The 72089-nt window shown below is 42.9% G+C and overlaps 3 protein-coding genes across 4 annotated transcripts; all 3 read left to right on the top strand.

Moving 5' to 3' along the window:
- Positions 1-32909: 32909 nt before the first annotated feature.
- cyp26c1 (cytochrome P450, family 26, subfamily C, polypeptide 1) lies at positions 32910-40976 on the top strand. Of its 2 annotated transcripts, none has more exons than XM_030441108.1 (7): positions 32910-33015; positions 33692-34054; positions 35302-35526; positions 36446-36721; positions 36826-36984; positions 37128-37520; positions 38516-40976. In XM_030441108.1, the coding sequence occupies exons 2-7, from the start codon at positions 33848-33850 to the stop codon at positions 38858-38860; spliced, it is 1605 nt and encodes a 534-aa protein (XP_030296968.1). In that variant the 5' UTR covers positions 32910-33015; positions 33692-33847; the 3' UTR covers positions 38861-40976. The 2 variants fall into 2 exon arrangements, with proteins under 2 accessions (XP_030296968.1, XP_030296969.1); XM_030441109.1 differs by lacking the exon at positions 32910-33015 and adding an exon at positions 33501-33548.
- An 11259-nt stretch (positions 40977-52235) lies between these two features.
- Positions 52236-56548, top strand: LOC115596898 (flagellar attachment zone protein 1-like). Its single transcript, XM_030442355.1, has 4 exons — positions 52236-52330; positions 54095-54166; positions 54369-54473; positions 54699-56548. The coding sequence occupies exons 1-4, from the start codon at positions 52267-52269 to the stop codon at positions 55826-55828; spliced, it is 1371 nt and encodes a 456-aa protein (XP_030298215.1). The 5' UTR covers positions 52236-52266; the 3' UTR covers positions 55829-56548.
- A 6201-nt stretch (positions 56549-62749) lies between these two features.
- On the top strand, positions 62750-65730 carry LOC115596956 (MORC family CW-type zinc finger protein 3-like). Its single transcript, XM_030442456.1, has 4 exons — positions 62750-62868; positions 63717-63788; positions 63994-64098; positions 64323-65730. The coding sequence occupies exons 1-4, from the start codon at positions 62805-62807 to the stop codon at positions 65048-65050; spliced, it is 969 nt and encodes a 322-aa protein (XP_030298316.1). The 5' UTR covers positions 62750-62804; the 3' UTR covers positions 65051-65730.
- The last annotated feature ends 6359 nt before the right edge of the window (positions 65731-72089 follow it).

Below are 72089 nucleotides of genomic sequence, written 5' to 3'. Positions count from 1 at the left end.
ACAGCAACATGTTTCTCTCTCACTTGGTGAATATTGTGCTGTAACCTGGACGCTCTGCTGACGGTAATCATGTTTCCTCCAGAGCTGTTTTGCTCCTTCCTCTCTATCTCCTGACCCCCTCTGTGTCAGCTGGGTTATGTCAGCTTAGCATTAAGTTAGCTATGTCGTGTATTAAAAAGGACTTAGCAGCATGCCGGGTCCTTCAGTCTAGATCCATGGACACCAGTCGCCCCCATGACGGCTCTGTGAGCGCGACTGCTTAACTGGGATGAAATATTCAAATGTGTGCAGGTGATGTGAGAATTAATGGAACCAATCAACTAGTTATCTGTCAAATTTAGTTCAAAATGTTATTTTTAGATTTTTATTTTGTTTCACACTGAACTTCCTCTTATGAAAATATACAACCCAGTCTGCAAAATAAATGTTGGAAATGTCTCTGCAAAACTTTTATTGGTTTTCAAATGATGTGCGTAAGTTAATATTTACATTAAAGGAAAGCGACTGGATGTGTTTCAGTACCTGGAGGGGAGTCGCAGGCTTTTAAACCCTGTGTGGGAGTTTCCTTACATAGTGTGGGAGTGTCCTTAAAGGGTCGTTCAGGAATAAACGTGACCTGGATGACTGAGAACCTTCATCAGCAAGGAAAAGATCACGCTCTTGGTTGAAATCCCTGATCTTTGTGCCGTAAACGCGGCTCAAAGTGTCACAACTTCTCGTGATAAACATTTGTTTTTGCTGTCTTTCACAATAAAAATATTCAGTAGTTCTCATGCTTACAAATGTTTCAACAGCAGGACATGAAAGTCACATACAACATCAAACGTATTGTAGAGACGACTTTATGGTAAAAAAATGAAGAAGTTGCCTCCTGAAAGGTAAAAAACCCCAACATTTTATTTTGGCTGATACAACAAATTTTAAAAATGAATTTTTCCAAAATGACACAATGCAACAATTCACAAAATCTGGTTAGAAATCTGCTGCGAAATCTTGACTGCACAGATTATTATTATATATACAGATCTGCACAGATAAACTGAGCAGCCACATGATCCCAATTCGACAACAATCCTGTGCAGAGAGGAATTTCAAAATAGATTTTTTAGATTTAATCTTTGCTAATATGTCTTTTAAAAACAAAAGCGAGACAGAGCGCTGACAGATGAACCCTGTAAACGTGTTGTTTTAATGATAGAAGTCATCCACTGTCAGGTTGGAGGTCTGGGTCTGATCGGGATGAAGAGTTTATCAGTGAAATGTGACACAACTTGACTGGAATGCTTCATCAGCGCCAGCTTTAATTTGCTTCAGGGGAGGGGTGGGAGCCTGATAACTGCTGAAGATTACCGATAATAAAAAATCTCTGTCGGCTGTTGCACAACAACGTGAATTTATTGGACGGCAGAGCAAAGATCAAGTGAAGAGAAAATCCCAGAACGACCCAGACATCAGAACCACAGACGATGACACATAAAAACTTGAAAGTGGATTTTTGCAATACGACTTAAAGAACGTCAGGAAAGCAAATTATTATGTTCATGAGATGAAATCATAAAACAAGAAGGCATGAATGAAAAATGAGGCAAAAACAAGAACGTACGTCGATAAAAACGCTCGTGTTACTTCTGAAGAGTTTAGTTTCACAGTCTGCATTCATTAAGTCTTCGCTTGTTGACTGACATCACCAGACAAATGACAGCAGTGGTGTTTTCTTCAAATATCAAAAAATGTGAATGATGACTGCCTTTTCTCTTGAAGCTGAACATTAAACCCATTCCCAAGATCCGGATGACTTCACTTGACGTCTGTGCGACAGATGAATTCGAGCATTTGTTTCCTGTTGTGTTCCTGAGCACATCGCTGTGACGTGACCACAGATTACTGCGACTCTTCACCTCAAACTCCCGAGACCGCATTAGACCTGCAGTAGAGGACTGAAAGATAATAAGTTAGCTGATTTCTTTGCTAAACAAATGAATGAGTGAGAAAATATCAAGCTGTTTTTGATTGTTCCAGTGTGCTCGAAGATCTTTACGAACTCCTGAAAACATGCAGCGTTAAATAATTGTAAAAGTCTGAAATTATTTTCCAGATCATTGGCGCCAAAGGATGAAAATGTTTGATGACGTCATGTTGTGAGGAGATTCTCCGTGTGCTCCAACTGAGTTTTGCAGGTGCTAGCAAGGGCCCTCTTAAATACGTAAAATTCATCTCTTGTGTTCTGGAAACAGTCAGTCGTTGCACAATCAGAAAAAGAAAGGCTTTGTCGTTGAAACACACCAGTGACTGAGGACCACAGTTTGGATCGAATCTCATGGTGAAACACACTTTCCAGCTTAAACTCAGACACAAAACAAACATGAAACTATGAAAATGGATAAATGTTAGTATGCAGATGACATTTCTTTGCATTTCATGCTGTATCTGATTTAGAGATGCTAATTTAGTTGGATGGTTTGTGAGCGCACATTTCTCTGCACAGGCGATGAAGCTGTCGATCGGGTGATGACAGTTCAAGTCTACGTTTCAGCATTTTTAATTGTGAAAATATGAGATATCTGTAAGGAAAACTTAGGACAATTTCCAGCCAGGTTTGTAGCAACAAAACCAGATGTTTTTAGCTCAACCTCAGGAATATAATGGCTGCGTCTGAGGCAACATCAACTGGATATATTTCACGGGAATTTCCAGCCGTGCTTGTGGTAACAAAACTGGATGTTGTTAACGAGAAGTCAGGCCATGTTTGTGGTGATAAAACCAGGTGTTCTCAGTGCGACCTCAGGAATAATCGAGGCGGGTTTGTTGCAACCTTAACCTTTTTTCCCTCATTTCCAGCCGTGTTTGGCTGTTTTGTGTGTTTTGCTAGTAATGGGCCTAACCAGAGCATGAGCACATCATTGTGACAAGACAGAAATAGAAAACTGATGAACACATAAAACCTACTTAACTCAGCTTTATTCTGCATTTATGTTTCAACAATTTATGCTGCAAAATGTCAAACTGAGAATCAAACAAACAGCTAGATTCTCTTCCAGTTATCATGATAAGTATCTTTAAACGAGCTGGACTGACAGAGCTCTTTTTTCCACAGCACTGGCCCCACAAAGCCTTTTTTCCAATGTGGCATCACTTCCTTTATTTGAAGGGTTTGTGCCTCCGACTCGCTGACAGATCGGCGTTGGTTACACTCGCCACCGCTGGTTGGCTGCTGTTGGTTCGCGCTGACATCAGCAGGAACCGCAGGACGAAGCTTTGAGGTTTCAGAGCTGAAGCTGAACTTTCCGTGCACTCAGGCATTCATGACGATTAAATTACAGGCTTTCGTGTTGGTGTGGAAGCTGGCACGAGCAGGTGGATCCTGTGTGCGTTTGTGTGTGTGTGTGTGTTTAGATTTTCACCTGTATTGATTGTATGATAGATGTTTGTGTGTTTGGATTGCTGATTGTCTGCTGTTGCATCTGCATGTATGATGTGTTACTTTGTGGTTGAGTGCATCTAATGTGTGCTTCTTTGCTTGTGTGTCTGTGTGTGTGTGTGTGTGTGAGGTCTGTGTGTGTTATGTCGTGTAGTGGCTGTTGTTATTTGCCTCCTGGCTTCAGGTGTGAACTGCTGCGCCCTGACAACTGTGTGTAATACAAGCGTATGGAAAAAAGGATGAGGGAGTGTGTGTGTGTGTGTGTGAGAGAGAATGTGGAGTGTGTGTGTGTGTGTGAGAGAATGTGGAGTGTGTGTGTTTGTGAAAGATCTGGCATGAATGTGGAGTGTGTGTGTGAGCGTGTGTGGTAACTGAAATCCTTTAATTAACATCCTTCATACCACAAAACACAGCTTTATAAATGAGAATCCCACATTTATTTAAAAGTATTGGAAAATAAACTGTGAATTTAAAGACACAGTTGGGTCGAGTTAAGACCGGTTCTGCTGACTGCTGTGAAAGCGACAATCAAAAGGGGCAGATTGTTTTATTTGACTGCTGCTCTGCTGAAATAAAAGAAGGTTTGACGCTATACAAGCTGCACGCGATTTGTTTTTGGAGTAAAGAAGCTGTCAAGGAGTAAAGAAGCTGTCAAGGAGTAAAGAAGCTGTCAAGGAGTAAAGAAGCTGTTAACCCAAAAATGAAAATTCCCTCATCATCTCCTCCTTCCAGGCTGATGTTAAGTCAAGTAAAGTGTTGTAGTCTGCAAAACATTTCTGGAGCTTCACAGTAAAAAAAATAGTTGCAGCATTCTGCTAAACAACTGAAGTAGCTGGGAAGCAGAAAGAGTTTGAGTCCACCGAGTGTTTTTAAGGACACCTGGAGACATTTCCGGTGGTTTCTACTGGCGACACAACCTGGTGTCCACAGACAGCTGCAGACATTTCCAGCGTGTTTTGCGGTGGCTGTTTGCCACGGGAAGTTTGACCATCTCAGTCCAGAAGACTGGTCAACAAAAGAGGAACTTTAAGCTAAACTTTTTTTCTAAACCTAACCAAGTGGTGTTTGTGCCTAAACCTAACAAGCGCATAAAAAAAACGACCAGTTTCAATGTATCTGTAGTTTCACAGAAACACACGTAACATTTAGTAACATTTGTTCTGTTGATTGGATTGTGTATTAACATAGAGATTAATAGTACAGTGATTAAAGCAGTAGTTGTGTTGTTTTGACATAGAAATTCCAGTTTTCCTCAGCATCAGTTAGCTTGAAGCAAGTTCTCAGTTCTTGTATTTGTCAGTGAATCCGTGTTAAAGCTGCACGTTTGTGTTTGTGCTTTAAACCTGTTTTGTGATGAAATCTAACAAACCTCTCTGTGTGTGTGTGTGTGTGTGTGTGGCTCAGATCTGTCAGCAGCGGGGTTTCCGTCCCCAGAGTCCAGGGGGATTTGGTCCCCAGGTTTGTTGACTGACCAGTAGGTCTCAGGCTTAAATCCCGCCTTCACCTTTGACCCCGACACTAATTACATATAGCCCGAGCGCTGACAGCTATAATACACCCCGGCTGAATAGAAAGCCTCCCAAGGTTGTCTACAAAAGACACGGAAGCTGCAGAGCCGAAGACGCCTTGAACCTTTAAGCCCGGTGCTGAGACCCACGACTGTGAGCCGATATAGTGATCACTGGAGGGACTGGAGGCGTTTCCCACAGCATTAACATGACCTTTGTTCTGCTGTAATCCCACACACAAATAATGATGTCAGTGATAAGGGGGCGCGGGGAAAGCGGATGATGATTGTTCAGGATCAGAGCGGTCGAGGCCGCATTCAGGCTCCAGAGTTAGAGAAGATTTAAAACTGTAGCTTGTTAGATTTAATCCACGTGTAAATAGAAATCCATACAAACTATACAGACACTCGTGATACGGACAGAGCTGGAACATTCACACACACTGAAATTAATTTAATAAATTAATGCAAAATTACTGTCACAGTGCTGTTTTTAGTCCACGATCATGGATAGAGATGGTCTGACTTTCTCTAACTGCAATTCTTATAAAAATAAACGATTTTTCATTTGAGTTATATTATCAATAAGCTGCGTTGAAAGTTGTATTTGCAGCATGAACTAATAAAGGTTTTGATCAATCGTCATGCCACCGTGGCAACTAATTAAAACACAGTGGTGATCCATAAAATTAACAGAAAGTTTGTGAAGCACTTTACTGATATATTGTTTATCATCTCTGCATTAAAATGTCTTTAAACCACTGGACCTTCGTTATATATGTGTTGTTTAGTTTTGTTCTTTTATTATCACAAGCGTTTCTAACATATTAGACCAAGAGAACTCGTAACAGTGTTTTTGATTCAATCGTCTGTTGGTGAAACTTGAAACAAGAGAGTCAGAGAGCGAGGAAGGAAGTCGGCGAACATGATGAAATGTAGCGTGAAGAAAACACATATTTGCGTTTAATCGATAAAACACTGTCTATAACTTTGCTTCCTTCCTTTCTGTTTTTGTTTTTATGCCTCTTAACGTGTTCGTCTAAGGTGGTTTCAATGGGACGTACCGTTGAATGCGTTGATTTCAATACGAGCTCATCGAAAAAACTTTATATTTCTAACAGCTTTACTGCTGATGAGATTCATTCAGTTCAAATCCAGAAACAGGACTATCAGATGTTATTAGATAAACATGAAGATTATTTCAGATGATGGACTTTGCAGGGTGTAACACACCATCACACTGACGAGCTGCGACAAAAGGCTCATTAAGAAACGATCCCAGGTGTAGGTGTCTGTGTTTTCACAGTGATAAAAGCTCTCAGATTAGCATGCAGAGAATTAAACCTGCGGTCCAAAATCAACACAGACAGCCTGGAAACGACAGGATGACTGTTGAAAAATAATAAGGAGGAGAGAAAACTGAAGGATTGGAGGTGAGGGCGGATGAAGGTGAAGCTCAAATCCAAAACCAAACAGGGGATAATTACATCAGCTGCGTGATGACAGACAGCGTGCATCGCACAGGAAAAAATGAAGAGGAGGCGGGTCGACCTGCAACAACGGGTCACGACCTCGCTGCCGATCCAGCCCACTCAATCTGGGCTTCCTGTTCAAAGTGTTTGTTGACTCAAACCTGCATTTCATCATGCACTCATTTTCCAAAAATTATGATTGATCCCTGTGTGGGCGAGAATCCACCCTGCCCAGGAATGACTGTGTGAATGTTACCCCACGGGCACGTTTAGACACCGCGGAGGGAACATTTCTATCTTTAGAGACTCAGCAGATTAAAGAATATGGAGAAGTCAGCGTTTTATCCAGGTTACTTTTTACAACACTGATGTCAATTTAGAGGCTCTTCCAAGAAAGGAAACCAACATAAAACTTGAATCTATATGAACAAAACCTTTAAAAAGTGTGAGCTACAGTTGAAAGCTCCTGAAAATGGAAATAAAGGGTCCTTGAACGCATCCTCACACCTGAACGACTGAACAGTTTGGTTAGGTTAACATATGTACGGGATGTAACTTATCTGCATAAGTAAATCAAAATTTCCACCGTGTTTGGTTTCCAACTGGACGTAAACATCTGACACTGACCCATCTATCCACTGCGTCCAGACTTCCTCCTCCACCTGCCTGAATAATTACTACAGCCACTAGAGGTCGCATCCAAACCAGAAATGATGATTTTTGGGTCGTTACCAGCAGCTCGCACAGCTCTCAGGCCAGGCAGCTTCATCGGACGATGCTGAAAAGTTCATCTTCAACGTTGAGCTGAGAGAAAACTGGATATTGTGTGTTTTCCAAATGTAATTGCAGTCCAACAGAATGTGTTATCATAGCTTCACTTTTAGCTTCAGTGGCTGAGGGTGTTTAGTAAAAACGTCTTTGGCCGGATATACTATTTTTGTATTTACATGCCGCTGCATTGTTCACATAGTCGCCTGTTACCAGTAGATGGCACCCCTGACCCCGTCACATCCACACACATCCCTACACTGCCCCTGCTGTTCGTGTCCATACCGCATCTTTGCGTAAATGTAGTGTTTATTTTTCCAAGGATGTGAACAACCGACACTCTGAATACGTAAGGCAGCTTATCACGCGTGTGTTCATTTGTTGGTGAGGGTTGTCAGTCGTCCAGTTCATCTTAATCTTAAGTGCTGAATCAAAGACACGAGAGGGATGGATGAGAAGTGGAGTTTCCTACGATGTGTGTGTCTGCAGGTCATTCTCTCAGTCTGCATACTTCCCCAACAAACCCGACTAACAGAGGAAGATAGAGTCCACTAACCCGTCTTTACTGCCTGTGAAGCCTCTAGTTGTGCAGAAAAAACTGAAGGTGAATAATACATTTTTGGATTTCTGGGAGTAAATCAGAGTGAAATTGTTATTGGGATTATTCTCCGGGCCCCTAAAGAAGCGTGTGTGAACGTGTGTGTGTGTCTGTTTGTACAAGAGTGTGAATGTGTGTGACATCTCTGCATGTGTTTGAGTGTGTGTGTGTGTGTGTTTAACATATTTGTATGAGAGTATGCTCAAAGTATGTCAAAGCCCCATGTTTGTGTGTGATGTCCTGTGCAGGAGTGTGTGTGTGTGTGTGTGTGTGTGTGTGTGTAGCATCCTGCTGTATCGCTGTTTGCAAAACACGCCTCACAGAGCAGGTATGTGTCTTCTGCAACGGCAAACAGGTAAGAACAAATCTGCCGGAGTCCGGAGGAGAAGCGCTGCCTCTGCGCAGGAATCCTTCACATTCTTTCTTTTGTTGTGACTGAAACACAAAAATTCACCTGGAATCAATCGACGCGTCGCCTCAGACGGCGCTGGAACGGCTTCGTCTCTTCATTCGACCACAAATATTGCAGGAGAAGAAACTTTACATGTTTAAGATAAGAAGATGATGAGTTTTTTTACTCACTTTGTGGCGAGTGAGCCAGAAGTTTGGAGACACCACAGATATGATGCTCCAGAGTTCAGAGTCATCAGGTGAACACCACACTGACTGATGGAGGTCGTGGAGGGAACAGACGGAGCCTCAAATATGCTGCATCAACATTAAACATACAGAGCGAGTTATCACCGTATTTATTTATCATCTTGATAATACAAGTTTCAACCTACGACTCTGTTGTTGGTCTGTAACCTCGTCCTCCACCCGGTGTTTGATTACACAGGTGTTCTGAAGTTCGTCTGGTTGTTTGAGTGCAGACGGATCGCAGGTTTGGTTCTGTGGCTGCACAGATGTTTGAGATTCTCTGTTTCCTGATTCACCATCAAAAACATAAATCATCTGTTCAGCGCCTCGATCAGTGTTGGCGTGAATCTTACTGTGTGTCGTATATTGTTACATACTCTTCTTCTTCTTTAGAGACAAACTAAGACAAGAGAACATTTCAGTAAGAAGTTGAGAAAATCATCATATCATCAATCGTTTCCTGGTGTTCGCTGGAGTTTTGATTATTTGATCTACAGGCTGCAGAAGAGAAGCAGCTCCGTGCACGAGGTATCGTCTGCTTGTTTTATCGTAATTTATATGAATTCAGTGCTGGATAGTATTTTCATTTTCAGAGTGTAGGTTTGCTCGCTCGGTGGTTGTTGTTTCCTGTTTCCGGAGAGATGAGAGCGATGCCTCGTACCAGCAGCAGCACCGTGACTTTAAACTCTCTCTGTTTGTAAGAAAAGTCCAGAGTCTCACTCAAATAATGTCGGACAGGTCGGCCGCCATCCCAAAGTTTGGAATGAGCCTCAAAAATCTAGTTTTCTTACAAATAGCACCTTTAAAAGTTCTGACACACAATCAAAAATCTATTTCAAGGCAAATTCCATCTCTGATACGAGGAATGTAATGTTGCTGAAATCTGTCTGACCCTCAGCTGAAAGGAACCAGTGTCCTAATATATGGTGACTTCTACCCAGAATGCAATGCTCCATGATTACACCAAACCTGCATATGTTGTGCCATCACCTGTTGTGTTATCACTGGTTTGATTACTGGATTCATCAGGACACAGTTAACATGCCTGCGGTGTTAATCAGCACCGTCAGCCTGCTGTCGCCTGCTGCTAATTGAAAGGTTTGTTGTGTAAACACTTCAGCACCACCGGCCGATCCAGACTCCTCCTCCTCCTCCTCCTCATCCTCCCCCTCCTCACCTTCCTCACTGTCAGCCCAGGTTTGCACACTCGGTTGGCGACACCTCTGAAATTGATCTGACATCCAGACACATTCTTTAACTTTCGAGGACGACATGTTATTTTATTTTCGGTTTGGTGTTTCTGAGCTTTACATTCAGTCCATGCAGGTGATTTGGACTGAATGTAAATCTGAGCAGCTGAACTTCCAGAGAGTGAAGCAGGTGATAATCTGATCTGCTGTTATCTGCAGCTCAGCGTGGAGAGTCAACACAGACGATCATCAGCGCTATCAGCTCGCTAACTGCTCTGCCGCTGATAACACACAGACACTGATAGCCTCATTAGAGAGGAGGAGAGTCAGTGACAGTGAGAGGCACTTAATGATAGCTGATGTTTAATTAATCACTTTGCACTGTTTGGACTCTTTCTCCCCTGAAAGAGAAGTGATGCTGATGATCTCCCTGCAGTATGTCCGAGGTGGAGGTGTGAAACAAACATGGCGTATCACGCTCACATTATATGCTCATTAGCCACCTGTCGCTGCAGGAGGTGGAGGGGAAGGTGGTGTTAGTACGAGCCAACAAAGTGACTGCAGTTCAGCTCACATTACTGGATTTCATTAAGGTGAGACGAAGACTTTCAGCCGTTTTCATGCCGTCAAAACAGTTCTTCTTAAGGACAGTTGAGGACGTTTCCAGCCGAGAAACTTAAGACGAAGAAGTTCTCACGATGTTCTCCTCACACCAGCCAGGTGGGTTTTATGTGCCTGAACCTAACAAGAACATGAGAACACTATACAAGCCATTTGATTTGCTTTTGAGTAAAGACAGTGTTGATGAAAGCAGCTTTAAAGGACCAGTTCATCCAGAAATGCTGATGGAAAGTCAGTTGAAGTTTTGTAGTCCATAAAAAACATTTCTGGAGCTTCACAGGAGAACAGATTCTCCTAAATAGCTGAAATAACTGTGTGACTGCAGCTGAAGTCACATCACTGAATCATTTAAAGGACACATCTCATGTCAAAATCTGTGTTTTTCAACGAGAGCGATAGACATTTCCAGCTGCTTTTGTGGCGACTGAAACCGGTTAGTTTTCGCGGCAAGTTGGATCATCTCAGTCCAAAAGTCTCGAGACCAAAACAGGTATTTTGAAACCAGAACCAGGATGTTCTCCGAACAATCACCGAGTGGTGGGAGATTCAACCGACACCAACGTAAAGCTGCAACATAAAGAAACAGTTTTAATGTATCTGTGATTTTGCAGAAACAGATGCAGAATTATTTATTGTGTTTCTGTAATCCAAAGACAAAATGTTCAGAAAGGCCCGAAGCAGAACCGACATCTTTACTCTGACTGGAGTAAACGTAATTAGCCGAGCCGTGCCGACTGTCTGCCGCCCAGATTATCTTCCCGCCTCCGATGTTTGTTTGGCCGTCAGCTCCGTCACATTCACTCCCCCGTAATGACTCAGTCAAACATTTACAGTAGCGCAGATTCATCAGTGGGATTAACATATCGGGACTGAAATGGATCTGAGATCGTTGACACAGATAAGTGTTTAAACGGCTGCTGGGATTAAAGCTGCCACTGAAACCACACACACACACACACACACACACACACACACACACACATTCCTTCACCAGGCTCATTCATTTTACTGTTATTAGTCTAATTTTTTATTTATTTTAATGCAGAATATCAGATTTGATAACTTTAATTACTTGTTACTTCAGAGCAAAAGTTGCACATTCTTGAATTAATTACTTTTATCTGCATTTGGATTAAAATATCCCTGATTCTGATAATCAATAAATGTATAAATATTACAAGTAAAACAGCAGATACAAGTAAAGAGATGTATATTTTGCTTTAACTGCACTTTTGCTGCTTAAAAATGTTTCATACAGGTGACTTTAACTTTATTTAACAAATGTTTTATTTCAGTTTGTTTTATTACAACATCAACATATTTAAGAAGTACAAAAACACTTTTCCTGAATATCCTCTTTTATTGAAATCTCCAAAAAGTTTGATTGTTCCAGAAGATTCTTTCTCACTTTCCATAAATGCTTAAAATCTTTTAAGGTGTTTCGTAAACTTCTGTCAAATTAATTCTCAAATTGTTTTAAATGAATGGACGTTGGAGATTTTGTTGCATAAAATGTTTACATGTCTTTAATGATATTAGATGTCAGAGGTTCTTTGAATAGATCGACTGAGAGTTTGGTAACGACGTCTCTCTTTTAAGACGTCTGGAAATCAGGAAATCATCATTCTTAAAACCTTACGTCTTGTTTCAGAAAATGCTGGGAAATAAATCAAAGTGGTCTGATTAATTACGAGCTAAAATACATTTAAAAAACAGTGAAATGCTCCTTTAAATGTAGACAGATGCAGTGTGAGGCCTTCAGCTGCAGGTCAGCGTACCTCCGACTGAATCAACCTGCTTTAAACACAGCCGGAGGGCAGCAGCACAAGATATGTCGAGTAATTGCTTGTAATTAGTGTCATTAGTGTGTAAAGATGTGTGTGTGTGTGTGTGTGTGTGTGTGTGTGTGTGTGTGTGTGTGTGTGTGTGAGGGGTTACACAGAGGTAAGCAGAAGCTCAGCGGAGGAGCAGCGTTTCATCTTTTAATGTCTGCAGTCAGTCTCCTGAAACTGTGTGTGTAGGTGTGTGTGTGTGTGTGTGTGTGTGTAGATGTGTGTAGATGTGTGTGTGTGTGTGTGTGTGTGTGTGTGTACTGTACAACTCTGACAAACATGTAAGTAGTGTGTGTGTGTGCGTACTTGTGAGGACGATCGTTGACATGAAGTCTGATGAATATTTTTTCTTTTACATCCTCACTTTCTCAACTTGTCTCATCATCTAAAGAAGTCCGAACATGTCCTCACTTTTAAAGTTGTCTTCGGTTTCTCACCGTGTATTTAGATTTTCCGAGATGTCCTCACTTTCTCAACTTGTCTCATTGTCCAACTTTCCAACATGTCTTCTCTTGCCTGAGTGTCCTCTCCATGATGTCCTCACTCTGGAAACTCTTCTTCACTTTTCAAACAAATGTCCACAGCCTCTAAACTTGTGTCACCCTTCAAATAAATCCTCACTCTTGTCAAACAGCGTCCTCACATTTCTGAGTGTCTTTGCTTTTCATGATGACTAAAAGTTTCTGTGCAAACTTTTCCAAACTGTCCTCACATGATGAGCGATGTCTTCTGTTTCCGAGACGTCCCCGTTTTCTGAACGTGAATTCAAATATCTAAGATGTCCTCATGTTCCTGAATGTCTTTGCTTTCTTGATGACCTCACTTTCTAAACCTTTCCTGCCTTTTCCAGAAGTTGTTCACACTTTCTAAACTACAAGATCTTGAACTCAAAGTGTTCCTCGCAGAGATGGAAACACGACCACAGAGTCTCACTTCACAGCACCTGAGGCTGTTTTATTCCTCGTCTCCTCATCAGAAGACGTAAACCCCCCTCAGCTGTTATTACGTCACCTCACATTAATCTTCAGTTTGTCTAATCAGACTTGTTACAGCGACATGCTGTTATTATCATATCAGGTTCATGAGGCCCTGAGCAGAGAGACAGACAGGTGAGAGCAGTGATGGTGGACGGATGAACGGACCGCCCTCTCCAAGACCAGCAGGGAATCCTTCCTGAACACCGTCGTCGCTGTCTGGAAGGTTTGGAGCAGCTCAGGGAGGCTTTGTGTAATTGTTTTAAATGTCAGTGAAGCTTTCTGTGAGTTCATCATCTGCTAATTATCGTAGCTGCAGTTAGAGAAACCTAAAGATCCCGACCACGGACCTGAACCTGAACGTGCTCCTCTTTCTTCTGTTCATGTTGGGATGCACTCCCTGATGTGAGCTGATGACTACATGTTCGTTGTGGGAATGTCTGCTCAGAGCCGAACCTTCTGGAGGACGAAACACTCAGATTACTTTTTAACTTTTGAGATTAAAAAGAAGATTTATCTTCACTCTGATCTGCAGAGCTCACGTTTGCAAAATGCATCAGGCGACCATGTTCTGGTGTTGACTCTGACCTCTGGTACGTCGTCACACACCAGCAGAGCAAATCTGAAGTACAGTAGACGAGTTCACGAACATGTCAGACCAGTTCAGGGTCTGCTTCCTCTGAAGGACTCGGCCTTTGCTGTCTTTGAAGGCGAGTCCTTCAGAGAGACCTTGTTAACCTCGTCAGCCGTTGTTAAATGTGACGGTCTAGCCTTTGGAGCATTTCCTGGTTGCGTCACCAGATGTTTTATCCTTACGTCACGATTTCTGCCGCCCAGGCCCGTGAAAGTGACGATCTACCTCACGCGATGTCGCCATTTTCTCTGGCGCATCTGGAGGAGCCTTCAGACTGGGACAGATTTCACACAGCGTTGTGACGTAACCGGCCTTCAAATGCTCTCTGAAGGATTCAGACCTGAACTGAGACACAGCGACTGTCCTGCATTTTGAGTTGAGTCAACAAACCTTGACCAGATTCTTCAGGTCCATGTCATCAGGTAACCTGGATGAAGTCTGTCTGGCTGATTCATTTAGCTCGTTCCAGTTAAAGGGATATTCCGGTGTAAGTTTAATCCATGGTCTAAATCACCGTGAAACTGCGTTAGACTCCCTCTCGAGAGATCAAGTTAGCAGACCGCTAATTTACGGAGTTTTATCAACCTCAGAAACGACCGCACGACAACAATACACTGCAGTAAATGGATCCAAATATAAACCGCCACCAAAAAGCCACAAATAATGCTCAGAACAGCACCAAACTTCAGCAACAGTACAAATAGGGTCTCAGCACATAGTCCGGGGCATCTAACCTCCGCTAGCTTAGCTGGATTTCTATTGTGAAGCTAAAAACAGACTTCAACTCTCCTCCATCAGCTTCCGGGTCGGGGAAGACCCGATGCGACGATTACCGAGTGCGGTTAGAAATGCTCAATTCCGTTCTTTTCCCTGTCCGCTCTCGATAATAACTGTTATAAACTGGCAGGTAAGACACATATGAACTTTGATTGCTTTTCCATGGAGTCATAATCATACATTTTCATCCATGAGCCGCGGAACTCTACTGCACTCGGTAATCGACTCGTCGGGACTTCCCGTCAACAGGAAGCTGCTGCAGAAGAGTGGTAAATTTAGTCAGCTTTTCAGTAGAAATCCAGCTAAGCTAGCGGAGGTTAGATGCCCCGGACTATGTGCTGAGACCCTATTTGTACTGTTGCTGAAGTTTGGTGCTGTTCTGAGCATTATTTGTGGCTTTTTGGTGGCGGTTTATATTTGGATCCATTTACTGCAGTGTATTGTTGTCGTGCGGTCGTTTCTGAGGTTGATAAAACTCCGTAAATTAGCGGTCTGCTAACTTGATCTCTCCAGAGGGAGTCTAACACAGTTTCATGGTGTGTTAGACCATGGATTAAATTTACACCAGAATATCCCTTTAAGCGAGACTGTAAAACGTAGAGCTACAAACCTGTAAACCTCTTTTTCTTTCTTCTCTCACGTAGACTTGGAGACTCCGGAGGAGCTCGGTGACCCCGGTTAACGTTAGCCGTTGTCCAGCTGGCAGCTTCGAGCAGCTTCCAGCCGCACGGTCGACTGGAGGGCTGAACCCGCCACACCGCTGGGCTCTAATCCTGTTAAGAAGGAAAGAGACAATTACTCTGCTTTGCTTCGGTTCAGTGCTCAGATCCGCTCCTGCCGACCGCTCGGAGCAAAAACAGTCACCTCCACCGCCAAACAGCCGCAGGGGAGCGCGCTGTAAAAACACGCCGTGCTTCAACCTCCACAGGCCTCGTGTTGATTCTCCTCCGCTGTACGTGTGACTGCAGCGTCAGAAGGTGGCGCCGGCTTTAAAGTCACGTCCTCACAGACTTGATTAACCTGCTGTGTAAACATTGTTCCATCACATTGTTCCTCAAGGCCATCAAACATCGGCACACTCGGCTCCAAACCACAAATTTCATATAAACACATTAAATGTGACTCCTTTAGCTTCATCTCATCACCTAATGAGCGTTTTATCACATTACGTGTTATTTTCACACCAGGCTCGGATGTTGCAAAGAAAACAGAAACTTATTGTTTTGCCACGGGCACTTTTTGGTGGTTTGGGGACCGAGAAGCTCATTGGCATCCACTCTGATTGCTCCACTTCTGTGATATTGTACGTTTGTCTGCAGTAAAAGAAAAGACGCCTTCATGAACATGTTCCTTTGATGACCCTTCATCCGTCCGCTCTGTTGTTCCTGTGTTTTACCTGGACTCACCTGAGCAGCTACCTCACTACACAAACACTTCATCTCGCCCACAGTCGCACAGACTCTGACTTGTGTGGAGCTCTGTAAACGGAAAAAAAAAGGGTGGATGTGTGTTTTCTTGGAGACAGACGGAGGTTGTGTTGCTTCGAGACACAAACGCCGCTAATCACCTCTTGTCACAACTCTGGGTTTGGTTTCAAAAGCTGCGTGTCGCTGCATCAATCTCCCCTGATCCGCGGCTCACCTCGCCTCGGCTTCAAAGCGCCGCTCTGCTCCGTCCGTCTGACGGTGTTTTTAAAGGCGCTCTGTCTCGGCTACATCATCCAGGCGTGCAGGGTGGTGCTGCTCACCTGCTGGATGTCTGAGGTGACTGGCTGTTTGTGTGTTTCATCATCAGGTTTGTGTCCTTTGTAATGAATCCTGAACCTCACTTTGTTAAACTCTGCTGTACTTTTTACATTTTTTTTTCACATTGCACAAGGAAACAAACGTCAGCAGTGATTCAGGATTTCACTGCAGCTGTTTTGTTGTTTCTCACCATTCAGCAACTCTTAAAATCATGTGATTTGTGAGGGAGTCTGCAGAGAAGGTCGTTATAAATGACACCTGGTATCATGTAGATCAGGACGACAATTATTTAAGTGAAATACAAAACCAATATCAGGGCACAAAAGGCCAATGTGGCAAATGGCGGTCTCCATTCCTCCTTCGTTCTGTGCGAGCGAAGAGGCAAATAAAACAGCAGAGACGTGTGTGTGTGTGGGGTCGACCCGTCAAAAGAGACGACAACGCAGAAAACTAATTTCAGTGCGCCTCAAATCACACACTGCTTACATTCATAGAGTGTGTGTGAGTGTGTTATCACCCAGCAAACATCTCTACAAATCTGTGTACGACAAAAATACTGAAAATTAAATCAGTGGTTTAGTTTAAAAACACACAAAGCTGCAGAAAAGCTGCAGGGTCTCTTCCTGTTGCATTGTTGAAACCCCGGTAATTATCTGAAAATGACACCGGGCTTCATTGTAACACCTGTGTGTGTGTGTGTGTGTGTGTGTGTGTGTGTGTGTGTGTGTGTGTGTGTGTGAAAAAGAGAGTGAGAAAGAGAGAGAGAGAGAGAGAGAGAGAGAGCAGTAGGGGGACGGCACCCTGCTGCACATTGTTAGAATGATTGACAGCTTCAGGAACCCAACTGGCAATGAAGCGCCAGCCATGGGGCGCACACACACACACACACACACACACACACACACACACACACACACACACACACACACACACACACACTCCCCCCCTGTGTCTGTGTGGACTTTACCCAATTGACAGCGTGTCAATCAAAAGTGTGTGTCCGGTCGTTGGTTCATACATCTTTTGCTTCAGTTTTCTTCAAGGGTGGACGGGCTCACACACACTCACACACACACACACACACACACACACACACACACACAGCCGCTCACTAAAGTAGCTCAATGCTAAACAAATTAGCAGGATCGTAGTCATATTTCTCATTCAGAGGTCTCCGCGTCGTCCCCGAGCGCTCCATTAATCATCCTGACCGACAGCGCGGCTCATGATGAAAGCTAACTGTCACGCCGTCCACTTGTGGCCGTCAAAAAAAAAAAAAAAGAGCCATTCACTTTAACTTCTGCCCTCCGTCTTCCTTCTTCTTCTCCTCTCTTTCTTTCTTTCTTTCTTTCTGTCTTCTCTCTTTTCTCCCAGAGGTTTTTGTTTTGTCAGGCTGAAGCAGCAGCAGCAGCCTGTCCGCCTCCCATCAGAAGAAAAGAAATGTAAGAAAGACAGAAGCTCAGGGGGAAGGAAGGAATGCATTGAGTGAGTGTATGATTGACCCTTCGGTGGATCTGTGGAGCCTTTCAGGAGCTGCATGTGTCAGCAGAGTCGGGGGGGAAGAAAGTAAAAAAGCGAAAACGCAGAAGAAGCTGCAGAAGTTGCAGAAGCTGCAGAAGCTGCGACTCTGCTTGTTTTTCTTTCACTCACCTGAACTGAAAGTTGACCCGGTCGTCTGCCTGCTGAGTGAGTTCTGTGACCCGGTCAGACCTGTTGAAAAAACCCCCGCGAGGCCCCTCAGCGAGAGAGATGAGAGGATTTCAACGACGACCGCAAAGAGATTCTGTTTCTTCTTCTTCTTCTGAAGGGAAATCTTGGAATTTGCGTGTTAATTTCTAGAATAAGTTTGTCGAAAGGCTGCACAAAAAGTAAAAGAGCAAAAGAAAAGTGAAGCAGGAATGTAAAAATACAGAAAAATATTGTTTTGTGTGTCATTAAGCATTGTTGCTCCTCGAGGTTTGGTTCTATCGAAATAAAACGTTACCGTAAAGATCTCCAGAACTGAGGAGAAGGTCGTGGATTAACGCAAAACCAAAGACCTTCTTCAGATCTTCAGGTTGGCAGAAACATCAGGGAACCATCATTTCTTCTTCTCTTACGTCAACATAAATGAGGCCAGTGAGGTTCAATCTTCACCCGAGTCTGTTTTTAACATGTTTGTTGGTTTGTCAGCAGGATCACACAAAAGCTTGGAAGTTCTCGGCCCAGAACAGACCATCTGATGTCAGAGTAAAGGAGACTGACGGGCCTCGGCAGAACATTCTGCTCATATTTACTTATTTTACTCTACGTTGTATGTTTTTGTGTATCCGTATGCACCTGTAGTGTCGTCACCTCGGGGGACACACCGACACAAACGGTCATAAATGATTGAATCTTGAATCTCGGTCAGGTTAAGAAAGGACTGTGTTATATTTTCATGCAAACTATAGAAGTTCAGGGTATAAGTCGCTCCTGGAGACAGATTTCTTGTGTTTGAGGTTTCATCTCGGTGATGGAGGGATCAAACCCAGCTGACGAGGTGAAACAAGGAGCAGAGTCAGAGATCTGAAGACGGTCCCGAGGTTCTGGGACAGATTTAAACGGGTGTCTCGGGTCGACTGGGAGGTCGATGCTGATCAGGCTGGAGGGAAGACACAAGTTGTGTCTGACGGCGGCAGAATCCATTGAGCAGGAGGTCAGAGGAGTTGTCTTTCAGTCTGACCTTTGACCTCTGTCTCCTCAGACAGCCGACCTCTCTCTGGAGGTCTGAACAAACAGAAAGGTCCGATCAGCACCGTGTTGCTGTCGTCGTCGTTGTTGTTGGTCTGAAGGCAGAAAGAAGCCGATGATCTCGTGTTTTCTTTTGTCTCTGTGCTTTCACTCTCCGTCTGTCCGGCCTCATCAGTTCTCCTCCTTTGTTCTCTTCATTTCTGTCTCAGTAATTTACTTTCTTTCCTTTTTTCCTTTGCCACAGTTTAATTCTGCCACACACACTTGATCAATTGTGTGCATGTGTGTGTGTGTGTGTGTGTGTGTGTGTGTGTGTGTGATTTGCTCCCACTGTACCTAATGTCTTTTTTAACTTTGTCTGACAGATGATTCATCAACCTCGTCTCTTAATCACGTTACAGCCGAGCGGAGCCAGAGGTGAGGCAGAGTCGTGACTCCTCCCAAATATTTGATTTAATGGAGGCTTTTATCCGGAACACCTCCCCGTCCCCCGAGTGCACACATACGGAACTACGGTGGCCCCAGAGGGACTTTAACCCCTTTAATCCTGGTTCTAGTCTTTGGTGCTTGTTGAGCTCACAGATCGTCTTTTCACTTTTTTCTTCTCAGATGTGTTTTGTGTTGTGGCTCTGCAGATCAGGTGCTTCGTGGAGTCGTTTTGGTTATTTCTTTTTTAAAGTTACTTGCTGATAATTTGCATTAAGACAATTATCGTCTGCAAGTGTGAATATGAAAATGATTGCATGAATTTCCAGGACAGAAATCTAAACTAGAATAAACGCCCTTTATTTGTATTTTGGGTTCTTTGCACTCGTCTGAAAAACAGACATGTTGTGGAGGAAGAAGGAACGAGGTGGTTCTGCCGAATAGACAGAAATGAGTCTAACAAATTGGGCCAAAACCACAAAGAACCCAACACCGAAGTGGTACCATCAATAATCTAGTGGTTCTACATAAGTTTGCTTCAATGATACAACAAAACTTTTCTCATATTTTTAACAGAATTTGCTCTAACGAAGCGTCGCAGCTCGTACAGGCACAGAGCAGGATAACTGACAGCAGTGCTGGATGTTGATTGGCCGGCTCCACATCTGAGGAACCAATCGGCTGCACGGGCCGGACCGCACAGGTGGAAACCAATCAAGTAGCTGACACCTGGAGAGACAACAGGAGAGGGGAGGAGGAGAGAGGGAAAAACAACGAGCACTTTGGTCCTGAAGAACAAACCAAGTCCACAAAGATCCCTGGAGGGAAACGTTCTAAAACACGACGTAATGTTTTTATTGTTATAATATACAGAAAGATAACATTACAGAGATGAGATCAGACTGTTTGGAGCCTCAGATCACCGCTCACACTCTCCTCTGTCGGCCAACACTCAGGACGAGCGGCGCAGTAAATTAAAAGTCTCTGAGGGTTTTTTTTTTTTTTTTTTTTTACTTTCTCATTAAATCGGCTTTTATTCTGTTGGCCAAACTTCCTTCCTCCTCTCTTTTCATAGTGATGCTGACCCTCCCTCACCTAGCAGGGGAGAGCACACACACATACACACACACACACACACACACACACACACACACACACACACACACACACACACACACACACACACACAGAGCCTCTCTCCAATATAATTACCATGCAGGCATTAGGCGGGGCAGCTCCCCGGGCCTCATTGTTCTCTCCGTTTCCCTGCAGCTCGTCTCATCAGTTTGTGTCAGTCCGGGCCGGGCCGGTGCTCCGTCCTACCTGACACCCGTTCATACACTTAATCTAACTATCCAATTCATGTATTGATAACACATCAGTCTGCTCCTGATGGGAGGCTGTTGGACCATTAAATCTACGACACAGATGCTCTGCAGCGTAAAGCCTCTCCTCCCAGAACCGGACTCAGAACTCACAACAACCAGAAGTGACAAAATAAAGTGTGTTTCTGTGTTTTTATTTATCTTTGCAGGTGTGTGAGTCTTTGGTGTTTTCCTGATTTGATTCCAATGCTTCGGTGTGATCTGATCCAGATTCAATAATCAGTCAGTAAACAGTTAACACACAACATATGTATCATTTACTTTTTGTTTTTTAATAATAAGTGTATTAAATATCAGATACTTTATTGATTTTGAACTTTAAGATAATCAACAAAATTGTCACGGGTGACTTTCACTGAGAAAAAGTCATATTTTTACTTTTACTCAGGAACTAATGATGCTTGACAGCCTCAGTTGGGCTTTGAGATGCTAATATGCTAAGATTAGCATACTAACAATGCTAAGTGTTCGCATGGAAACGCACACAGCCGTTCAACAACAACAACAACAACAACAACAACAACAACAGGAAAAATCGGAATCTTTTGGACTAAAGAACATTTTTTTTACTCTGCGGTAAAGTTACATTTCAGTAGGTGATAAAATGTATTGATCACTGATATTTGTGCGCCACTCTCGTTGCTAATGCGTTAAATTAATTGTAATGATGTCATCGGCCTCAGGGGGCAGCGCGGGAGCGACGGAGCAGCAGCGAGTCTCTAAAGCGTCGGTGATGAAGAGACGAACATTCCTGCTCAGAAGATGATGTGTCTCCAAAACTATGTCAGAAGTATGCAGGATGACGTGTCGACCGCTGCGGAGGTGTTTACCTGGAGGTTTGGTTACAGGTGTGTGTGTGTGTGTGTGTGTGTGTGTGTGTGTGTTGACCTGTGTGTGTGTGATCACAGTCATGCAGAGCGACGCTGTGTTTCACCAGAAGATGCAGCGTTCAAAGGCAGCAGATAAGGTGGAGCTGACGAATGTGTCGCAATGCAGCGGTGTAGGATTACACACACACACACACACACACACACACACACACACACACACACACACACACACACACACACACGACAGGTGGTTTTGGGGCCAGACAGTATAATTACAGCTGTGGGCTTGGAGGGACAGGATGGGATAGAGCGGTTACCTGCTGAACTCACACACACTTCAACACTAACCGAGTGTTTTGGGTCCTGAACCCGACCAGAACATAAACACAGTGTCGTGACAAAAGGGAAGTAAAACAAATCAACCTGAACAGACAAAAAGAACCTTCAGATTTGACTTCTCTGTGGATTTTCAGGAGCGTAGTAACATTTATTCTGCCGTTGTCCAAACTTCTTCCCTCCTCTAACAACACAATCTTCATTTGTAGTCCAATGTTTCCCTCTCAGATGTTCTGGAGTGGAAGCAAAGCATCTCAACACAGTACAGAACCTGGATTAGACGTGTTGATTCCAGTTCTGGAGCGTTACGGATCAGCTTCTGTCTCCACAAAGGTTAACAGACACTGTTACTGAGCGCTGCTGTCTCTGTCCTGAGGTCAGCCGGGTCGGACTGAACAGATGGACTCTGACAAAAGCACATCCGTCTGAGAGCGTCACAGACAGACAGACAGGTGACGGACAGACAGACAGGTAGAAAGTGATACGAGCCAGTGAACTCTTTAAATTAACAGACAGACGGATTCATGAATAAACTGGTGTTGACGATCGATTTTATCGTCCTGACAAAGATTTGATCTAAAACTGAAAAGCTGCAAAAACTCGAGAGAACTTTCTTGATAAATAAGACAGATAAGATCAGAGTTACTGTTCCCACAGCGGGGAAATGTAAAGGAACAAGATAAAGCAATAACATTAAACATGACATTAAAGACTACACACACCTTTCACCTGCACGAGTAATGAAACGCTTGGTTTCTCTTTATTTCAAAATAAAAGCATGCTGTTTTCCAGGTCTATCCATCACACGATTAAATCGCCTGATCAGAAATAAAACAAGATATTTGCTCTAATTTATCTTCTATTAATTTTATAGCACAGGAAATAAACACACACACACACACACACACACTCGTACAGCCGCAGGGCAGGTAGCACCTCAGTTGATGGATAGAGGTCAGAGGTCACTAGGCAGGAGAACCGGAGAGCAGCCAGGACTGAAGAGCTGTGTGTGTGTGTGTGTGTGTGTGTGTGTGTGTGTGTGTGTGTGTGTGTGTGTGTGTGTGTGTGTTTGGGTTGCTGGGTGTGTGCATGTGTTATAGTCCAGGTATGTGTGTGTGGGCGGAGTTCAGGTGTTCATTCACAAACTATCTGACATGACAGACGCATTCCACACACACACACACACACACACCTGAACACACACGTTACTTGCAGGACTGTGCCGTTATAACATATTGATTTAAGTAACTGAACGTATTGATTATGACGTTTACATGAAGCAGAGAGAGAAGTTCAGACGGAACAAGATGAAACTGGATCTGTCGGATCATCGTCTGTAATAACAAGTAATCTGGTGTTTGCATGCAATTCTGTTGAATTGTGTCTCATTTATTCTCCCGCACAAACATTTGTTTAATTAGTTTCTCTTGACAGACGGGTGGAGGTGTGTGTGTGTGTGTGTGTGTGTGTGTGTGTGTGTGTGTGTGTGTGTGTGTGTGTGTGTGTGTGTGTGTGTGCTGGTGGAGGTGGAGCAGATAACTCACCGCTGGCAGGTTTCTTCCTACTGTAAATGATAAATGGATTAGGGAGGAGAGGGAGGAGGACACACTGCTGAGAGGGGGAGGAGAGGGGGAGAGAGAGGAGAGGGAGGAGAGGGAGAGGAGAGGGTGAGGAGAGGGGGAGGAGAGGGAGAGGAGAGGGTGAGGAGAGGGGAGACGACCTCCACGGTCTGCAGATAAACCTGTCCAGTCCTGTGTTGTTTTATTGTTTCTACATCAGCGCTCATAGTTTACTAGTAACATTTTTAATCATTGTAATATCATTTTCAATAACTCCAAAGTTCTCCAACACGTTACTTTTCCCAGCAGATAACCGGTGACGTAACAAGTATCTTTTAGAAGTCGTGCTCCCCAACACTGCACAGCAGAGACTCAGATTTATGACCCTACTTTAGGATCTTTCCACCTGCTGCTCTTTGTTTGTTTTGTTGATTCTAATAAAGTTTTGAGTTCACGTCCTCACTGATGCTCCGACAGCGTTCTGCTGGAAATGATGAATTCCTGCATCCCTCAGAGAAAAACGTGAGAGCGCACAGTCTTCACTCTCTGTTCCAGATGCATGAGACTTATTTACGATCGAGACGAAGACACAAATATGCATAAACACTCGTATAAATCTGAATCCTTCTGGAAACATGTTGCACGATCGCTGTAAACAAATATAACGATGGAATTTAACACCTGACATCCTTCACGAGCAGTTTTTATGTCTTTAAATTGAGCTTTAAATGAGAAGCTGAAGTTGTTTGTCTCCTTGTAAAAAGTGTCAGTTTGTGGCAGCATGTCTGTACCAGCCTGTCTGCTTCTGTGTCTAAAGTGCTAAAGTCTTACCTGCCAACATTGATCAGCTGTTTGAACACACTGTTTACACTGAGTGTACACATTTACACTCCATTTATGAAAGAAGAAACATGTTATTGATCTAAACATGTCACATGTTACAAAGACACTACACAGTAACAATATAGGCTCCTTCTTTGTCCCCGTGGAGAAAGTCCCCAGACTCCCTTAACAAATGTGTCAGTTTAGTGAGTTGTTGAGTTGGAGACACTTTATAAACTCTGTGAAACTCTGTCTCTGACTCATTCTGCATTATCTGGACCTTCTTGTTCATTCAGCAAATGTTCTACATGAACTTCTTTCTGTCTTTGTGCAGAAACATGGAGTCTGTCTGTCTGAGAGATGGACCGGGTTGTTTCATAGAACAGGAAGTGACATCAGATCACAGGTGGTCAGTGCCACGACCCAAACACAGACCCGGGACCTTCTGCTCTCCCTCCCGAGTCAGAACCACGACCCAAAGACTCAGCTGGAAGAAACTGACATTTGATGGAGATCGTACTGACCTCCGTCTGTTTGTCCTCCTAATAAAAAGAAGGCGTCACTTTTGACACAACTGTGCATCTTTCTTGGTAAACACACACACACACACACACACACACACACACACACACACACACACACACACACACACACTTCAATCAAACTCCCACCCAAATTCAAACCGCAGGGGAAAATACTTACCTGGTGGTTCACTGTGAACGTCATCTCAGCTCGTAAACACACACACACACACACACACCTCCGCTGATCCAACTCAAGAGCCTGAGGACACCTCTGAGAGTGTGTGTGTGTGTGTGTGTGTGTGTGTGTGTGAGTGTGTGTGTGTGTGTGTGTGTGTAACAGGTGGTGTTTCTGTGTCACTGCAGGGCTGGTTGGACACTCTGCGCTCACATAAAGGACACTTCCTCTCTCCTTTGTTTACTCCCTCATCAGAGTAAACAAAGGATGCTACCTCCGACACACACACTCACACACACACACACACACACACACACACTCACGTAGGAAGTGGAGTGGTCATTTCCCTCCGTCAGGTATGCGCTGCCTGAGGCCTCAGCAGAGGTTCAGTGACACGACGAGTGTTTCGCTGGCGGAGGCGACCACACACGAACCGTCACCTTCAGGTGTTTCTCGTCCGTTAGGTCGAAGCTCAGCAGCAGTTTTACTCAACGTGACTCCAGCGATGGAAAAATCAAACGTCACCTGAATTGTGTGACATCATCAAACTCTCCACACGTCACTCGAAACTTCTGTATTTGATAATGTTTGGATGAGTGATCCAGCCGCGTTTCCGTTTCTGTCTTTAACAATTTATAGAATTAAGATGATTTAATCTGGTGTTGTTTGTCATTTTAAAAGTGAAAGTGAAGTTCAGCGCGGCTAAAGTTTTGTGGTCTCATAAAAAAAATCTGCCTCTTTCATTTATTCAATCAGCCTCCTGAAAACATCAGTGTTGTGACGTTGGATGTCCAAAACCTGCTGATGTCCAAATCTTTCCCGAGCCTCAAAAAGTGACCAGAAACAAGCAAGAAGCCAAACTGCACACTGTCATTTATCAGGTCAGAGAGACTTCAACATGGTTCCACACCGACGTTAACAGAATCAGACTTTAAAGCAAGAGGCTCCGAGGAAACAGAAGGAACTCAATCAAACCGATCCTGTGAATGTGTTGCAGTGAGTGAAATGTGTGTGCAGGTTCGTGAGTCGGCGTTTCTGTCCGATCTTTGCAGGACGTCTCTGGTTATTACATAAAGACTCGTACAGAGTGTTTGACCCGCCGCCTCCTCTCCTCTGAACACAGGCGACTCTTTTAGGAGCTCGACTGGAGCAGAACAGTAGCCCTTGTTCCCCCGGCTGAGGTCGCGACCCCTTCGCCCCGGCCCCGAATCCGACACCCGGGCCTGCCAGCGCGGCGGGGCGCTCCACCTGAAAGATAAGGAAGTGGACCACCGGTAGTCCTGGTGTTACCCCCTCACCCCAGGGCTGCCCCGGGGGTCACAACCAGGGCTCCTCACCTTACTCACCTTCTGTCTTGAAGTCTGTCTTTCTCCGGTGGGTTTGTGGTCCAATCAACGGTGCCGTGAAGCTGCTGGATCGCATCAACACACCAGTTCTTATAAAATAATCTAATATTTACACAAACAGGCTAAAAATATGAATTCAGATGTTGTTTTTTCTTCTTTCCTCTCCCAGTAATCATGTGACAACTGCTCACATTCATCTGGTGACTCTTTGCACGGGCCCGACCCAAACGTACAGAACCACGGGACTAAAATGCTGCACACACACACACACACACACGGTGATGACAGGCAGCGACTCAGACGAGGAGGTGAAGTGAAGTTTTAGTTGCAGGTTTTTCGTTGTTATTGATTGTAGAAACTGTCTGAATGATTGTAGAGACTTGCGTACGTAAGAGACACTGACTGTAATCATGGGACAGTTTAAATAAGATGTTTCTAAGATACGTAAGCGTCTGTTTGAGGGAATGTGTCCTTCTTGTTCATTTTTTTAAATATATCATCGAGTAAAATGTTCGGTAAAGTCACCAGATTAAATGTCTGCAAACCACAGATATGCTCAACTTTCCTTTATGATTTAACTTTAAGTTTCTTTACTCTCATTTTATTATTTCATGTTGTGACATCGCTTCGCTGATGGTCTGCTCAGGCTGAGGTACAAAACCAGATCGGGTTTTTGGTTAAAATACCAGGTTCAGTCTGAGATGTCCCAGTGTTCATCAGAAACATTCATCTTCAATAAACGATGCGTTATGATAAAATACCTGTTATAATCATCAACACGTCCCGACGTCTCATCAGACATATCCAGGTTTGTCGCCACGAGCACGGCTGGAAAAAGTCTGATGTCTCCTTGAAAACATCGACGCTTCCAAATGTTTAAACTCAGTCTTGTGGTAAAAGACGCTCTCATCAACTGAAAACTAGCCTGAACTTTCCCAAGATCTGAGGTCAACTTTTGGTCATCTTCCTCAAATCCAACGACTCTTAACGTTCGGTACAAATCCAGACGTGTTTCATCACGTAAAAACAAGACGCTGTTTATTTAAGTCACGAGCGTCAGTTCTCCGTGACGACAGATGGATAAAATCAAAGTTACCTCGTTATCACCGCTGTCCTGCACTTTTTCTCCCCCTCCCTCGTCTCCGGGGAGCGAGGGAAAACTTTCTCTCTCCTCCCTCCTGCTGCTCGGCTGCTCGTTGGAGGGTTGGGTTTCCAGGAAAGACGGTGTAAAATATCCGAACACCGCTTCCGTTGTAAACTGACAGCCGCTCCCCCGACTGGCACTTCTTAAAGCAGGACAGGAAGTCTGCGTCCAGCGGGTCGTGGACCGGAGAGAAGCTTTTGAAATGTGGAGCTCTTTGAATTCAGGCTGAAGAATTCTGATTTAACTGAGTGTGTGGAGGTCAGATGTTAACTTAGTGTCAAGGAGACCGATCGCTTGAGTCCAACAACTCAAATACGACGACATTTATAAAAACAATAATACAAATATCAGCGATTTAGAGACGTTACTTCCTCAGAGACGGATGAGAGGTCACGTGACGGAGACGTGAAGCGACAAAAACAACCAACAGATGAAATCGTCGTCTCAGCTTTCCGTTTTAATTAAACTCAGATCATCTCGACGTTTACGAGCGTCTGCTTCACTCGTCGTTCCTCCACATTTAGACAACCGCTGATACGACCAGTGAGCAGCGCGGTCGGCACCACACCTCTGCAAGATGATCGGACCGGGATTTATAAAAACAGCCTCGGGGTGTCAAACGTTCCTGAGAAATACTTTAAAGTCTTTTGTTCAGTGAAGGTCGATATGATGCTTCTTCCTCCGGGGAGAAGTGGGCCGGCGCCCACGTAGAGTTCAAACCCGGTGATTTACACAATTCTGGTTTACATTCACCAAGAAACAAAACCCAGAAGCAGCGTCCCCGACCCGACCCGACCCGTCCTGTCTCCTGACACCACTCTGACACTCTGACAGCCTGAAGCTTCAGGAGGTGGAAATGAAAATATTCAGTCGTTTCTGTCAGAAAGTGTGCGACCAAGGTTTGATTTCTGCTGGATTCATTTAGAGAGAAATTATGTCAGTTGACAGAAAATGTCCATGCAAAACATCAGGTGTGTGTGTGTGTGTGTGTGTGTGTGGGGGGGTGTGTGTGTGCGTGTGTGTGTGTGTGTGTGTGTCAGCCTGAGATAGCAGGAGGTGAAGCTGGAGCAGATTTTAGCTCCTGTCAGACTCTGTAGGCATCAAACCTGAAGAGACACCCATGACCCAGAGAGGCATGCAGCTACGCTAATCACACACACACACACACACACACACACACACACACACACACACGCACACACACGCACACACTCACAAAACATTAAGGACATTCACACTATGGCTTCAAAATTCAAGGGTCACAAATACACACAGGAACACTTCACGTCCACATTTGTAAACACACACACATGCGCACACACACACACACACACACACACACACACACACACACACACACACACACACACCTACACACACACACACACACACGTACTCAGCAGGACTCTGATCAAAGTGAAGCCTTCAGACTGTCAGTGCTGCTGCCCCGGGCTGACAGCAGCCACAGTTCATCCAGTGTTTACATTACAGCACTTTCTACTCTCTGCACACACACACACACACACACAGACACACACACACACACACACACACACACACACACAGACACACACACACACACACACACACACACACACACACACAGACACACACACACACACACACACTGGCTGATCTGCAGCCTGATAAGATGGCCGACATCTTCACACACCTGAGTTTTGGCGCAGCTCGTCTTGAGGACGTGCGTTCAGATTGTTGTTTTAGTGGATTGGTCCTCAGTTCTGACTCACCGGTCGAACTCGCAGCTGTCATTAATACTTCAGACGGTAATTAAGTAATGTGATTACAAACCAAACAAGACGTGATGTTTGCACGTGTGTTGTCTGTGTGTACGTGTGTGTGTGTGTGTGTGTTATCGAGATGTGCACGTGCCTCTTGATTTTTAGTGTGTGTCCAGCATGCTCCTACACGCCTCCTCCTCTGCTGCGATAGTGTCTGTGTGTGTGTGTGTGTGTGTGTGTGTGTGTGTGTGTGTCTGTGTGTGTGTGTGTGTGTGTGTGTGTGTGTGTGTGTGTGTGTGTGTGTCTGTTCTGTCTGTCATAACCGAGTCTTCGCCTCCTAACTGTGAGATCAGATACACATCAGATTAAATGTTGTTAATGTTTCTGCAAACTACAAATGTCGTATGTAATTGTGTTATTGACGTTTTTCTACCTTGCAGGTCTCATCTCACTCTGTGAAGCCACAGACCAGTGTTCAGGACAGCTACTCAACATTTGGAAGCATGAAACCACTGGATGTTTTTTAACGAGACACCTTCCAGCCGTATTTAAGGTATTTAAGCCAGAACGTGATCTTCTTCTCTCTGTGACCTCGTGGTTCTCGGGCCTGAACCTCAGCAGAGACGAAGCACAAAGTCGTCACGACGTAAGATTAAAAACTGGACCGACAGAAAGTTTCTCCATCAAACCTTCAACATGTTTGTGGTTTTCTGAAATGTGCTCCATCTCCAGAATCAGTGTTGGTGTTTCTGCAAACATGCTCATCAAGTCTGAAGTCATCTGCTTCAGTTTAGACACAAACACCAGCCGGTGAGTGTGAGGAAAAGATCCAGCATATGATTTGCAGGATCGTATGTTATCCTCATCTTTATTTATCTGTAAATCAGACGACCGAGTGAGTCTGAATATGTTAAATAAACACATAAAAACATTCAGATCACCTGCATCTAAATCTTGACACACCATCATTTCTGTTTGAAGCTAAATGAATCAGATTTAATGTTATTTTGGGTGACGGTCGTCTCCACAGCGTCTGCGGCTGAAATCAGAGATGTGATCTGCAGAATAACCGGCCGGCTCCCCGAGGGCGTCGCAGGAGGAAGATCTCCATTACAGAAGCTTTTAAAAGCTCAGGATTAGGATTAGCAGAATGGCCCTTTAAGTGTCCGGAGCAGAGCGGCACGGTGTGATGGGACGACAGGACAGGAAGTGCGTTTCAGGGAGTGTGTGTGTGAGTGCCTGAACGTCAGAAGATTCCTTCAATTTAATTTAATTTTAAGATGTGAATTTATCTGATGACAAATTAAAACTCCTCTTCAGTGACAATCTGACACATTAAACTTCAGCCAGGAGCCAGAATAAATGTTGGAGATGTGCAAAACACCTTAAACTAGTTAAAGGAACTGAAAAATCAGGAGAAGAATCATGTTTTGGGTTAAAAATTTGTTCTGTCGCCACCGACATGACAGCAAAAAGCTCCAGTGGAGTTCAGTAAAGAGTTCACTCAGTTTCTTTCCACCTCTGCAGCTAAAATCTGTTAATTTCAGATGATTTGACTGAAACTTCTGATGATTTCTGATGTTTTTCACGCTTGTTTTGACGGAGGACGATCAGACTGAGTGAACAGAAAATCTAATTAATTTCTCAGATATTAATCATGCTCACATCAAAGAGGAGAAACCTGTTGGCACAAACACACAAACATCTTCAGTTCATCACAAGTTGTCAATCAAACTCTTTAAAAGTCAGGTGAGAAACATAAATCATAACAATAATGATGATAAAATAATTATATTTGCATCGTCCTCTGAACATTGGTGCTCCGTCTGTAACAGAGATGGACTGTTTCTGCCCACAACTCAAAGGTACTGACACTAATCTGAAGGGTTTATACTGTCGGTTCTGACCCGGAGAGGGGTGATGGACCGACTGTAAATTACAAGACAGAAGTAGAAGTTGGACATCTTCACACAACACTGACACCAAATGTTGCCAAGACAGTAAATAAAGAAGTGTTTTCATGTATTTCCTCTCTCTGTTTGTCACATTGTTCTCTTCACATCTCGCCCCCGAAAATTAAATTAAGCTACATTAATCATCATTCTTGGCTCTGTGAGGGTGTTTTTTGGATATCAAATTAAAAATAAATACATATAATTTCCTTCCATCTTCATTTAAGAGCGTCTCTGTGACATAAAGCTGCTGCGAGATCATTTTTCTTATCTGGTGTGATCTTTGTGATCTTTGGGGAGATTCCCTCACAGCTCAGAGCTGCTGACTGTCAGCTGCAGATTTATGACTGAGAATATAATATTTAACTTTTTTTAATTATAAAAGATCAAACATGAAGAAGCAAAGAAACAGAAAATGGTGCAAGAATTAAAATACGTGGATACAAACATGTGAGAGTTGTTCCGGAGAGTTATTTTGATTATTTCTAAATTATAAAATGTATATTTTTATATCTGGACTGTTGTTAGACGTGTGAAATGTTACATTTAATGACGTACAGTGAGTTCGTGTTGGACCTTCATCACATCTGCAGCGTCCTCAGGAAACAACCGTGATTCATTTTAATTACTTTAATTGATAAACGCGCAGAAATGAGCTCCTGCAGCTGAGTGTTTTCTCCTGCTGCCACACAAATCCTGTTTTTAACTGAAGGTGTGAAACTCAACAGTCTCCAACGCGCTCTGCAGCCGATTAAACACACAGAGAACAGCTGGAAGTTTCGCTCTGGTGTCCGAACTCTCAGCAAAAACATCAACAACAAACTGAAAGTGTCAGAACTCAAAGTATGTTAATTGACGCTTTTTGTTTGCGAGCTGACAAAAAACGCTGCGGAATCTGACAAAAGGCCAAAAATCCATGAGTCACCTCCTCAGCCACAACACGGAGCGCAGACAGCCGAGAAATTAGGCTTCCACTTATCTTCACCGCTCCTGCAGCCAGAACCGACAGAGTGGAGAAAATAAAAGAACACCTCGGAGGCTTGTTGGGTAAAAAACCTGAAAACAGTATTTTAAAATTAAAGAACTTTACGCACAGACGGGCCTCTGGCTGTGCGTAAAATCCATCTCCTGTGGATTTTTGTTCTCGGGAAGCTTCAGAGGAGAAAAGCTAAACATATTTTAATTACCCAAAAGTAGTTTCAATTTGTTTTTGACTCTCCTGATTTCCAACAAGCTTATTTTATTGAACAGGGGATAAAAAAAACCTTCGTTTTCTGTTCCAGCGCGTCACTGAAAAACAGAGAAGACTTTTTAAAAAAACTGTAGAAAATGTTTAAAATATTCGCTGGAAATCTAAAATCTAAATTGATGAGGTGCAACACTTTGAAAATGTAATTAAATAAAGCTGCTAATTTAAAATCCGGATCCGGTCCGCGCGGGTTTCTGCTCCTCCCGGTCTCCTCCGGGACTCGCAGGCCGCCTGCAGACACTCTGGATGCGGTGAACTCGCTCCTCAAACGTGCGCCAAACTCTGAAACGTCTCCAGGCTGATTGGCTACCTGCACACACACACACACACACACACACACACACACACACACACACACACACTACTCTGATCTCCAAACTTTTTTTCCGTCTCTAAACTCCTCTCCTCTCTCCACCGTGAGTGATCGAGCCTCTTTAACATATTCAGACCAACGTCATCCGCTGAAGGTGGATCACGCCGAGCAGCCTCTTCTATAAAACCCCCCGCGGCCCCGCTCAGTGTGGAGGAACAGGCACCGGTCTGACGGAGGAGGAGGAGAAGAAGAAGAACAGAGAGAGGAAACTTTGCTTTTAACGCACACGGATTGTCCGCGGCGCTCGTCGGGAGGCTGGCTGGAGGTGAGTCCGCGGTTCGAGTCTCGGTGCGGAGAGAAAACTTAGAGAACGAGCTGCTGAAGTCTTTATTTCACTTCTCTGCGCTCACCTCGAGTTTACTGCTGTTAATCCGCTCCACACTGCAGCCCACTGTATTCAAATCCTCCTTTCTTCTTCTGTGTGTGTTTTTAAAAGCTGATTTATTGCCATTGCTCTATAAACCTCGGGCCGCCCGGGGGGCGACTGAGCCCCCTGAACTGTACCTATAAAGGCGCATAACCTAATAGACAAGCCGGCGCATGTAAACCTGTAAAACTATTTGGAATAGTTGACAGCTACTCCTCATGTTGGAGGAGCAGCGGAATGAAGGGGAGTTTCCTCACAGGAGAGTTTCTCCTGGAGCTCAGACAGTGTGAGGGAGTGTGTGAGGCGCATCCATCCGGTCTGATGACTGGAACTCTCCTGCGTCCATCAAAACACGGACTTTAATCTCTGATTAGTGGAAGGAGGAGAAAGCAAACTGCAATAAAATCATTCAACAAGTGCATCACAGCGCAGTGAGTCTGAGTGAAGGTCCAGTCAGTTTGATTTTTCTCTAACGAGCTGTAAAACGCGCGGCTGCCTGCAGAGACACTCTGGGTTCATTGTTCTGTGGGGCTGCAGGTAAACCCGAGCTAACACCTTTATCTGTTTGTGACAGAGTTTATTACAGGAGAGAAGAAGAAGAAGAAGAAGAGAAGCAGCAGGAGGAGAAACTGGCTGGAGGAGATTTACGCGACAGAGTTTTGAACGGGGACACACGCGCCTTTACGCACAGACACAGGTGGATGCTGGGAAGCGGACCGGCTCGGAGGAGATGTTACCCCTGGCCCAGTTCGGAGTGCTGTCGGCCCTGGCCACCGCGCTCACCTCGGTCCTGTCCGCGCTCCTGCTGCTGGCGCTGACCCGGCAGCTGTGGAGCCTCCGCTGGAGCCTGACCCGGGACAAAGAGAGCAGCCTGCCGCTGCCGAGGGGCTCCATGGGCTGGCCGCTGGTCGGGGAGACGTTCCACTGGCTGTTCCAGGTGAGAGTTGACCCGTCTGGGCTCCTGTAGCTTCGACTTTTTACAAGCTTGTCCAAAATATAGGTTAGCCCGGTGCGCACACGTGTGTATGTGTGTGTGTGTGTCTCTGTGTGTGTCTCTGTGTGTGTGTGTGTGATTCTCTTCACGTCACTTGTGGGTTTTTATCAGATTCTCCTGCAGGTGTGTTAATGAAAGGCTTCACACGCTGCAGGATGTGTTAATAATCAGATTATCGATGATGTGTCTAAACGCGGGAAGCTCCGAGCAGCTCCGCGGATTCTTGCGCGGGTTGTTCCGCTGCTGATGCGGCGTGTGCGGACTTGATGCTCGGTGCGTAATTCCTTCTTGCGGAGCAAAAACAGACGTTTTCTGTTCAATTCTTCCAGCTCTCCCTCCCCGTCTGTCTCTGCAGCAGAGAGGAATGCGCTCTCTCATCCCTTCATCTCTCTCTTTCTCTCCCTCCACACATCCATCCATCCTCCACTCCGCGGCTCGCTGCTGCACGCGGCGCGATCCTCCTCTCAGTTTCACCTTCTTGTTCATTTCGACTTCATGTTTCTAAAGAGTAAAATCAGGCAGAGAGAAGCTGACAGATCATCTTCAATGTGGCCAGAAGTATGTGGACGCAATCATCCATTGATTTTGAGGCAGATATTCACACATATTGTTTAAAATGATCCCTCAAATGTTGTTTTCAAACACTTCAGACACAGAGGCAGAATATTTCACACTCTAATAATGAAATAAATGATAAACTTCTGCCTGACTTCTCACACTGATCAATATGTCAGAGGCAAATATCAGTTTACCCACATGTCGATTAGGTTCTAATCGTGGAGATACTAGTTGTTTCTTTTTTGTAATTTAAATAGAAGCTGCAGTGAAAATAGAGAATCTGATGAACTCCTGGATTTGAGTTTTCCTGCAAACTAGCAACCAAACAAACTCGATGGTGAAGTGAAATCTGGAGTGGTGATTTAAAAATGTTGGAATTCAACCCAAGAAACCAGAGATGTGTTGAAAAGTTGGGTTCAGTTTCACATTGTGTCGACGCTGCGCTCGGGCTCCTGTTAGGTTCAGGAAAACATCACGGTTCTCCTAAGTTTCGAAGCTCAGAGTCTGGAGCTGTTGTCTCTGACTCAGCAGCTCCTCCATCTCCTGATTTAAAAGTAAGGTCATAAACATTTACTGTGAGCGTGATATGAAACGTCTAATCCAGGTTTCTTCTTCTTCTCTCCGCTGCTCAGGGTTCCAACTTTCACATCTCGCGCAGAGAGCGCCACGGCAACGTCTTTAAGACCCACCTGCTGGGGAAACCCGTCATCAGGGTGACGGGGGCCGAAAACATCCGCAAGATCCTTCTGGGCGAGCACAGCCTGGTGTGCACACAGTGGCCCCAGAGCACCCGCATCATCCTGGGACCCAACACGCTGGTCAACTCCATCGGAGATCTGCACAAGAAGAAGAGAAAGGTAGGAAACGGTCAGCGGATGGTGCACGATGGAGTTCAGACTGAAGCTGGTTCTGCTCTCCACTTTTATTTGGCTTGTCTGTTTTCAAGCAGGTCAAAATGATTTAGGGTTACAAACATTACACGAACACAACTGAGGAGGGAAACAGGAACTGCAGCAAGAGATTATTGATCCGTGTTTGATCATCAGCAGCGTTTAGTTCCAGACTTGGATCTGAGTTCAACGAGCCGGGCCCTGTCTCGAACAGACCGATTATTAAGTAAAGGTCAGGGGGATGCTGTGGGCGTTGTAGGTTTTGCTATAATCGGATTGTTTTTTTACGCGTACGTGGAGGCAAGATGGAGGAAAGTTAAATAGTTATCATTCAGATGCAGCCCAAATAGATATTTCTGCAAACAAGAATTCTTTCTGTTGGAAGTTTGTTTAGATTAAATTCTACGTTTTGAAAATGCTGATGCTTCTGCTCTGGTTAGATTCAGACACTAAATCCACTTCATGAAGAAAAAATCATGTTTCTTTACTTAAAATCCTGTTTTGGTCGCCACAAACCCTCGTCGCAAGGCTTCCTTGAAAATGAACAGTCTCAAAGTCACTTCTCGTCTGTAACTCAACCACCGTCGCCTCCACCTCCATGTGGATGAAAATTCTGAATGACAAAACATTTCTTTTCAAACAGCAACGCAACACAAAAAGCATTACCTCTCCATACAGCCCGTCTGCTAATCGCTGTCAAAGATGGAGACACACCCTGTCGCTCTGTTCCATCCTCTCCACCTCGTCCCGTCTTATCTCCTGTATCTTCGACATCCTCAGCCGCCCCACCCTGTCCTCCTCTTTAGTACTGAGAGGTGTTGACTGTTGTGTACAAGGTTATAACTTTTTATGACTCCTCTCTCTTTGTTTCCTTAATCCTTTCAAGATCCTGGCCAAAGTGTTTAGCCGGGGGGCTCTGGAGTCCTACCTGCCCCGGCTGCAGGACGTCGTCAAGTCTGAAATCGCCAAGTGGTGCTCAGAGCCGGGCGCCATCGATGTTTACAGCGCCGCCAGGTCGCTGACGTTCCGTATCGCCATCAAGGTCCTGCTCGGCCTGCAGATGGAGGAGGAGCGGATAGTTTACCTGGCGCAAATCTTCGAGCAGCTGATGAACAACCTGTTCTCGCTGCCCATCGACGCTCCGCTCAGCGGCCTCCGCAAGGTGAGAGATCACGATGAAGCCAGTTTATTCATGGCTGTGAAACAAACTTTCAGAAATTCATTTTCATTTTCGCCGGCTGTGTTGACATTTGGTTCTGTGTCCAGGGGATCAAAGCCAGAGAAATCCTTCACGCCAACATGGAGAAGATCATAGAGGAGAAGATGGAGCGGCAGCAGGTGGAGGACGAATACCACGATGCCTTCGACTACATGCTGTCCAGTTCCAAGGAGCACGGCCACGAGCTGAGCATCCAGGAGCTCAAGGTACCAGAGTGACGTGACGATATGACTCAGACTCAGAAATAAGGATTCTAGTTGTGATGGGATCAGACTGCACAAACTAAGATACAGACACACGAGACTTCACACTGAATATCAAGTAAAATGACGTATCATTCCATCTGCAGGAAACAGCAGTAGAGCTGATCTTCGCCGCTCACTCCACCACAGCCAGCGCCTCCACATCGCTGGTTCTGCAGCTCCTTCGCCATCCAGCGGTGGTGGAGAGGGCCAGAGTCGAGCTGGAGGCCGAGGGCCTCGGCCACGAGTCCAACAGCCCGTTCAGCGTCACCACGGAGAAGGAGGGCGCTGCCGACACCGAGACAAGCTGCCTGCTGAACGGAGGCTGTCTCCAGAACCACGGCGATGGCTTCCCACAGTCCCAGTCTCATGTACCGTATCTGAGCCTGGACAAGCTGAGCCAGCTCCGCTACGTCGACTGCGTCGTCAAAGAGGTGCTCCGCTTCCTGCCGCCGGTCTCCGGAGGTTACCGGACGGCCCTGCAGACGTTCGAATTAGATGTAAGTTCAAGTCTCTACCCTTCAAATGTTTTCTTTTCCCTGTGATAAAGGACAGAGGACGTCACATGTTTCCTTCAGCTACAACATAACTGAAATCTAAGCTTTTATTCCCAAAGCTACTTACAACATGCAGGGTGAAATCTACAGAACAGAACACAGAAACAAGTACAACAATTCTACTGGTTTTTAGATAAATAAAAGACAATTCTAACAACTCCTTGCACCTTCTCTTGGAAACATGGTGTGAAAGTTTTATTCAAAGTTTAATGTAATGTAAGGTGAGGTGGCGGGCGTGCAACTTTAATCACAATTTAACTGCAAAAAACATCCCAAAAACCTTTCAACATGCATCGAAATAGAAACAGAAAAGTTCACGTGAAATTTGGATTTTTAATCTGCAAAAATCGTCAGGCTGGCGAAACTAAATCTCGCTTCCATTTCGCTTCAGTCCATTCGTTGCCTTGCCAGACAAAAACCCTCATATAGGGTTGTGAGGGCTTTTGCTGAGAAACTGCCCGTACATGCCTGCATCCCTCGTCCTTAAATGCCCCCTCCCTGCCCTCAGCGTGCCCCCAATTTACCCAGTTCCTTGCGAAGGGCTGATTGAGCTTTAAGCGAATGGAAAGAAATTCCCAGAATGCCATTGTAATGCACATGACGCCATTTATGCGCCTCTCTCTCTCTCTCAGGGTTGTAAACTCCTATAGCTGAGAAGTAATTGCAGTATTGAAAATGTAATTATTCCTGTTCATTCAAGTGCGTCTTCCTGAAAGCCTGAACAAGGAATCCCAACTCTGCAGAAATAATTGGAATTAGGTCATAACGAGTTCTGGATTAACAGACGACTGAATGAAAACATGGAGCTGAAAAACAAACGAGAAAAAGTTTTACAAGTAATAAAAATCATCTGACTGTTAAACTGATAATCTGCATGTTTCCTAAATCGTCACTTTCAGTCCAGTCGTATTTATCTGATTTCTGTCCTCATCTCACAGGGCTACCAGATCCCCAAAGGCTGGAGTGTGATGTACAGCATCCGGGACACTCATGAGACCGCAGCGGTCTTCCAGAGCCCGGAGCTGTTCGACCCAGATCGGTTCGGCCCAGACAGGGAGGAGAGTCGGTCGTCTCGGTTCAGCTACGTTCCGTTCGGCGGCGGCGTGCGGAGCTGCGTAGGGAAAGAACTCGCACAGATCATCCTAAAGACTCTGGCTGTGGAGCTGATCGGGACTTGCAAATGGACTCTGGCCACTGAGAACTTTCCCAAGATGCAGACGGTCCCGATAGTGCACCCGGTGAACGGGCTTCATGCCCACTTCTCATACAACTACCCGCTTTAGATACTGTACAGACTTTTCCGAAAGACTCACCCAGGAGGCATGTTAACCTTCAGTGTGCTCCTGGAAGAACTAGGAGACAGAACCACCCGGCTGGGCCTGATGGTGCAGTTCAGACCCGCTTTGGACCTGAAGACGGGGTGCCGATCATCATCTCTTCATTGGTGTGGTCCAGACTGATAGCAAACCACTCTGTTGTAGCACAAGTACCTGCCGTGCTCACCTGCATTTGTTTTACAAATCTTTTCACAACTTTTCTTTCCATGTTTAAGTTATTAATGTTTCTGTGTGTGTGAGAATCGCCTGCAGCTTTCTCTCTGCTCATCTCAAACAGAAGTTCTGGGTTTCCGTGCTGCTGCTGAACGGAATGCATGTTCACCTCACGAACAGAAGGTTTCTCTTCAGGGTGGGTTAGGTTGACTGAAACACACTCGTTCTGCATCAGTGAAATGAGCTACAACAAGTGCCTACTGAACACACCCCGAGTTCAGTTTACTGAAATCATCATCACATCAAAAAGTCTTTCTAATAAGTCGTCTTAGCTTCAGTTTCTTGGTTTCCAAGACAAACATGCAACTCCAAACTGCCAGTGATGGTTCGCACCAGTTTGCTGTGATACACACTCGGTTTACAGGCGACAGTTTGGTGTCCTGCACCAACACGACACATCCAAGACTCACATGAGTTGGCTTTGCTGTATTTCACTTCAGTCACTGTTTAATGAGCCGCAGTGAAGTGTCGTAGTCCACAAAACATTTCTGGAAATTCACAGCAAAACTGAAGTGGCAGGATAATTTTAATACAAACATAATCCAGGTTTCCACAAACCCATAGATCCCAAAATGATTTCAAAAGACGTGATTTACAACCTTTTTTTAAAATCTTCACAGCAGCTGCTGATATAAAGGTGTTGGTGCCTGTCCAGTCTGAAGGGGGTGACGGCGTCAGATCAGTTTGGGATCTCTGGGTTGTGGAGACTTAGATTACAACAGATGATTTTATGGTAGTTTGGTCCGTTTTAAAACACGTCTCCAGCGTCTTCAGTTGTTTAGGAGAATGCTGCAACTCCAGAAATGTTTTGTAGACTACGAAACGTCGCCTGAGCTGATGTAAGAGTGAGGGTGAGAAGATAATGACTGAAGGAGTTTTAAGATTCAAAGATGGCAATTTGGTAAAACTCTTCCAGATGAACAGTCCTGGAAACCAATCCTGTGTGCTCTTCTTCTTCAGTCCTTCAGTTGTCTTTATCTATGTCTTCCAGCCAGGGCTCGTCTTTCTGAGCAGCCTGTGAGCAAGGCACTGGATGCCTGCTCGCTCTGTGGAGCAACAGAAAGATTCATTCAATCTAAAAAAAAAAGAAAAAACTGTGACAGTTCTCATCAGAACCCAACTCGAGCCAGACATTCAGCCATCTGCAGTGGACTAATATTTGAACCCTTTTGGAAGATACTTCAGGACCCACGTGGGCCGCGGGAGAGTCCGGAACCACATCCAGGTCGTCTGGATGTTTTGAACTGATGGACCTTGCACTTGGTTTTGACACACGGGACATCAAGTCTTCACTCAAATGGTTCTGCTTTGTTTTTAAATATGAATGTAATATATATATCGTTGGCAGTGCTATCATGTGTGTATCAAATGAAGTAGCATTCTGAATAAGCTGTATTTAAAATGCAGATGTATAATTTCTATTGAACTTTTACTCGTTCTGTAACAATACTTTCTGTAATTATAAATAGATAGAGACACTAACCTGTAATGTAAAGGACTGTCCATCAAACCTTGTTTCACTGCTAGAACATAGAAATCCTTCATTGTTTAGAGCAGCATATATTGAAAGTAACGTTATTATTATTATTATTATTGTTATTATTGTTATTTTTATTATGAATGGTCTAATTTTAGGACTGTTTCTGTGTCGGTCTTGAAGCCTAATAGACGCGCTGTGAAATCTTACGTACGGATGGATTCGTGGAAGGAGATAGCACTTTCTCCGCTTTAAGGAGTCTGTATATATTTGTCCTGTCAATGCATTCGCTGAGTGTATCAGATGTAGCTGCTGTACAGTTGATGTAAAGAGTAAATTAGAAGATGATAAACATGGTTTGTTGTTGTTCAATGTGTTTAAACTAAGTCAGAGATCTTGATAACGTTGCTGCGGGGTCGTGCGACGATAACATTTCATGTGCATGTTGAAGGTGATTTATTTGTCTTTATACAACACAGAGTGAAGGTTGGAACTGCTTCATACAACATAAACATATACACAGTTATTTCAGGGTGAATGAGATCAAGGTGGTGATGATAAAACAGTCAGCATCTTCACTTTAAAGCCCCTGTACAGACTTTTCATTTAGTGTTGATTTTGGCGGCCCCGCTGGACGAAAGCGGTAGTGTTTTGCCGGAATGAAGACTGCATTTCCCATGAGCTCTAGCGCCCACTGTCGTGAAGACTGGCTGGCGCGTGTAGATTTGTTTTGGAAACGTCGGAAAGACGACGGGACTTGCTTTGAAAACTTTTTTTTTTTTTTTTTTTTTAGCAGCTATCTGCAGCGTGCATAGGGACGAGGTAATGTGTCTATTTGTATTTCTACTTAATATAATATGCCGCCGGTGAAACAAAGTAATGCTGCTGTTGCGCTGCAATTTGCCTGCTATATATATTACCCACGGTGCTACAGAGCTAGCGTTACAGCAAAGTCACAGTGATTGTGATGTTCTAAGTAAGAAACTGAATCATTTATAATGACAGAGGATATTACCGATGCATCGTTGCAGGTCGGCTGGGCTGATACACACAGCTGAAATGGATGCGTGATCTAAGACGTTTGTTGTCGTTTTCACGAGTGTAGTATCTAAAGCTAATCTAGTGGTAACGTTAGCCAGCTTTGTTGTAACAACATAAATTCATGTATTGCTGTAAACTACGTCCCGCATTACATTTCATAAATGAAATCAAATTTACAAACCTGTCTAAGAGGAATCGGGCGAATTCTGCATCCGACCCTCCCTTCAAGCCCCGCAACTCTCTCCATCTCTGGAAGGAATCGCCAATGTTTATCCGTGTTTTAGCCCTAGCTCGATCGGATTCCCTCTTGGCCTTTCGTTGGTCTTCGGTTCGAATTCTTTTTCTTTTCTTTGTCTCATTATCAGCCATGACAAAAGTTTTAGCTCGGTTAGCACTGGCTAGCGTAGCAACAAAACAGCTATGCCGCATCCTGAATGTCGTCAGTTCCGGTCTGACTGCCGTAAATCGTTTCGTCAGTGGTCCGACCCGACCAAGGCCTTTCAGAGGTATAGAATTAGACTACTTAGAAATAGCGTATCTTCACGCTGATGGGCTCATTTGCTGTTGTAGGTAACAGAGACACATCAGCAGAAACCAGAGACTTTTGCATATCCAATTAAAAACTCCGTACAGGGGCTTTAAAAGAAACATTTTCCATCAAGTTCCGACTGCGTTTAAGCATCAAGCATCACTGACGTAAACACAGAGTCCACCTCTCATTTGAACAAGTTTGATCTCTGCAGTGAGGTGATGTTCTGTTCTGAAGCCCACATCCAAATGTTTGGGTTGTAATGGTAATATTAATATCTAATCATCTGTGAAGAGTATCTTTTCACCAAATCTTCGAAACTAACAGCTGCTGCCAGTGTAGCTGCGGTAGCTTAGCTCGTAGCCGTGCAGCATGCAGGCTAACTCCAAGAAGACCACCTAGATACTGTAGTCCCTGTCATCATACTGGCCTCTGTCCTCTCTGTATGCCAGCTGACTCTTAATACTACAATACCCATAAGTCTCAGCAACTGCTATTATAGAGAAGAAGCCAGTCAGAAGCATCAATCAGAGTTTAAAACACTATCAGCCAAACGCGATATCACAGAAACTGAATCCATCAAAAACTGACCTGGAAACAGATTTCTGCACACATTAACACTGTGGAGACCTCTTGCCTGCTGCTGTGGTGTTTTTAGCAGTATAAACAACAAGCTGATAACAATACAACTTCATATCTTGACCTCATTAAAGGCAAAACTGACAGTGAGGCCACCACTGAGGTCACCGCTGAGGCCACTTCTGAGGTCATCGCTGAGGTCACGCGGCATTTCCAGCCTCCACCTGCCGCCTTCATTGACAGGCAGAGAATGGGGTGAAGCTATGTGGCAGAAAATTAACAGGACACAAAGAGCCTGGTCTAATTATGTCCGCTGCAGGGCCTCGTAGCGCTGCCAAGGTCGTTATCTGATGGACGCTCAGTCACTGTGAACGCTGCGACGTTTTGAACCAGAGTTCACTCCGGTGCCACCGCCTGTGCAGGTCAGCCACCGGTCAGCTGATGGGAGGGTGCATGGGAACCAAAGAGGGGTCGCAACTCGACACAAGACAACACAACAGTCATCGCTGTGCATTATACAACTGACGCAACAATGAAGGTCAACACACTCGCTAGCTCCCGCTACGGGCCGGAGAGGCCGGAGTGAAGCTCCACACGACAAACTCATTCTGATGCTTTGAGTCTGCAGTGATTCTGCTGAACATGAGAAGAAAATTTATTTTTAAAGATGACAATGAGCTGAAATCTGCTTCAGTCATATCAGGTATTGGCTCTGAATGACAGAAGAAAATACATAGACATATATGTTTGTGGAAGGAAAAATGGGGGAAATGAAAAGGTAAATAAAATACAGAAGCGAAGCATTTGGTAAATCAATTCCTAATTTTATTTTTGTACCATTTTTAACCCATTTAATGGCATAGTACTTCATTCATTGAGCCTTGGATTTCCTTAGTTATTTTTGCTTTTTGCAGTTCAGTCCTCCAAACACAGGCTTCACAGTCCAGTGATTCTTCTGGGCGAGCTGTATGGAGCCATTTTATGTTTTATTATGTTTATTTTACGTTTTAAATCAAGTCTGCAGCTACTTCTGTTGTTAAGGAGAAGACTGCTGCAGCACTGTTTTGCTGTTTTGTTAATTGTGAAACAAAAGCAAGTTTAAATGAAGCGACAAGACAAAACATACAAAATCAATAAAAGGTGAGCAACAATGGCAGGCAGAGAAAAGTCCAGAAAACAAAGGTAGTCAAAATGTAGACAACAAAACAGAAAGTGTAAGACTAACGTGGACGGAGGAGAGGTGAGACAGGTGAGGAGGAAACGCAGGTGTAAATCCACAGTGAGTGATTCATTAATGCGTCTCAGGTGAGGAGCATGAAACCTCACACACGAGGATATAATCACCAAAATGTAACACTGACAAAATGACAAGAAACCCAAACTGAGTCAAACTGAAGTGGAATAAAAGTTTTCTTTGTTCATTGTCACTTGTGAATGAAAACTAAAGAAAACATCCCAAAACAGATGGTGATTCACAACGTTTCTCTTTATCCGTCCCATAAAATCTATTTTTTCTCCCTCTCTGAGCTATAAAAACCTTTCCACTGCACAGCTCTCCTGCCTCCTCCTCCTATTTGCTTGTTTTCTGGTTCAAAGGCAGTTCTTGGGCACGATAAGAGACACCAATTTGCAAAATGAGGGAGAGAACGGGGTCAGATGGTGACTTGGATAAAGCGTTCGGTGGCCTGCATCAGTTCCCCGGCCAGCCGGTGCGTGTGTGTCCAGATATTTTACCTCCAGCTTGTGTTTTCTTAAAGTTTATTTTCATCGCTGCCGCTGTCACAGGAAAAACCACAACGCTGCAATCTCGGTGGTTTTTCTTTCTCGTGCTTGTAATTGAAAGTTTACATTGCCATTTATGTGCTGAGTCAGTGTCAGGGACCTTTCAGGCTTCATTGTGTGACTTCGGGAATAAAATGGACTGAAATTAAACCCTGGCAGCTGTGGAGCACCACCAGCAGTTCATTCATCCTGAGCAAGCAGATCAACTCTGCCAGAAATTTTCACTGGCTTAGTCGTATTGCAAAATTAGAATCATCCATCCAAAGTAACCAATATTTAGCTGCTGAATATGTGTTTTCAGTCTGTTTTAGTCCACAGATTGATGTCCATTTTCGCCTACAACTTGCAAAACGCTGACAGCTTCACAGAATCTCAAGTTGTGTGTCGTCAATGACCCGTTTTGTGCGTGTGCTGTCGTACATGATCATTAATGTTATTAATAGTAACAGGGGTACCTTGAGCAACACATCCTCATACCTAAATGACATCGCTTCCAGGAAGGAACGGAAACAAGAGGGGAGCAAAACAAAGCTGCTCTCGGGATGTTTGAGATCTTAAAAGATTTAAAGATTGTTGAACGTCTCGATGGTCAAAAGTTGTCGAAAATTAGTTGTTAGAAGAATCCAGCTGGAATCCAACGAACATGGAGGACACAAGACACAGTGTGGGTCTTTAACATTGGATTAACAGGCAGAAAGAGTGAACAAAACACTGGTCCAAACCACTTTGTGTGTGTCAATAAAGTTACATTCTGATTAAAGCACATCTGATCTTCTTATGTAAACATCTGTAATCAGAATGATTTCAGTCGGATTGAAGAAATATTGTTCATGTCACCACAGGCTGACACACTGAGACTACTTGGTTAGCTTCAGGAAAACTTTGTTGGTGTTCAAGTAACTCCGCAGCTTCAATTACACGATGGACCTCCATTAACTTCACTATTTAGTGAGTAAGAATAATGTGTTTCTGAGATATCAGTGACATCATGTTGTGTAGATTCTGTATCCACGGTGCTAAAAGACGTACAAACTTAAGATCGCCTCAGATTTTAAATTATGGATAATGGAAGCAACACTTTTTGCCTCGTATCCTCTTAAAAGAAAAATAGGTTTTCCAGTTGGCAGGCATCACAAAAACACAAAAATAATGGTGGTAGTTGTCTGTTAAAAAGTTGTGAGTCACGCCCACATGAATTAAACACTTGTGTGTGTTTTTCTTTTTGGTGATCAGCTGTAAAAAAGACAAAGAACTTGTTTGGTGCTGTTCTGTGATCTCTGTGGAGCGGCCGGTCACAGATGCAATCACTCGCTCATTAGTGCCACAAAGTGTTTCTTTCAAGAAGGAGGTTCACCGAAAGAAAGTAGGTCACAGTGGATCACCTGTTTGCTTTGTTGTCGTGCAGTTTGTTCACCATAAAAGAGGTAAATCTAAATGTAGAGCGACTGAGATGAATAAACAGAGTCGAATCAAAGAAGGCATTTACTTTGATAAAGAAATTAGTAGATGTGGACGTGAAAATCATCATTTTCAGTTCAGAGAAAAGGGTTCTACTTATTTCCAATTCATTCTCTACTAAAAAAAAAATCTAAACATATATTTTGAAATTCAACAAAACAATCATTTGGCAACATTTCTCAGCCCCTCACACGCCGCCTGTACGTGACCTCCTCACCTCTCTGGACTCGTGTCGCTTGTGTTCTGGTTGAGGAACAAAAGATACACATCGATAATGATTTCTCTAAACGGCTGTTTCAGGTCATTGGGAGAGCACTTAATTATTATAATGAGGTAAAAGAGCGGTCCTTAGAGAAAAATTAACTAACTGACTCGGGCCAGCGGCGCGTTACAGCAATCCGCCCACCTCACAGAGGCAGGTCAGGTTTATTTATAACAAGACTTTCAGGGAAATCTGTTCACATGGCGAAGATGTTGACACGAACACAGAGAGAAATGAAAGTGACACGTGATGCAGCGCTGAAACTAAAGCGGATCAGCGCCAAATGGAGTCAAATATTCTTATGTATAAGGGAATGTTTATAGACGGCATGACGTGGTTCTCGTTCCTCCAAATTCCTCCAAATGGACAAAGTTCAGCTGGCAACAAGAAGTTACACCACAACACCGACTCCTACATGTGTCGGTTCCATTTTCTTCAACTGTTTCAAAGTGTAGAGCAACAAAAGTGAAGCCAGACTTTCTGTACACGGTGCAGTTTTCAGTTTTCCGTTGATATCTGTGAGTCTTTGACCCAGTGTCGCTCCACAGCAGGTCATTTAAAACCACACAGTCTCATTCTGCATCAAATTAGCAATAACAGACATGCAGCATACCCGAACACCTTCAGAATAAAGGCATCAAAACAACAAAAACTTCTCCGCTAGGTTTAGGATGACATCATGGTTTCTCTGAAAATAATGCTTTACTGTTGACACGTGATGATTGAGTCTTGCTTCTCACTTCTCCCTGGGTTTCTGGATGAAAGTGAATGAAGTGAATCTTCATCTGGATCTTTATACTGTATTCATGCTGTCATCATTATCGCCCCCTGCTGGTACCGCACCTGCACACACATGGTTAGGTGAGGCAAACAACTTCAAGGTCAAGTTAGCCCTATCAAAATAAAGGTTGGTTAACTTTAGGGTTAGCTTGTTGTGAGACTTGAACCCTGGTCGCAGCCTTGGTGCAGATCTTAACATCCCAACATCTTCCATTAAGGACTTTCTGGTTCTTTATGCAAAGTTCCTGCGCCCCGGTTGTTATCACCCCTACAGGTACCTCACACACCTGTACATTTCATATTTAGGAAACCTCTGCCTCTGCTTTGTCGTCCACCTGGACCGAGTCTAGACACGAGGTTAGTGTTTGGTCACAGCAGGAAGTGGCACAGAAAGCTTAAGTGTTACATCATTCATACCCAGTTCATTTCCTCAGAGTTTAGCCTTGTAAAGATGGTATTTAATCAATTTCATGACTTCTTGTGTCAAAGAAATAGTCCCTATGAAAACTAGGATTTGGATTATTCACAGTCACAGTTTCTGGAGAGACATTGACATTTTCGATGCTGATTGGATAGATATCTTTAAACTCTGCTGAATAAAAGAAAAAAGCAAGCCTGCGACTAAATACCTCGAGAAGGAAGTGATACGTTATGGAGGTATTTCGGTGAACCAACTCGCAGAAGCTTTAGCTGGAATTTAAACATGCAGGGTAAATGTCAGACGGTGCAGCCGAGTCACAGACCAGCTGGAGGAAACATAGATGGCGAAGCAGTCGGAGGAGGTGGAGGAGGATGTGGAGAGGGAGGAGGAAGAGTGGGTATGGACATACAGCCGTACAGCAGATAATTATTGGTTTTGTCAGACAACATCTGTTATGTCAGCATTCCAGCCGTCAGCCTGGAGGAGGACGAGCTAAAAACCGCCTGCAGAGTTCAGAGACAGACAGAAACAAGGCCAGACACAGGAAGGCAAAACCCAGCGTTCACTTTGGACACTTTGGAGTTCACCTTCATGTTTATGTGAGCGGAGAGTCTGAACCTTCAGCCTGAGGGTCACAAGTTCAAATCCCTGTCTGCCCCGCTGCAGTGTCCTTGACCAAGACTGTCTCCCCTCAGGCTGACCATGACCTCTGACCTTCTTGGAGTGTCCTAGAGATTTTACATGGACTACGTGGTCTGGTCTTCAGCCACAGCTAAACATTATATATTAACAGTTATGTGACTCTCACCTGGAAATACTTTGCTTTGTCATTTTGTCCCAACGACAACTTCACAGCTGCTCCAGGATTTACAAGGAGCCACAAACAAGCAAATTAAAAATCAGTGTTGTTAGAGGAAAATAACTTTTTCAGGACCAAAGAATCTGGACGGGCTTCGTCTGATAATTAATTATCAGGATCTTTTTCTTCTGTCAAATTCCTCTGTGATTCATTGACAACACAACAGTAAACATGTTTCTATGCATGTTCTGTACACAGTGTCGGCCGTTATCCTCGTGTTCACATGTGATAAGTGAACTTTTATCGTTAGACGTGGTCACAAACTGGTTCAGTGACGTATACTGCGTTCACGGAAACGTAGTAATTGATTCGTCTTTAGGTCGAAGTATTCTGATCTTCTAACAATATTCCAACTAAGCAGTTTTCGCACCACTAATATTCCCGTTCACATGCAGCTGGACATACTCACTTTCAAACTGCAGTGGTGTTGCTCTGGTGGTGTACCCTCGTTAACTCACTCCTCCAGGTTTTTGCAAAACGGTTCTTTAATGAATATAACTAACACCACAGGCAGCTAATGCCACCGTGGACTTCATGGAGGTTCTAGATGAGGTACAGCAGCGTGAATGTTGGGAGGGTGATGGTGTTAAAATGGTGCATCACATCCTGCAAGTCATTCACACTGATACACTGATGGGACCCATGTTCCTGTTCTGCCACTATCTCACCGACACTGTACAGCTACTACAAAACTACAAAGGGTGGCTGCCACATGTTCTTCAAGCAGTCATGAATGATCAATATTGATGAGTACATATGGGTTTCTGTGATTCCTGTATGTGTAAACTGTGGCATAAACCCCAGTTAAGAGAAGTATTCTGAATGCACTGATCTTTAAACAACTGGTCTTAATCAGAAATTGCTATTTTGAGAATAAGGTCTAATCTAGATTGTCTAAACGGAATATGTCGTTCTCATAATCGTTATAAATTTGGAATTAAAGTGAAAAATGAGTCTCAGTGTGTTGATGCCTTCCCATAAGAGACTGTTTTCCATTATCAACACATTACATCCCTCGACTACTGTATTTACCTTCCCTTTACCGTCCCTGACGTCAAAGGATGCATTCCTACATGATGCAGCAGGTGTGTTTCCCTTCAGGGGTTATATAAGGAAAAACATGGGAGAGACGAATGGATGTCTGGAGCTGGATAGATATAAGAATAGAGCGAGAAATAATAAGAGAACCGGGCAGAGGAACAAACCAACTGACTGATGATTTATTGGTTGTCTCACTGACTGATAATATCACCGTTTGAACAAAAGATTGAAGGATGGATGTCAAAGACTTTGTTCTCTGTTGGAGGAATGTTTTTTTTTATTACCACAAACCCCAAACTAAATTATTTTCAGCAATAGCTTAAATGTATGTAAACAAAATACAGTTAATTAAACCCTTTTGTTCTCTACATAAGCCGACGTCTACTGAAACGTATTTTTCATCCTTTAGAATAAAACTTTAGGACTCAGTTGCAGACTTGTTAAGACAGAGATTCTTCTTGCGCACTTCGACTGACTGGTTGTCTGACTGACTGTCTGCCACATACCAGAGTACAGTTCAAGAGTTCAGTTAATTCATGAACTCTGTCGGGGCACCACACCCAGCCAACGGCACATTAAAGCCTCCTGCAGGAGTGTGTGTGTGTGTTTGTGCTGTTGTGTCCTCATGCATTAGTGACTCTACAGTATGTGTGGAAGTGTTTGAGTTCAAGCTCCTCCACACGCCAGTCCACCCACACAGGTGTTTTCACTTATTGTGCCTGATTGGACCTTCATGTATAGGTGTGGACTGACAGTTCTTGTCATTCTTCTGTTGTAAATATGAAACCTTTGGCATTCTCACCACCTGCGTCCTCTGTTTACAGCGGTGTCAGAAGAGGAGTGTCTTGAAGCATTCAGTTCTTTCAGCAGAAACATTTCAAATGTAGTTTTTTGTAGGTTTTAGGTGTTTGAGGCCTGAAAATCACTTCTAAATGTGCACAGAGATGAGAGCTGCTGCAGCAAAAAAATATAAACTGTGTACAAGGATGGGAGGAACGTAATGGAAACACTAAGAAATCATAGATGCATCCCTAATCTTACTCAAGTTCCTCACTCCTGTCCTGAACAAGTGAGGAGGGATCTCTGAGGAGCCATGAATGAGGACACACAAAAGCAGCCTTCCTATAAGACTTTCAGCTGAATGCCATGATGTAGAAATCCACTGACACCAACTCTTTTCCTTGAGTCTCTCCATGTATCCTCGCTGAGATGCAAGGAAAAGATGCAAGTGAGGTCCACTAACTATGGCTGCAGTGAATGAGTACAGCTGTGACATCAGGAGGGCAGCAAACACATAGTTTTTAATGAAAAAAACAGAAACTAGAACAGAACAGAAGGACAAGAAGCCTGAGTTATTAGAGAAGTATCGGGTGGGTGTGTTTTACAGGGGAAATCCATGCCTCAAGTCTTTTTGCAATTGATCTTTATAAATATAAAGAGGAAGCAACACCAGCACAAGAACAAGTTTGTGTTCTTGTTGGTAAAAAGTCACTAAACAATTCAAATGCATGGAATTAAACCATGACACAAACCTGCAAAGTATCCAAGCACATTTTATTTTCTTTGATATTCTTGAAACTGCCTTACAGAATTCATGAAAAATCACCTTTAACTTCCATTGGACATCATAAAATTGTTGTGCCCCTAGATCCGATCCCACCCTACATGGTCAAGAACTGTTTCCAGCCATCTGCACTCCTCCCTCATCTCTAAAATACTCAATACCACCTCATCTCCACCGACCTGTTCGAACCGTTTCAATCCAGCTTCCGTTCTCAACATAGAACAGAAGCAACCCTCCTTAATGTCACCAACGACCTCCACAGATTCCGGCCACCTCAGCATCCTCATCCTCCTGTTCCTCACTGCAGATTTTGACACCATCGACCACTCCATTCCTCTCCCACACCTTGAATCCTCCCTCAACATCATTGGCACTGCCCTCTCCTGGTTAAAATCATATCCCACAAACAGACAACAGTTCATCCATATCAACAACTGCATCTCCTCCACCGGTTCTTTGTCCCAAGGCATCCCCCAGGGTTCAGTGCTTGGTCCATTCATCTTCATCCTCTGCATGCTTCCCCTTGGCAACATCAAACGTCGCCATGTTCTCTGCTTCCACCGTTACGCTAACAACATCCAACTCTACATCTCCACCAAATCCATCACAACTGCCACTCACTCCACACCCACCAACTGTCAAATCCTGGATGCCATCACAGCAACATGTTCATCAAATCACCAGAACTGCCTTCTTTCACCAAAAAAAACATGGCCTGTCTCGGAACTATCACTATCCTTCTCTGCTTCAGAGACCCTGATCCACGCCTTCATCACGTCCAGAATTGACTATTGCAACAGCATCCTCTACGGCACACCATCCAAACTCTTGAATAAACTCCAATACGTCCAGAACTCTGCTGCTTGCCCGCTCAACTACACCTGCACCCATGACCACATCAACCCCGTCCTCCAGAACCTCCACTGGCTCCCTATCCCACAACGGATCCAATTCAAAATACCCCTCCTCACTCCCAAAACATCCACAGCCAGTTTCTGTGTGAAATAAGTGAAGGCTACAGAGTCTTGTATAATGTGTAAATGCATGTAAACTGATGCTCACTCAGACTGCGTGTTGTTGGTCATTATAAGTTGTAATGTTCATTAAAAAGTTGTCTGCAGCAGCATGAAACTGATGAACTGAGGAGTTTAGGGTGTGAAAACCCGCCTGTATGGTAACACATCATTACTTACAGAACTTAACACCATCTTAACAAGCTCAAAAAGAAGAAGTACATTATAAAACCCTAAAACAGCAGACTCTACGCTATTGGAGGAGTAAAACAGTTGGTCTCCAGTTACAACCCCTGATTTCAGACTGCTGATGGACTGTCTGCTCTGAGCAAGATGAGGAAAACATCCAAAGAGCCTGCAGTTACCTTTATCGATCACAATGTTTATATGTCTACAGGTAAGATTTATTACAACTTAATTATTTACAAGGTAATCATCCTTTTATCCAACTTTACATTTATTCAACATGTCATTCAACAAGAAGGTGTTCGGGGGGATGCTGGGTTTACAAAGTCTATGACTTCAACATCAAAGTTGGCACACCATGTCCCATGTGTGGTCGAGTTGAGGCAGCTGAAACACTTTGGTTGAAGTAAAGGGTTTATTTTTTAGATATTGGGTTGAAATTTGTACATCCCAGAAACTCTACCGAGGATTTTTGACTTATCAATACCTCCACTTTGTTTCAACCAAATTTAATTCTGTGTTGTAATAATCTAGTTATTTTTGTCTTGAAGTGAAGAAAAAAAAAAACATTTTGACGGCATTATTTAATTTTCTTTTTTCATGTTAAAGTGTAAATTTTTATTGTAAATGTGAAAAATGAAGATACATTATATATCATTTAATATTTTTTAAAAGCAAATCTTTCTTACTTTTCACTGGCCTTATTATAACATTCAAGTCATTTGTAGACTTGTAGTTCTCGAGACTGGTCTTGGTCTCAAGACCAGTCTCAAAACCACTTTTTTGTGGTCTTGTGGTCTTGTCGCGGTCTCAACAGTCTTTGGTCTCGGTCTTTTCTCAGTCTCGGGTCTCTTGGTCTCGCAATGTCTCGGACTGGCCGAGCGCTCTCGAAGGGATTTGTAACCTATAATATCCAGGCAGGCACAGTTTTTTTTTTTTTTTTGATATCATTATACGCCCCATTCAAGTGGTACCAATCACATGCATTTTGTGAACAAGACAGCATTGGCGCTCGTCCTCTCATGCCCCCCCCTCTAAAGCACGGTCACGGATCCATGGAGGAGGGCGCAAAATGTCTGCGAATTCATCAGTTGTCAGGTTTGATTTTATAAACCATAAAGAGTTCGTTTCCCACACAACAAAGACGAAGAAGCATTCTGCAATATGTACATTTTGCAAAGCGTGTTTAACAGAGACGGTACGGTATGCTATGGTGTTGCTGCACAGTCTGCCAATCCGTGAGAGCACACACACACACACACACACACACACACACACACACACACACATGCTTGCTCCCTCTCGTGCCTACATGATCAACATGCAATGCAGCCTTATTTTATTATTATATATTTGATGTCATTATGCCTGTAGTTGAAATAATACAATCTCATATTTATACTAAGCAGCTGAACCCAGTATGGTGCTTATGTTCTACAACTCATGCAAAATGGCAAAAAAACTAGTTTTCTATTTTGGTCTCGGTCTCGGTCTTGAGCTGAACTAGTCTTGGTCTTGACTTGGTCTGTCTTGGTCTTGATACTCTCTGGTCTTGGTAGTGTCTTGGTCTCGGTTTAGGCGGTCTTGACTACAAGTCTAGTCATTTGATTGGTGTTTTTTTTTGTTTTACTGCGTCGACATAATGGTTTTTCTATTTTTGTGTGATACCTATTGAGTCAGTTTTCCATTTTGGTGAGGGAATTTGCAAGTCACAGTACATCTTGTAATGGCTGTAACAGTAATATTGTTTGCTGTGGATACTTTGCTCAATATTATTATCAATATTATTCTGATTATGCTTGATTCCAATCTGGCAGCAAATAGTTACAATTGATCGTTAGATCCATCTTTATCTTTGTCATTTTCATTTTCATCCAGTCTGCTTAACACTGAATTGCTACTGTAAATATAACTCAGTGTGGATGTTGCTTTTTAAATTTTTTTACACTTGACTTCGATTATTTGACTGTTTCAGATGAGATTGAGGAAGAAGATGACTACATTAACTCAGACGAATGCACCGTGGACAACATGCCACCCACTTCAGGTACTTTATGAACACAATTACCAAATTTTATTTGATTAATCTTTACAGAAACAGATTGTGGTGTACGTCAATAATAATAAATGTGATTGACAATGTGGTAACAATGAAGGCTGCAAATGGGAAAAATTTGTACTTAAATCTACAAAAAACACATTTGGCTGTTATATCCTATCTTTACGGTGATTCAACTGAATTCTGACAGGAAAACAGCTGTCAGAAAAGAAGATTCCTCCCTTTGTTCAGGCTTTTTTACCAGTAGCAGTGTGTTGGGGGATACTGTTGATCATCATGGCTCTCCGTATCTACTGTGAGTATAAAGCCAACAGTTATTTTGTGTTGTCTGTAAGCAAAGCATCACAGGAGAAGATAGATATAAATCTTAAATATATTTATGTACGTGTTATCCTGCCTTCACACGAGGCAGGAGTTGTTGTCTTGTTCATGTCATTTATGGATTGTATCATTGATTTAAAGCTGCCCTGAAAACAAATTCCTCCAGACCAACACCCATCTGTTTTTTTTCATATTGTAGTTACCTCTGTCATTTCCACCAAGCTGAGCGAGCAGATGAACTATTCAGAGGAAGCTGACAAATACATCAAACGTGTCTCCAACCTTTCTTCAATCGATGACAACTTGGAGAGGGACCCCAGCATTCTGAGAGACCAGATAGACAAAATGGCTCGAGCTTATACTGTCTTACAGACAAAGATCACGACCCTGAGTGGAGAAAAAGAACAGCTGACAGCAGAAAACCAGCAGGTGAAAGCGGAAAACCAGCAGGTGAAGACGGAAAACAGGCAGGTGAAGGCGGAAAACCAGCAGGTGAAGACGGAAATCCAGCAGGTGAAAACGGAAAACCAGCAGGTGAAAGCGGAAAACCAGCAGCTGAAGGCAGAAAACCAACAGGTGAAGACAGAAAACCAGCAGGTGAAGACAGAAAACCAGCAAGTGAAGACGGATAACCAGCAAGTGAAGGCGGAAAACCAGCGTGTGATGGTGGAAAACCAGCTGGTCAAGACAGAAAACCAGCAGGTGAAGGCGGAAAACCAACAGGTGAAGACAGAAAACCAGCAGTTGAAGACAGAAAACCAGCAAGTGAAGACGGAAAACCAGCAGGTGAAGACAGAAAACCAGCAGTTGAAGACGGAGAACCAGCGGATGGTGGCGGAAATCAAGCAGATGAAAGCAGAAAACCAGCAGATGAAGACTGAAAACCAGCAGGTGAAGGCGGAAAACCAGCAGGTGAAGGCAGAAAACCAGCAGGTGAAGGCAGAAAACCAGCAGGTGAAGACGGAAATCCAGCAGGTGAAGACAGAGAACCAGCGGGTGAAGACGGAAAACCAGCAGGTGAAGGCAGAAAACCAGCAGGTGAAGGCAGAAAAAGAACAGGTGAAGGTGGAAAACCAGCAGGTGAAGACGGAAAACCAGCAGGTGAAAGCAGAAATCCAGCAGGTGAAGGCGGAAAACCTGCAGGTGAGGTCAGAAATCCAGCAGGTGAGGGCAGAAAACCAGCAGGTGAAGGCAGAAATCCAGCAGGTGAGGGCAGAAAACCAGCAGGTGAGGGGAGAAAACCAGCAGGTGAAGGCAGAAATCCAGCAGATGAAGGTGGAAATCCAGCAGATGAAGACAGAAAACCAACAGGTGAAGACGGAAAATTAACAGGTGAAGACGGAAAATCAACAGGTGAAGACGGAAAACCAGCAGATGAAAACCGAAAATCAACAGGTGAAGACGGAAAACAGACAGGTGAAGATGGAAAACCAGCAGATGAAAACGGAAAACCAGCAGGTGAAGGCCGAAATCAAGAGGCTGAAATTGTTGTTGGAGGGGTTCCAATCTACAACACAGGTTCCAGAAACAATGACATCCTCAAATCGGTACTGGCATTGAATGAGGTTGATGGTGAAGTCACCTGATTGGATCTATTAGAACGACTATTGTTGTCATAATTACTATTGTCTCACAGTCTCTCTCTCAGACAGACGAGGTGTTCATAAACATGGTTAAATGTCATATTTTATCAGAGAAGCTTTATATATGCTTTTATGACACATATGTACTAATGGGTAAAAAAATGTCTCTCTAACAAAGACGGACTACTTTGTGGGGTTCCTCAGGGGTCCGTTCTCGGACCATTATAATTCCTTCAGTGTGTTAATAATTTGTCTAAATGTCTCAAATATACTAAATCTTCAAATGTTTGCAGATGACACAACCCTATTAGTCTACTGGAAACCCCTATATGGCCCATACTAAACCCAGAAATGTTGTTCCTATGAACTTTTATTATTATAATGTCATCTATAGGTTTAGCAGATGAGATTAAGCTTGGTTGCAAAAAATTGCATGTTGGGCAATTTGTGTAATTAGCATAATGACATTATTAAGGGGAGACACTACAGATGAAGAATAGGGACATTTTTTAAACTAATATATCACCATGAAACCTCCCTAGTTGATTACTTACATTAAGATAGTTTTTTTTTGTATTATGAGTTTTCTAAAATTATATGTTTAAATATGCAAATGAGGGATTATCCAATTAAATATACGCTAATTTGCATACATTTCCAGAACATTGGATAAAGCCAGGTTCAAAATTCCTGTTTCATTTTGTTGACATATTATAGCCAAAGGTTTCGACAGAGGGACATTTGGATATCTCTTTTTATCACTCCATAAATTTGGATGTTTTCTTTCCCCTAGTCTGAAAGAAGACATGTTATGGAAGCAAAATAACCTCAAATCTCAAAATTGACAGCGCATAAAAAATCACGGTTTTGCCTGCCATGCTTCCCCTTAATCACGAGAAACTGAAAATGGCTATAATTTTGCTTCTAGTTAGCTTCGAAGGTGATCTAAGAGTCTAAGTCCGTGTTTGTGATATCCAGAAATCCCAACGCGCTGAATGTTTCATAACCCCCCTCCTCCACCCTTCAGAATTTTGATCCTGGATTTATCTAATGTTTAGATTTATGCTCTGGAAATGTATGCAAATTAGTGCATATTTAATTAGATAAGGCCTCATTTGCAAATTAAACATGTAATTTAAGAAAACTCATAATACAAAAAATAATTGTCTTAATGTAAGTAATCAACTAGGGAAGTTTCATGGTGATACACATTAGTTTAAAAAATGTCCCTATTCTTCACCTGTAGTGTCTCCCCTTAATTAGCTCATTATGCAAATACTTAAATTATTCTCAAATTGCCCAACATGCAACTCTTAGCAACCAAGTTGAATTTCATCCACTAGGCCTATAGATTACATTTCAATCATTAAAGTTTATAGGAAACACGTTTTCAGGGTCCAAGAAATTTCCATTAGACTATATAGCTTTCACTCGCTCAATGTTCAACTCACTGATAAGGATGCTAATTTGAGTTTACGGTTGGAGGGAGAGTACCACTGAATAAAACACATGAATACAAATGCCAGAATTCTCAAAAGGGCATTTAAAAAATAAAATAAAATAAAATAAGTTAAATTGTGAAAAACAATTGTGTTAAAGTGGAGGTAAGGTGATTCTTTTTAAATTTCTAATTATGCAGTAACTTTTCTTGTTTTGGCAAAGTACAGTTCTTCTTTAAAATGTTAGAAAAGACGTTTTTAAGAATATTTAACTGATCTTTTGTAACAACTTTTATACTTTGTGTAATGATCCATACATTCATGTTTTATCTGTTTCACTCGAAGTGATACTGTATGCGCATTTACTGTTGCTCAGGAGTTGATACAACTTATTTTGATATTATCTTTGTTATTATCATTGTTTTTTGAGATATTGTTTTACTAAGAGTTTACCGTTACCTTCATATTATGTCATGTCATGTTAAGTTTTGTGTGACTTCTATAACTTTCCTGCCTCTTCCCTTGTTGTATATTATGTTTTTATCCTTTCCCTTTTTAGGGTATTATTCAAATGGTGTGAAAATAAAATGTAATAAAATATATCGCAGTTATGATTTTTGGTAATGAAAACGCTGGGAAATTTTGACGACCGCCCACATGAAATGGAAGCGTAATATATTGAGCTCAAGTTCAACATCTCAGAAGTGAAGCGTAATGTGTGAACATCCAAACATCCAAACATCCATTTGATCCCAGAATGCATTTCTATCTCAGAAAGCTATGTTACCTGAAAAAAAAGCTGCCTTTGGAAAAATAATTACATTCAAGTGTTGCCGACACCAACTTTCACTGTGCATTTCCCTGAAGTCTGACAAACATGCTGAATCCATTTCCTTCCTCAGAAACAGAGAAACAGAATCCACAGACAGTTCAAGAGTTCAGTTAATTCATGAACTCTGTCGGGGCACCACACCCAGCCAACGGCACATTAAAGCCTCCTGCAGGAGTGTGTGTGTGTGTTTGTGCTGTTGTGTCCTCATGCATTAGTGACTCTACAGTATGTGTGGAAGTATTTGAGCTCAAGCTCCTCCACACGCCAGTCCACCCACACAGGTGTTTTCACTTATTGTGCCTGATTGGACCTCTGTGTATAGGTGTGGGTTGAGACTGACATGTAAATGTTAAAACTTTGACATTCTCACCACCTGCGTCCTCTGTTTACAGCAGTGTCTGAAGAGGAGTCTCTTGAAGCATTTGGTTCTTTCAGCAGAAACATTTCAAATGTATTTTTTGAGTTTTTTTCATTGTTTTAGAGGTTTTAGGTGTTTGTACACATTTAGAAGTGATTTTCAGGCCTCAGAGATGAGAGCTGCTGCAGCAAAAATATAAACTCTGTATTAGGATGGGGAGGAATGCAATGGAAACACTGACAAATCATAGATGCATCCCTACCCAGATAGCAAAACGTGATTGAATCAACATAGAGATATTGTCAGGCTGAAAGTGATCGCTATGATCAACATTGAAATAAAGTTGAATTTCCAATCACTTCTGACAATGAATCAAACTTTATCTATGATATGATCAACATTAAAAGAATGTAGAATTGAATCAACATTGATTCAACTATATACATTGATTCAAGGTTATTATTAAAGGGCCATTTCAACACTTTTCAACCTTCCTTTGAAAGTTTTTAATATGCCTCATTAAAACCCCCTTTGGTTGGCTATTTCAATTATTTTTAAGAAACCAAGGTTGAGAACAGCTGCTTTACTGCATGCTCTATGAACAAAAAACCCCCCAACAAAACAGACCATTGTTCAATAAGTTATTCATTAAAATATTCAAAAGCAATTACACTTTTGTACTTTTTTTTTTTTAGCACACACCTTTTCATCTTGTAAGGTTTCCTACCTGGCTTAGGTGGAGAATTATCTATTTGCCCTTAAACTCCAGGGGACACAAACATGACAAATGTCCTTCAGAAATAAGACCACAGTTCAACTTGAACAAACATCTTAATGAATTATCTGGCTACCTTTGCCCTGAAAATCCAGGGGACACAAAAATTACAAGTAGGACCCCAGTTCAACATTAACTGAACATAAGAGCATAGTAGCTTTAAATATTCAACTCATTTGCCCTTCTAAGTCTTCGCCTTTTCTTTTCTTGGTACCCCGCCTCCTCTCAGGTGCATAACGCAGCCACTTCTGCAGTGCATCCCTGTACTGCAATTCTGTCAACTTGCGGTCAAATTGATGAGCAGCCTCTGAAACAACAAGAAAGAAAAAAAAAGAATATATAAAAAATATCTTTATTCAAAAATTACAAAAAAATTATGTTGCTATATACTGTACAAAGCAACAACAACCCCAAAAGGGGTTTCCAGATTGAAAGGTATAGTTACATATAGGGGTTCTAAATGGGTTAAAAATCCATATAAAATGCAATGTGTACAATGTTTTATGGTACAGTATGAAGGCCCACAGCCTCATACTAAGGATGCCCAGATTGATTAGCCATCGAATGACATCATTTGAGATCGGCTGGCATGTCTGGTGTTAAAAAAATTAAATAAAAAATGTGATGAGAATTTCTTCGTTAACTCACCTTTATAGCCTCGGGGAGGGTCATGGTGATTGCCAGCAAAGTAAAAAAAAAAGGACAATCAAATTATTCAAGAGGATTTCACTTAGAGTACAAGAGGAAAAGCTTGGATACAAGCTTGGTGTCATGTCTCGACCCATGTGATGTTTTGTCTGGCGTTCTCACCTCTTCTCTTGTTTCTGATTTCCCCCCCTTTCCTGCTCGGTTGGTTTCGTCCTCCCCTCTGATTGTGTGGCTCGCTCTGATTACCTTCACCTGTTGTGTGCTTGTGTGCATATTTAGGTCCTGTGTGTCCTCTGGTCGTTGCCAGTTCGTCTTGTTTGCCCCCGTGCACAGCGTCCCAGCCTTTCGTTCCAAGAAGCCTTCTAGTGTTTATCGTTACCGACCTTCGCCTGTCTGCTCTTCGACCTGCCTTTGCCTGATCCCTGCCTGCTTTGTTCACCTCCGCTGACTGACTACACGCCTGCCGACCTCTCCGCCTTGCCTGACCCCTGCCTGGTTTGTTTGCCTCCGCTGACTGCCTTCACGTGTACCGAACCCTCTGCCCTGCCTGTCCTCTATTGGAACTGTTTATCGGCCCTGGCCGACCAGTGAACTTGTTTTGCTTCCTGTTCCAAGTAAAGACTATTGCCTGAACTACATCCTGTGTGTGTCGTACTATTGGGTCCAAACTCTTGTTGTGTCTGCCCTGGTCCTGATACTTGGATGTATATGTTTTAAAGTTTATATAGAGTGGCAGTAGCTAGAAGTTCAAATATTTCAGTCTTTAATAGTGTCACATTACTGTATGTCATGGCGCCATAGCGAAGGCACAGCAACTATTGAGTGATAGCTAATAAAATAATTACAAATGTATCAAAACCTCTTGACACATGGACAACGCACATACCATTCCTTACTTGTCCAGTATGGTGCCCTTGTGAAATTGATTCAAATAAACCTAATTAGTCAAGGTAAAATAACTTATGATATTGTGCCAACGCAAACAGCTCCTTGCAAAATAGGGAGACACCGAATAAACAGACTTTAGGCACAATAATTCACAAAGTTAACATTTAGTCAAACGATGACAGTCAGGTGATGGTATCTGAATGGGACAATAAATTGTATTCCATGAGGACTTACCAGTTTGTCTCACACACAGAAGGACAAAGTTTATTTGCCTTTGTGAAGGACCTGTTCAGTTAGCTGACCGTCGACCGACACGCCTCTGCTCTGCGCCGCTGGCTTATCCATTCACATTGGTTCAGATCTCCAATAATACAGCCCTGATACTACCTCCAGAGGCGTATCAGGCCCGAAGCGAAATTTCGTCCCTCGCCGCCTCCGAGAGACTGACGGAGGATGGGGGCAGGGAATTGCTGTACTAAAGCCGCACCCAAAATCCAGTGTGAATGGGGCTAATTAAAACAATGTCACTTCATTGTAGGGCATTTCAACATTGAAAAATCATCATTTATACTACATTGATTCAACAACAGTTTTTTGAACTTTTAAATGGTAACTGTAATTAAACATTGAATCAACATAGATTTTTCAACCTCAACCAAAAATAACCAATCTGACCAAAATCCAACATTCAATTAATGTCTTTTGCTATCTAAGTAGTCTTGCTCAAGTTCCTCACTCCTGTCTTGAACAAGTGAGGAGAGATCTTTGTAGAGCCACGAGTAAGGAAACACACAAGCAGCCTTCCTAGAAGACTTTCAGCTGAATGCCATGATGTAGAAATCCACTGCCACCAAATCTGGCCTGGTTTTCTTGAGTCTCTCCATGTATTCCCGCTGAGAAGCAAAGAAAAGATGCAAGTGAGGTCCACTAACTATGGCTGCAGTGACTGAGTACAGCTGTGACATCAGGAGGGCAGCAAACACATATTTTATAATGAAAAAAACAGAAACTAGAACATAACAGAAGGAAAAGAAGACTGAATTATTAGAGAAGTATCAGGTGGGTGTGTTTTACAGGGGAAATCCATGCCTTGAGTCTTTTTGCAATAAACCTATCTTTAAACATATAAAGAGGAAGCAACACCAGCACAAGAACAAGTTTGTGTTCTTATTGGTAAAAAGTCACTGTAATGTATGAAATTAAACCATGACAGAAACCAAGCAAATTTTATTTTCTTTTATGTTCCTGAAACTGAGTCCAACAACTTCGAGACAAGCGTCACAGAATTCATGAAAACTCACATTAAACTTCCATTAGACATCGTAAAATAAGCCCCACTTTTGCCCTGGACCTCCAGCCATCTCCTCCCTCATCACAAGTACAGTATTGTTTTATTATGCTGCCTTTTAACCTTGTTTCTTATTGTTACAAGCTGTAAGAATAAAAGGAACAAAAGTTGTCTAAATGACTAATTTCTGTGTGAAATACATGAAGGCTGCAGAGTCTTGTACCCCGTCTAGAAAGAGGGAAGAAAAAATAACGAGCAAATTCACGGACAGACTACAAACTGATGGTCACTCAGAGTTTGGGATGGGAAATCCCGCCTGTATGGTGACACAGCATTACTTACAGAACCTAAAACCACCTACACAAGCTCAAAAAGCAGAAGTACATTATAAAAATGAAACACAGCAGACTCTACGCTATTTGAGGAGTAAAACAGTTAATCTCCAGTTACAGCCCTCATTTCAGATTGCTGGTGGACCGTCTGCTCTGAGCAAGATGAGCAAAACATCCAAAGAACCCGCAGTTACCTTTATCGATCACAATGTTTATATGTCTACAGGTAAGATTTATTACAACTTAATTATTTACATGGCAATAATCCTTTTATCCAACTGTACTTTTATTCAACATGTCCAAAGAAGGTGTTTGGGTGGGATGTTGGGTTTACAAAGTGTGTGACTTCAACACCAAAGTTGGCACACCATGTCCCATGTGTGGTCGAGTTGAGGCAGCTGAAACACTTTGGTTGAAGTAAAGGGTTTATTTTTTAGGTATTGGGTTGAAATTTGTACTTGACCTCCCAGAAACTCTACCAATGAATTTTTACTTATCTATACCTCCACTTTGTTTCAACCGAATTTAATTCTGTGTTGTATTAATCCAGTTATGTCACATCTAGAGGTTAATTTTGTCTTGAAGTCAAGAAAAAAAACAACACATTTTGACGGCATTATCTGATTTCCTTTTTTCATGTTAAAGTGTTAATTTTTATTGTAAACGTGAAAAATGAAGATATAGCATATATCATTTAATATTTTTTTAACAGCAAATCTTTCTTACTTTTCACTCGTCTAATTATAACATTCAAGTCATTTGATTGGTGTGATACCTATTGAGTCAGTTTTCCATTTTGGTGAGGCAATTTGCAAGTCACAGTACATCTTGTAATGGCTGTAACAGTAATATTGTTTGCTGTGGTTACTTTGCTCAATATTATTATTGATATTATTTTGAATATGCTTGATGGCAGCAAATAGTTACAATTAATCGTTAGATCCATCTTTATCTTTGTCATTTTCATTTTCATCCAGTCTGCTTAACACTGAATTGCTACTGTAAATATGCCTCAGTGTGGATATTGCTTTTTAAATTTTTTTGTATTTGACTTCGACTATTTGACTGTTTCAGATGAGATTGAGGAAGAAGATGACTACATTAACTCAGCCGAATGCACTGTGGACAACATGCCACCCACTTCAGGTATTTTATGAACACAATTACCAAATTTAATTTGATTAATCTTAACAGAAACCGATTGTGTTGTACGTCAATCATAATAAATATGTGACTGACAATGTGGTAACAATGAAGGCTGCAAATGGGAACAATTTGTACTTAAATCTGCACAAAAACACATTTGGCTGTTATATCCTATCTTTATGGTGATTCAAATGAATTCTGACAGGAAAACAGCTTTCAGAAAAGAAGATTCCTCCCTTCGTTCAGGCTTTTTCACCAGTAGCAGTGTGTTGGGGGATACTGTTGATCATCATGGCTCTGCGTATCTACTGTGAGTATAAAGCCAACAGTTATTTTGTGTTGTCTGTAAGCAAAGCATCGAAGGAGAAGATGGATATAAATCTTAAATATATTTATGTACGTTTATCCTGCCTTCACACGAGGCAGGAGTTGTTGTCTTTTTCATGTCATTCATGGATTGTATCATTGATTTGAAGCTGCCCTGAAAACAAATTCCTCCAGACCAACACCCATCTGTTTTTTTTCATATTGTAGTTACCTCTGTCATTTCCACCAAGCTGAGCAAGCAGATGAACTATTCAGAGGAAGCTGACAAATACATCAAACGTGTCTCCAACCGTTCCTCAACCGATGACAACTTGGAAAGGGACCCCAGCATTCTGAGAGACCAGATAGACAAAATGGCTCGAGCTTATACTGTCTTACAGACAAAGATCACGACCCTGAGTGGAGAAAAAGAACAGCTGACAGCAGAAAACCAGCAGGTGAAAGCGGAAAACCAGCAGGTGAAGACGGAAATCCAGCAGGTGAAAACGGAAAACCAGCAGGTGAAGACGGAAAACCAGCAGGTGAAGACAGAGAACCAACAGATGAAGACGGAAAACCAGCAGGTGAAGACGGAAATCCGACAGATGAAGACGGAAATCCAGCAGGTGAAAACGGAAATCCAGCAGGTGAAGACGGAAAACCAGCAGGTGAAGACAGAGAACCAACAGATGAAGACGGAAAACCAGCAGGTGAAGACGGAAAACCAGCAGGTGAAGACAGAGAACCAACAGATGAAGACGGAAAACCAGCAGGTGAAGACGGAGAACCAGCAGGTGAAGGCAGAAATCAAGATGCTGAAGTTGTTGTTGGAGGGGTTCCAATCTACAACACAGGTTCCAACAACAATGACATCATCCCATGGGAGCCGGCGTTTGAATGAGGTTGATGGTGAAGTCACCTGGTTGAATCTATTAGAACGACTATTGTTGTCATAATTACTATTGTCTCACAGTCTCTCTCTCAGACAGATGAGGTGTTCATAAACACGGTTAATGTCATATTTTATCAGAGAAGCTTTATATATGTTTTCATGACACACATGTACAAATGGGTTTGAAATGTCTTTGCAACAAAGACGGACTTCTCTGTGGGGTTCCTCAGGGGTCCGTTCTCATACCATTATAATTCCTTCAGTATGCTAATAATTTGTCTCAATGTCTTAAATATACTAAATCTTCAAATGTTTGCAGATGACACAACCCTATAGCTTTCACTCGCTCAATGTTCAACTCACTGATAAGGATGCTAATTTGATTTTAGGGACAGAGGGAGAGTGCAACTTAATAAAACACCAGAAATTCAGGCAAAAATGCAAGAATTTTTAAAAAGGCATTTTATTTTAAATCATATGTAAGTTTAATTGTGCAAAAACTATTCTGTTAATGTAGAGGGAAGGTGATTATTTTTTTTATTTCAAATTATGCAATAACTTTTCTTGTTATTGCAAAGTACAGTTCTTTAAAATGTTAGAAAATACTTTTAAGAATATTTAACTGATCTCTTGTAACAACTTTTATACTTTGTGTAATGATCCATACATCAGTGTTTTATCTGTGTGCTTAGTGTATGTGCATTTACTGTTGCTCAGGAGTTGATAAAATTCATTTTGATATGATCATCCTTATCATCGTTGTTTTTTGATATATTGTTTTACTAAGAGTTTAACATTACCTTCATAATTTGTCATGTTAAGTTTTGTGTGACTTCTATAAATTTCCCGCCTCTTCCTTTGTTGTATATTATGTTTTTATCCTTTCCCTTTTTAGGGTATTATTCAAATTGTGTGAAAATAGAATCTAATAAAATATACTGTAGTTATTATTTTTGGTTATTGAGAGGCTAGGAATTTTTGACGACCGCCCACATGAAATGGAAGCGTAATATATTGACCTTGTGCACTGCATTTCACAAACAACTCAAACGTTACATGTACGTCCATATTTATCTTGGCACATCTCCATGTAAGGCCTGAGCCATGAGTGTGCTGGTGGATGTGTGTTGTGCTGGTGGTAAGTCAAACCTAATGTGTGATTCAACTGACAAATGACAGGGCAGAGTTTTTCACCACGTCTCGAGTCGACATGTCACAATCTTGTCATTTCTAAGAGAATTATAGAGAACTATTGGTGTCACCCTCTTTAGTAGATTCACACTTTGCATTCAGAAATGTAATGTGCAACACATTTGGCGCTCTGAGGAGCTCAAAGGTGTCAAAAAATGTCAGAGTGAAAATCATGACCCCCTTACAAGTGATAATCCACAGAGCGGTTTCATGTAGGAACTATTTTCTATCTTCTGAACTACACCTGCCAACTGTTGTAACTTGTAGAAGGAAGTGTGTGTGTGCGTGTTTGTGTGTGCGTGTGTGTGTTATTGGCTCAACAATCAAAGAGTTCAAAGAGGCTGATGGAAGCAGTCAGCTACGGTTTGAAGAGCGACAACAAACAATCAAGCGCTGCTACTTATCCTGCACTTCACCACACACACACACACACACACACACAAAAGAGATAACACACAATTAAAGGCTTTGGGAAAATGACGGAGGGTTTGGCGCTCGTGCACATGCAGATGAAGACACAGTACATTCACACAATCACACACATTCAGGATCATCAGGCAAAGAAAATAAAGTCTAGAAACTGTCATTAAATACACGCATGATCACAAAATTGTCATTTAAAGTAATTCAAACAAAAACACGAGTGTGTGTAATGCAGTGTTTGTCAGTGTGTGTGGAGGCAGTCTGATCAGTGTGTTGTGTTAGAGACCCAAACAGAGATTTACGAGTGAACATGAACACACACACACACCGGGTCACGGTGGGGTCTGCGGCCGAGTCAAACGGGCCGCGGCTGCCTGCATTCCTGTACGGAGGTCTGTGTTGATACGTGCGTCGCAGCGCTGCGCGGCTGTCTGGGCTCCCAGCCTGCGAATCCAAACACGGTGGGGTCAGGACCTCGCTGTATTTGTTTAACGCCGAGATAGGTGTCACCGCGACGGGGTTACAGCGAAGCAGCGCCAGGCATAACTGGCTCCGGAATGACAACAAACACTGCCGGAGTGTTGTTCCGGATAATTTGCTGGTGTTTTCCCAAAGCCGGAGCTTAGCTGACAACACAGGACGTTTAACTCGATCAGTGTTCCGTTTTTTATCTGTTTTATTTTTCACATAACGTGTTGTTGTTGCCCTCACTGTTCCTCCACCCAAGAACTTAACCCGGTCCAGCTGAGCCCGGTCAGCCCCGGTTCTGTTTTAATAGCTTCCTTTCATCGGCTTTAAATTGTTTTGGTTGGCCGTCATAATTCAGCAGCCTCTTCAGATAACAAAGAACCGACATGAAAACAAAAAAGGACATGAACTGACAGCCACCCAACCAACGAACTCGCCCCGTTTGATGGAAATTTTATTTCAACTCGGCTTTTTTGTCGTTCTGCCGCATCTTTTGACTCCATGTGTGTAAATTACAGTAACATTACTACATACGGACAGATATAAGAACTCAGCTAGCAGAATAAATGCTGGCATTGTGCAGCTCTGCAAAACACAGATAAAGTAGAAACTTTAAGTTTCTTTAGATTTGAAGTTTAACCACTTGGTTCCTGTAAGACAAAGATCTAATTTCGGCTTCAAATTCTTGTGTTTGGCACCTCAACCACAGCTGGAAAATGTCTTGACGCCTCCCAACGTCTCATATGCATGTAATGTTGACACGATTGGTCACAGATTGTACACATTTGGTTTGTAATGTGGTCACAGGGTTGTTTGCACCCTCGATGCTTGGTCGAGCTCATGGTACCAACTTCAGTAGACGCTGTTTTGCTGTGAAGCACCAGAAATGTTTTGAAGAATTGGACAAAGAGGTGATAACCTTCTCAGGTGTGGCCACTTCCAGAAAACCGACATTGGTATACTTTCTGGTCGTGGTGAAGAATATGCTCCTCATAGAAAAAATAACATCAACCAAAGAGGAAACTTTTCCCAAATTTAAACATCTAACCACACCCCCCTCCGGTGATGTCATTATAGGTGTAGGTGTTTCAGTTTTGACAGGTGAACAAGTGATTGGAAACACTTCACAACAAAATCTCTATCACGTTGCATGTTTGCAACCAGAGCAGCAGAAACTGAATCCGACCTGAACCTGAACCGTCCTGAACCGAGCTTACATCACAGCTTCAGACCGACATTTTTTACAGTGTATCCGTCTGTCCCTGCTGTAAAAGCAGGGCAGACTGTCTGTGTGTCTTTGTGTCAGTGTTGTTGCTGAGTGCAGTGACCTGGGGTTACTCTCCCTCTCTGTTCCCGTTAGGGTAAATATCCCTCTATTAGCAACAAGTGGTCTGAAAGCTCTGATCCTCTCAGAGCTGCTGGCTGCTGGAAGCTTTTAGCGAGAGATAAAGAGAGAGCAGCTCCGTCTGTTCAACCCTCACAGAACCCAGAACCGAGGCACCGACTGGACCTGCAGAGTTTCAGCTACCGGTCGTTATGTTGATATTTAAACAGAGTATAGTTTCACGTAGCTAATGCCTGCAGACACACTATGTGAGACATGATGTGTGCAACACATCCACACCCTTTACTTTGTATGGAAGCCCACAGACATGCAGCAGTGTGACACTTCAGGATACACTGCTCGATAATTCTGCAGAAACAACCCAATGTCCAGATTTAATGTTGGGGACGTTTGTGTTCTTTAGGCTCAGTTTCAGTTTAATCACTTTTGGTCAGGTTTAGGAGAAGATCACGGATAAATTTAAGAGATATCTCAACACCTTGTTTAAAATATCCCAGCTTTGATGCCATGAACACGTCTGGAGACGTCCCAACATCTCAAAAATATCCTGGATGGTCACCAGAAGCACTCGGAGATGTTCCGGCATCTCAATTAAAATATCCTGATCTCATCCTGACACATAGTTGGAGATGTCACAGTGTTTCATACACAAGTCCTTGTTTTGTTGCCAGAAACATGTCTGTTGATGTCCGGACATCTCGTTAAAAATATCATGTTTTGCTGTCAAAGAAGAGGTTTTTATCACATTTGATCTCTGGCCAGCAAACCTCTGCTACCTGCTCATGGCTGTTTGCTTTAACTCCATCTGAACAGAATCAAGAGGTGGTGAATCTTTTGTAATTTAACTGATCACTTATATTAAGTCATATTACACAAACTAGTCTGAAACAAACGTGGATGTTCAGGAGGAACCAGGAGCGACCTGTAGCTGATCCTACAACAGTTGACGAGTTCGTCTGAAGGCTTTTTTCTTCCTCACAGACGTCGTTGCACTTTCTTTGACCCTCCACTCCTTCTTTAATAATCCATGACACAAACACAATCACAGCTTCAAAATGGCTCCTGTCTCTTCTTACTGTAAATATTTATGACTGAGGTTTCCTCATCTTCCTGTTACTCAGACGTCCACTCAGCGTCACTGTCAGACCTAAAAGCCTCCAGTCGGACACTTAACTCGGACAGCTCCCTCTCTGTCTTCCTCTTTTGGTCTCGATCTCAGGTGTCTGTCCTACTCTGTCTTTTGTCTGGAGCAGCCGTGTCTAAACTTACAGTCCACGGCCTCCATGTGGACCGTACGTTAGCCCCCGCTAGTCGCAGTAAGAAGCAAAGGATCAGTAGTGGAGTGTTCACAACAGAAAAACTGAAGAGATGTGAAGAGAACATCAACGTGTTGTTGAAGTAAAGAGGAATCAAAACACATGACATAGCTTCATTCAATATAATTTATTTAAAATCCTCACGCAACTAATATTATCAAAAGAATGTGAAGAAACAACGTCATGTGGTGAGGTCAAAGACGTCTCTGTGCTGTCTATACGTCCCCTGAAGTTAGCATGCTAACCAGCTAACCTCCTGATACCACTCTGCAGCTCAGAGGTGACAGTCTGGTAGTCCCGTAGTTTCAGCTGGGAGATGTAAAAGCAGCCAGTTCACCGAGTCTAATGAGTCAGCAATATAAACTAAATGAATAATGATAATAATAATAATAAACTTTATTTATAAAGCACTTTTCAAAACACAGTTACAAAGTGCTTTACATGGCTGAGCAGGGATTAAAACATTCCAGGACTTAGGCAAACAAAATCAGGCATATTAAATAAAACAAAACTTACATGGAAGAAATAATACAGAAAATAAAAGAATAAAATATCCAATGATAATATAAGATATAAACATTGTCAATAATGATAGACAAACAGACATGTTGAAAATGAAGCAGTGTGCTTAAATTAGTAAAATGCTTCTTTAAAAAATTAGTTTTAAGAAGTGATTTAAAAGATGTTACTTATTCTGCAAGTCTCAGACTCTCATGCAGGGAGTTCCAGAGCCAAATACATGTCAAGAAAGGAAATATTTTGACACCAATTTCCTTCTAAACAGAAAACTACAACCATCCACCGTCTGAACTCAAGTTTCTTTGTCTGATTGACCTCAAGGTCATCTCATTCAAACTGGACACAAACTGAGCCAGAGTGAGCAGAACAGTTCTGGTTTGTCTCCACAGTCTCCTCTGGCTCGGTCCAAATAAATCCTCAGTTCACAGTAACATGAAAATATTCTGCCTCTACACGCTGATGATGTCCGACTCTCTCTCTTTCCGTCCTCTCCTGTCGTGTCGTCTCATCTCTGGAGTCATAGTCCTGGTCAGAACCGCTGTAAATCGCCTCTGTAGTGCATCCCCTGTTTTCACACCGACCTCCGTCGCTCTCAGAGGCTGAGTTCAGTTCCAGTCTGATGTCCAGACCTGCTGCCTGTGATCCTGATCTGACTTCCATGATTCAGACAGGGATCCCACCAGCTGACAGTGCCACTTAGCTCCAAAGCTAACTGAGCTACTTGCTAACTGTAGCTAGCCAAAGATAGCTACAGCAAAGAGTATCTAGTTTAAGTAAAGTATCTAATCTCTGATCCCATTTAGTTTTTTATAGAACAAAAGTGTTAAATAGAAGATCTTAGTTCCAAAGGTCCACACATGCTTTCCTCCAAGTATTTATTCAACGTCTTTACTCAAGTAAAAGTAATAAAGTTCAGGCTCTGAAATGTACTCAGAGTGTCAAAGTAACAAGCCAACAGCTTCAAACTGCTGAAATAAGTCTGTTTTTAAAATGTGAGGAAAAGTCAAAGCTGTCAGAAAAGTGAAGTAGCTGCAGGAACTACTAGAAATCACTCTGCTAGTATTTGTACTTTGTCACTTCGCACCTCTGAACACACGTCTTCCTTTCTCAGCCTCTCAGCAGCAGCCAGAGGCTACAGACCACCTGTATGTGGGTGTGTGTGTGTGTGTGTGTGTGTGTGTGTGAGTGTGTGTGTGTTTCTTGGTGACCCTGCCATGTGTTTGCTGTCAGACAGAAGGATTTATGATTGGACCTCTCTCTCCGTCTGTCTGTCTGTGGTTATCAAAGAGGAGTTTTCTAACCACAGGGTACAAACACAAGTCGAAATGGAAACAACATGAACACCAAATTTTGGAATACAGTCAAAAGTCCAGTGATGTGTTGTCGTCGCTGTCTGTCCGAAGCCTCCTTGTAAATCTCTAAATTCATTTTTTCACTTGAAAACACACAACAGACTAAAAATATCCTGACAGTAAAGTGTTTATACAAGTCAGAGCCAACGTGGCCGATAAAAGCTCTCGACTCTAAAACACATGAACCCTGAAAACTGGGATAAGATCTAAAACAAGCATGGCTGCCACAGTAACACACACACACACACACACACACACTTGTTCTCCAGGGTCATCATCCCTCCAGAGTTCAGCGGCGGGTCAGCGTCGACTTTCTGTCTCTTTCATTGCTCCTTTCACTCGTCTCTCACGCACGCAATGGTTTTGTACGAACGTTTTAATCGATGGAAACAAAAAGGTGCATGTTGTAAACAAACTGAGGCACATTTAGTTTAATTCACAAAAAAAGGTGACAGACTGCGACGTGATGGATTGTCCTCCGGATATGGA

This window comes from Sparus aurata, chromosome 15 (assembly GCF_900880675.1).
Source record: "Sparus aurata chromosome 15, fSpaAur1.1, whole genome shotgun sequence".
Lineage (NCBI taxonomy): Eukaryota > Metazoa > Chordata > Actinopteri > Spariformes > Sparidae > Sparus > Sparus aurata.
This window is presented reverse-complemented; position numbering and strand designations above follow the sequence as displayed.

Coding starts and splice junctions, on each gene's coding strand:
- cyp26c1 (XM_030441108.1), top strand. CDS start 33,848: ATGTTACCCCTGGCCCAGTTCGGAGTGCTGTCGGCCCTGGCCACCGCG. Junction 35,527..36,445: donor TGCACAAGAAGAAGAGAAAG/GTAGGAAACGGT, acceptor AATCCTTTCAAG/ATCCTGGCCAAAGTGTTTAG. Junction 36,985..37,127: donor TGAGCATCCAGGAGCTCAAG/GTACCAGAGTGA, acceptor TTCCATCTGCAG/GAAACAGCAGTAGAGCTGAT.
- LOC115596898 (XM_030442355.1), top strand. CDS start 52,267: ATGAGGAAAACATCCAAAGAGCCTGCAGTTACCTTTATCGATCACAAT. Junction 54,167..54,368: donor CAACATGCCACCCACTTCAG/GTACTTTATGAA, acceptor GAATTCTGACAG/GAAAACAGCTGTCAGAAAAG. Junction 54,474..54,698: donor CATGGCTCTCCGTATCTACT/GTGAGTATAAAG, acceptor TTCATATTGTAG/TTACCTCTGTCATTTCCACC.
- LOC115596956 (XM_030442456.1), top strand. CDS start 62,805: ATGAGCAAAACATCCAAAGAACCCGCAGTTACCTTTATCGATCACAAT. Junction 62,869..63,716: donor CAATGTTTATATGTCTACAG/GTAAGATTTATT, acceptor TGACTGTTTCAG/ATGAGATTGAGGAAGAAGAT. Junction 63,789..63,993: donor CAACATGCCACCCACTTCAG/GTATTTTATGAA, acceptor GAATTCTGACAG/GAAAACAGCTTTCAGAAAAG.